This window comes from Dendrobates tinctorius, unplaced genomic scaffold (genome assembly GCF_039654945.1).
Source record: "Dendrobates tinctorius isolate UK_male_01 unplaced genomic scaffold, ASM3965494v1 ptg000003l, whole genome shotgun sequence".
Classification (NCBI taxonomy): Eukaryota; Metazoa; Chordata; class Amphibia; order Anura; family Dendrobatidae; genus Dendrobates; species Dendrobates tinctorius.
Window position 1 is genome coordinate 27,494,292 of NW_027361671.1, and position 72,089 is coordinate 27,566,380.

The window sequence follows — 72,089 nt, forward strand, 5'->3', positions numbered from 1 at the left end:
GGCTTTCTTGAAGAGGTGGGTTTTCAGGTTCCGTCTGGAGGATCCAAATGTGGTTGATAGTCGGACTTGTTGGGGCAAAGAATTCCAGAGAATAGGGGCTATTCGGGAGAAGTCTTGGAGGCGGTTGGGTGAGGCGCGAATAAGTGTGGAGGAGAGAAGGAGGTCTTGGGAGGACCGGAGATTACGTGAGGGAAGGTATCGGGAGATTAGTTCAGAGACATATGGGGGAGACAGGTTATAGATGGCCTTGAGCTGGAGGCAACAGGAGGTAGAAAGAGCTTGGATGTGCGGCTTGAAGGACAGGGCAGAGTCAAAGCTTACTCCGAGGCAGCAGACTTCTGGTACTGGGGAAAGTGTGATGTCATTAATTGTTATAGCTAGGTCGGGTAAGGAAGATCTGTGAGATGGAGGAAAGATGATGAGTTCAGATTTGTCTACATTGAGTTTGAGGAAGCGAGAGGAGAAGAAGGAGGATATGGCTGATAGACACTCTGGAATTCTGGACAGCAGAGCGGTGACGTCTGGGCCAGAGAGGTAGATCTGAGTGTCATCAGCATAAAGGTGGTAGTGGAATCCGTGGGACTTTATGAGTTGCCCCAGACCAAGTGTATAGATTGAGAAGAGTATGGGTCCTAAAACAGAGCCTTGGGGGACTCCAACAGAGAGAGGTTGGGATGAGGAGGTGGTGTGGGAGTGGGAGACGCTGAATTTGCGGTTGGAAAAGTATGAGGAAATCTAGGCTAGGGCAAGGCCTTTGACGCCGAATGTGGAGAGGATCTGTAGTAGGAGGCAGTGGTCAACTGTGTCAAATGCAGAGGACAGGTCTAGAAGCAGGAGTATAGAGTATTGTCCATTTGATTTGGCTGTAAGTAGGTCGTTAGTAATTTTGGTCAGGGCTGTCTCAGTGGAGTGATCGGGGTGGAAACCAGACTGTAGATTGTCAAAGAGCAAGTTAGATGATAGGTGGGAGGAAAGTTCAGCGTGGACGTGCTGTTCCAGGAGTTTGGAAGCGAATGGAAGCAATGATATTGGGCGATAGCTGGACATAGCGGTTGGGTCGAGGGTTGGCTTTTTTTAAGGATAGGCGTGATTGTGGCATGCTTGAAAGCAGAAGGGAAGGTACCGGACGTTAGTGATAGGTTGAAGAGGTGGGTTATGGATGGGATAAGTGTGGTGGTGAGGTTGGGGAGGAGGTGGGATGGGATGGGGTCAAGTGCACAGGTTGTGAGGTGCGATTTGGAGAAGAGGTGATTAAGCTCCCCTTCAGTGATGTTGGAGAGTGAGGTTATGGGGTTTGGGCATTGGTCTGGTATACAAAGGGGTTGTGGTGGTTGAGTGATGAAGACTTGCCTTGTTTGGTCAATCTTGTTTTTGAAGTGTGTGGCAAAGTCCTCGGCAGAGATGAGGGAGGTTGGAGGAGGCAGTGGTGGGCAGAGGAGGGAGTTAAAAGTTTTGAATAACTGTTTTGGGTTGTAAGATAGGGAAGATACGAGTTTTGTAAGGTAGGCCTGTTTAGCAGAGGTGAGGGCAGATTTGAAATCGAGTGTTGCCTGTTTGAATGTGGTGAAGTCATCTTGCGAATTTGTTTTCTTCCAGCGCCGCTCTGCAATCCTGGACACTTGCCGGAGCTTTTTAGTGGTGTTATTGTGCCAGGGTTGTCTGTTGATATGTCGCATTCTGCCATGAACGAGAGGGGCAACCGTGTCAATAGCTGATGCGAGAGTGGCATTGTAGAAAGCAGTGGCACCGTCTGTGTCATGGAGTGAGGATATGAATGCCAGTGGTAGAATAGAGTCAGAGAGCGCGTAGGAGTCTAGGTGTGCAAGGTTTCTGTGGGGGTGTGTGTGTTGCTGGACATGGGTGCCAGGTGAGGAGAACAGGGATGAGAAAGTGAGTAGATGATGGTCAGATAGAGGGAGAGGGGAGTTGGTGAAGTTAGAAAGAGAGCAGAGATGGGTGAAGACCAGGTCTAATATGTGTCCATCTGTGTGGGTGGCTGAGGAGGACCACTGAGGAAGTCCAACGGATGAAGTAAGGGACAGGAGTTTGGAGGCTGCTGACTGAAGGGTATCAGTGGGGATGTTGAAGTCACCCATAATGATAGTGGGGGTGTCAGTTGGTGGAAAATGAAGAAGCCAGGTAGAGAATTGGTCAATGAAGGCAGTGGTCGGGCCCGGAGGTCGGCATATGAAGGCCACTTGGAGGTTGGAGGGAGAGTAGATGCGGACAGAGTGGATTTCAAAAGAGGGGAGGATTAGGGAGGGAAGAGGTGGGATTGGGTTGAAGGTGCAGATGTAAGAAAGGAGAAGACCCACTCCTCCACCGTGTCTGTTGCCAGGGCATGGAGTGTGGGTAAAGTGGAGGCCGCTGTAACACAGCGCAGCAGGGGAGGCGGTGACAGAGGGTGTCAGCCATGTTTCTGTGAGGCCGAGGAAGGCAAGATTGTGAGAGAAAAAGAGGTCATGAATCACATGGAGCTTATTGCATATGGAGCGGGCATTCCAAAGTGCTCCCGAGAGAGGGAGCAGGGGGTTGGGTGTCAATGGCACAGGTTTTAAGTTGGAAAGATTGTGGTAGTTCTTATTAGATAGGGAGCGGTAGGAAGGGGAAGTAGTGGGGGATGAGAGCTGTGGGGGTCCAGGATTGGGAGATATGTCGCCAGCAGTGAGGAAAAGCAGAGAAATGGAGAGCAGATGGGAGAAGGAGCGTGGGCAGCTTGTTTTATGCTTCATTCGGACAGATTTGAGGTTGAGGAGCAGTTCAGCAGAGGAGGTCAGGTGGGGAGGAAAGAGGGAAGGGGAGATGATTATTTGGTTAGAGGCTGCTGGGGTTTGGGAATAGCGAAGGAGAGTGAGGACTAAAGGAGCAAACACTGTGAGGGCATATGTAAACATGGTGTAGAAATAAGGTTAAGAAAAGCTAGGTCCAAGTAATAAGAATGGCTAACTCAGCAGACATACCCAAAAGAGACAGGTAGATAGTGTGGGGTCCTGACTCCTGCCGAGACTAACTGCCGTAGTAATAACTGCATTTTCACGATACTTTTGCTGCAGGGAGACACGTGCCTGACACGCACACGTGCCCCCCTAGAAGGCATCTGAATATATAGGACTGAGTAGAGGATCAGGTGAGAGGGATTGTGGGAACTGATTTGGGATAAATTACCAATTGCCTACCACACCAGGGGATGTTAGACAATCAAAGGCACAGGGCCTGGCTACATCCATATGCTACTAACACCTTACACCTGATAACATCTCTACTGGCCCCAAGATGGCTATACAGCAGTAAGTATTGAGTTCAGTGCAACATTATTGTTATTATTACACCTTCTACATATTGGGATAGGATCTTGAATATGGGAATGCCCCTTTAATTAAGTGAATAATAATAAACTGATACAAAGCTGCAGAGTATGTAATACATAAATAATTTGTTAACAAAATTAAATTAAAAAATATAAAAACAATAATAAAACAGCAAAATGACTTTCATGTAATAAATAGTCTGACTGTACTGTATATGGATATATACTATACTGGTTGATTTGGCTCATTTGGAAAAATGCGTTCTTTTATGCAACATTTTTTTTTTCAATTCATGCATAGAAATATAGCTAGATTAATGTAACACTTTAAATTGTGTTCTGCACTATCAACTCTGCTATTTCAGAAGTTTCATGTTATGCCTCTCACATTTATTAATTTCTCCCATGAATACATTATTGAGTTCATTTCAGAGTTGCTGATAGTAATCCATATTGTATCCTTATTTTAGACACAACTTGTAATTTTGTAACATTTCATAACTGTCTAAAAAGCAAAAAAAAAAAAAACCTCTAAAAGCAGTTTTCATGCTTTGCCCTTGTTATCAGAAGGGCGGGACCTTTACCAACAAGACTGGATGACGTGAATGAGTGCACTTACTTTTCTCACTATCATTCACAAAGGAGTACGAGACATTGATCTGGATTTTGGTGAGTGGTGTAAACTGTACGTAGAAACTCATTTATAGAAATATATAGTGAGAGCATCAGCTGAGTAATAAGGCGTAAGCGGAGGGTGATGTAGTGCTAGCATGCAGGTTTATTTTAACGTACTAATTAGAAATTTAGAGATTGGAAGCAAATCTTCACACGTCCTTTTGCGTGTGCTTGTTGTTTGTTATTTTTGTTTTATCTTAATTTTGTAGTAATTAATCCATAATCATATAAAGAAGAGATGATATGGGTAGGAATGGAGTAAAGTACATCAGCATATATTTCCTGTAAATATAAAGTTTAGTAAAGTGCAGAGATGGGGAAATTAAGTATTACAGACATAGCCAGAGTATGCCAGGCATTTTCACTTAGTAGGTACTCATCATTCATTTACAAAGTAACTACTGTATGCCTCCTCAATTCATACCATTTTGATAATTTTTCAGTGAATTGTAAAAACTTATGTATGGGCATTTTCATGGTCAAAAAGTAGTACAGTCATTTACAAATGTTGATCCACCAGTCATGGACAGACTGACCACTGTGCCCAAAAGCCAATTACTAAAATAGTCCAAGTGCCGCCTAGCTCAATTAATTTGCGGTCTTATTTCATTTTATTTTTGCAATTTTTCCCATTCCTGACTATGGCTAAAAAAACCTGCATTAAACTACCCTGTGACAACCTGGACTTAAGTCAGATGCAATTTGGTTTTGGCTCCCAATGAGCAAGACATAAAAGTGCCAGTGTACAGTTCCTGAGCTTGGTAAAGCTGCCCTCAAACAACCCACAGTTGTTTCACATGAGCTGATGACCCGGATTGACAGCACTTTTGCTTGTTTTTTGTTCATGGCTTTCAGGCTCTGATAAGAGTAGTGTCTCATGCAGCAGATTTCCTCTAGAAATTTCGATGACTGTTTGATTCATCTGACTGGCTGAAATACATGCAGCTGATAAAAAAAAAAATAAAGAAATTTCTTTTGTGAACATACTCTTAACGAAATGTTTAAAAAATGCTTACCACCTGTATGTCGCTGCCCTTTCTATTTAACTCTACATTTTCATCACAGATTGCTAAGACCCCAATGGAGAATGCTCAGGCGTGCTGCTTGCTCATTGCCCACTCATTTGCAAAGTTTGAGCTCTCCCTTGTTAACGTGAGATCTTTTAACTAAAACAGCGCTAAAACCAGTTTTCGATCAGTAACCGCTATAGTGGTGGGTATACAGTGGCTTTTAGTGACCCTTGTGGTCATTTTTACAAATTAATTTTATTTATCAAAATCACCATATCTGTAACTGTACACTGTTTTTTTAATTAAAAGTGCAGCCCCAGAGAGGTGATGATAGGTACTCATTAAGTTAGTAACAGTCTGATAAGCATCCCAGTTGTTTCTTAAAAACATATGTCACACGTGTAATTTACTGATTTTTTTTTTACCATTCACTAGTGAATAAAGAACATGGGCCAAAAGCAAACTACTGTCGCAGAGCCAGTAGAATTGGATGAAGGTGCGGTCATTGTGGGGAAGGTGGAAGACTTCAAAGCATCCAGGCGGATCAGAACCACAGTGAATGATAGAGAAATAGTGATATTTCATCATCTGGGGTATTTCCACGCCCTGGACCTTCGCTGCTATCGTAAGTGAATCCTAGAAAGTGCAGCAACATTCAGACTGATAAGGTAAAGCCTGGCTAACCTTGTATGAATGTGTCTCTGTTATAGATGCCGGTGGACCTCTTCATCTGGGAGAAATTGAGGTTGGTTCATTTACAAACATAACTATAGATTGCTAAGGTGCAGAAAAGAATATAGACATTAAGGCTGAAAAATGAAAAGTCCATCATGTTTCCTAGATCAATTATTATATTTCATTTATTGCTTAATCATAACCCTCACTGTCATTAGAAAAGCATGCTGCGCTCTTATAAATGTTGGCATAGTATCTGCCAATGCTACATCATAGGGAATTTTACACTTTAAAGAGAACCTGTCAGCAGGTTTGGCCGATATAAGATGCGGCCACTGCCTTTCAGGGCTTATCTACAGCATTCTATAATGCTGTAGATAAGCCCCCGGACCACCTGAAAGATATGGTCCGACCTGGTGACAGGTTCCCTTTAACTGTTAAGAACACTTTCCTATATTGATGTCTGAAACTCTTTTTTTAATGAATGTCTCAGGCTAATTTTACAGTTCCTGGAATTAAAGGGAATCTTTCACCAAAAATTACCAACATAAATTAAAGCCACCACTTTAATCTGGTCCATGACCGTAGCCCATAAACCTGTACATAAGTGCCCTAACTCCCCTCTGCACATATTAAAAATACTCTTCATAAGTCTCCTGTGCCATATGTTAATCAGCACAGTCTGGTGTGATAGGCATCAGTGGTCTGGGGTCTACACCTCCTCTTATCAGCAGAATCACCGTCCTCCTGCCTTGCTGTGGATGACACACCCTGTGTCATCCTTAGATCCCGGAGAATCTTGTGCCTGCACAGTTGAAGCACCGGCCTGCGCAGGTGAACGTTGCTATGCCTTACTAAGTGCACCAGCTTCACTTCTGAAACTCGTACAGAACGCACCCCATGCATTCCTATGGCATTCCGCACATGCTGTGCTAATGTTGCGCTTTTTCCGCGGCGGAATCGCATCACAGAAAAAAACACAGCATGCTCATTCTTTTGTGCGGAATCACAAAGAATTGACGCAATTACGCACCCATAGGAATGCATGAGAACCGCTTACTTCCCGCATGTGGCTATGCCCACCATGTGCGAAGTTAAGCGTCTCATGTGCGGTTGGTACCCACGGTGTGGAGGAGAAGAGACTGTCCTCCAGGCCCTGGGTACCATACCCCTGTAAAAAAAAGAATAAAAAATCGGGGTATATTTACCTTCCGGCGACACGCGCAGCCTTCCCGGGCCTCAGCGTTCCCAGTACACTGTGTTCCAAATTATTATGCAAATGATATTTTTCTATGATTTTCCTAAATAGTCAGTACAAATGACAGTCAGTCTAATAAAAGTCATCACCCGTTAGAGTATACATCAAATTTTATTGAAGAAACCTCCCAATGATAACAGTATCATCTCCAAAATGAAAAAAACTCAAATTGTACTGTTCCAAATTATTAGGCACAGTAGAATTTCTAAACATTTGATCTGTTTTAAAGAACTGAAAATGCTCATTTGTGGAATTTGCAGCATTAGGAGGTCACATTCACTGAACAAAAAAGCTATTTAACTCCAAAACATCCTAACAGGCCAAGTTACATGCTATCATAGGAACCCTTCTGTGACATCACCTTCACAATTCTTGCATCCATTGAACTTGGGAGTTTTTGGAGAGTTTCTGCTTGGATTTCTTTGCGTGAAGTCGGAATAGCCTCCCAGAGTTGCTGTTTTGATGTGAACTGCCTCCCTCCTAGATCTTTTGCTTGATGATACTCCAAAGGTTCTCTACAGGGCTGAGGTCAGGGGAAGATGGTGGCCACACCATGAGTTTATCTCCTTTTATGCCTATAGCAGTCAATGACTCAGAGGTATTCTTTGCAGCATGAGATGGTGCATTGTCATGCATGAAGAGGATTTTGCTCCTGAAGGCACATTTCTGCTTTTTATACCATGGAAGACAGCTGTCAGTCAGAAACTCTATATACAGTACTTTACAGAGGTCATTTTCACACCTTCAGGAACATTAAAGGGCCCTACCAGCTGTTTCCCCATGATTCCGGCCCAAAACATGACTCCTCCTCCGACCTTGCTGAAGTCGCAGCCTTGTTGGGACATAGTGGCCATCCACCAACCATCCATCTGGACCATCCAGGGTTGCTCGACACTCATCAGTAAACAAGACTGTATGAAAAATAGTCTTCATGTGTGTCTGGACCCACTGCTACAATTTCTGCTTGTGAACACTTTGTATGGGTGGCCGAATAGTAGGATTATGCACCACAGCAAGCCTTTGAAGGATCCTACACCATGAGGTTCGAGGGACTCCGGAGGCACCAGCAGCTTTAAATATCTGTTTGCTGGTTTGTAATGGCTTTTTAGCAGCCGCTCTCTTAATCCGATGAACTTGCCTGGCAGAAACCTTCCTCATTCTGCCTTTATCAGCACAAACATGTCTGTGCTCAGAATCAACCACAAATCTCTTAACAGTACGATGGTCACGTTTACATTTTTGGGAAATATCTAATGTTTTCATCTCTTGACCAAGGCATTGCACTATTTGATGCTTTTCAGCAGCAGAGAGGTCCTTTTTCTTTCCTAAATTCCTTGAAACCTGTGCCCTGCTTAATAATGTGGAACATCATTCTTAAGTAGTTTTCCTTTAATTGGGCTCACCTGGTAAACTAATTATCACAGGAATTTGAGATTGATTTCAGTGATCCAAAGAGCCCTGATACACAATGCCATCTATGAGTTTATTTGAAAAACAAAAAATTACATCTTTATGACACTTAAATCCAATTTGCATAATAATTTGGAGCGCAGTGTAATGCCTTGCGGCAAGGTCCTGTGATGACGTAGTCTCGCGTTACTCTAGCGGTCTCGTGAGATCGCTATAGCAACGCGAGACCAACGTCATCACAGGTCTCGCAAGGCATCGCTGGGAACGGGAGCGTCGCTGAGACTGCGCGGGACGTCGGAAGGTAAATATACCCCGATTTTTTATTTTTTTATCATTTTTAACATTCTATCTTTTACTATTGATGCCACATAAGCGGCCTCAATAGTAAAAACCTGGTCACACTTGTCAAACACTATGTTTGACGAGTGTGACCAACCTGTCAATCACTTTCCAAGCGATGCTTCAAATCACTTGGAAAGTGCTTGAATATCGCACGCGAAAATCGTGGTAAAATCGCAATTTCTGGGAAGGAGTCCGGTTTTGAGTGTCCAGATTAAAACGCAACATGGGCACATAGCCTAAATGTTCATTTTTTTCTTTCCACATTCCATTAATTCCTGTGACGTAACTATAGAGTTAATAAACTTCTTGCATGTGGTTTTGAGCCCCTGGAGTGGTGCGATTTTTTGAATGGTGTCATTTTGGGGTATTTTCTGTCATATAGACCCCTCAAAGTCACTTTAAATGTGAGGCGGTCCCTATATAAGGTTTTGTAAATTTTGTTGGAAAATTGAGAAATCACTGGTCAACTTTTAACCCTTATAACTTCTGGACAAAAAAATTACCTTTCTAAAATTGTGTTGATGTAAAGTAGACGTGTGGGAAATGTTATTTATTAACTGTTTTGTGTGACATAGGTGTCTGATTTAAGGGCATAAACATTAAAAGTTTGAAAATTGCAACATTTTCACCAAGTTTCCTTTTTTTTCCACAAATAAACGCAAATCATATCAAACAAATTTTACCACTGTCATGAAGTACAAGATGTCATGAAAAAACAGATTCAGAATCAGTGGGATCGTTGAAGCGTTCCAGAGTTATTTACCACATAAAGTGACAGTGGTCAGAATTGTAAAATTTAAACTGGCCAGCTATTTCAGCCTCTCTATCCATTTTTACACTTTTTTTTTTTTTGTTTACAGACACTAGACAAACACATTTCAATAATGTTATGAATTACCGTAATTATCGGAAGAAACAAAACAAAAGTGCTAAATAAAGTCTTATGGCGTGAAATGTATTGCAAAAGTCAGATCTCATTTACACAGTCTGGATGACAAGAATAGAGTTTTCCAAGCATGGAGTATAATTTCATGTTGCAGTTTTAATGTAGTTTTCACATTTGTGTCACTGATTTCAAGAAAAAAAAAACTCCTGAAGTATTAATAAATACATATAAAAACACGTATAAAGTTTTCCATAAAAGGAGCTCTAAGAACCGTTTTCTAGAAAATAAATTCCTAAATAGGGGGAGGCACTTCATACAATGTATAACAACAAAAACCCATGTGGACTTAACCCCTTAGTGACAGAGCCAATTTGGTACTTAATGACGCAGCCAATTTTTACCACTGTCCCTTTATGAGGTTATAACTCTGGAACGCTTCCATGGATCCCACTGATTCTGAGAATGTTTTTTCCTGACATATTGTACTTCATGATAGTGGTAACATTTCTTCGATATGACTTGCGCCCATTTATGAAAAAACATAAATATTTGGCAAAAATTTTGCAATTTTCAAACTTTTAACTCTTGTGCCCTTAAATCAGAGAGTCATATCGCACAAAATAGTTACTAAATAACATTTACCACATGTCTGCTTTACATTAGCACAATTTTGGAAACATATCCACCACGTGCTGACGTGTTAATGTGTAAAATGTGGCAAACGCCTGGGCATCCATCACATGGCAGTACCACTCAGGTAATGACTGTCTTATGTGTGACTAATAGGATCAGTTTAGCGGCTATTGCCGCATTTACCCATTTACACATCAGCACACGGTGGATAATGCCTTTGTTGTTATTTTTTTTTACCTGGACTGCCTTCAGGGTGGTAATTTGGGCATTGAAATTAATTTGTAAGGAAGGGAGTTACCACACTACTGTGTATTTTTGTTTTTGGATCCAACAGTATCCTTCCTGAAACTCTCCTTATCTTTACATAACATCATTTTCTGCCCCTACGGTATTACTGCTTTATATTATGGGCTTTTCTACATTGTGTAGAACGCCTCCTACATTTATCATTTATCTTTAATAAAATTTAATGTTTTAATGTTATCGGTGGATCTCTCTTCTTTTTCCCATATTTATGTCCTTATGGGTTCTTGTTGCTATTTCTAGAAAATGTGTCACATCAAGAAGCTTTTCTGCTGTGGACACTCTGCCCTTTCGGTAATTTTCTGTGTGTCCCAACTTGTAACTTGAATATTTCTCAGAGATATGCATTCATTGCAGTACTGTATGTTCCCAGTATTAGCAAGAAGTCCTAAAGTGGAATATCACACTGGAAATGTATGTTCTGTGGAGTCACGTAATGGTTTTTCACAGACAGTAAGGCTAGTGTCTTATCTCTTTATACAGAGAAGCACATTGGCTTCTGGGTGTTATCTCTACTAGCAGACATAGACTGACTGACTCTGCCAAGTATGCATGTATCATCTGAATCTTAGACATGAGATTTTCGGCTTAGTAAATGTGTGTGAAATTTGCTTCATTGCTGAATACAGTTGTTTTAAAACTGACACATTAGATCTTAGTTCTCTAACTTCATAATGTTAATAAAAGGAGCAAATATAAGAAACTTTGTAACATATCAGAGAAATCAGTCTCTTTCCCCTCTTATGAGACATTTCTTCCCTTCAGTATTTACCCTGAATAATAAGCTCAAATCTGTCTTGCTCAAGACAGGACAGACTGGCAGCATAATGATATTTCAGGTTCCATTTCTTGTTATACTCTATGGAGAAGGGAGGAGGATGATCAAGGAGCAGAACAAGATACAGTTTACAGTTTCTAACTAGCCTGTTTCAGTGCTGGACTCACAGCAACTCTGCTTAGTACTGTTGTATAATTTCCTCAATGCATCTGCTGCTTCTGTCTGTGGGCCACAAAGTAGAAGAATAGCAGGAATCCACCTTTTTGTTTGTCTAGCATATGGGGGACATGATTTCATCTAGTATACAACCACTAGCTCAGAGTCTATTGAAAATCATAGACACTGCAGAGTAGAAAGCTTCTTAAAATTGAAGTTGATAAGTCATATAGTGACCAGAAATTGTGTATTTTCTCATGTACACATATGACCGCTTATTCTTTAAAGTTACTTGAAAGTACAGAACCTCCTTTAGGTTCCTGTGCTTGTTCATTCATCTACTGTTGCTAGACATGTTATGGGCCAGGGTGGGTGACTGTCGAGTAAAGGCTATGTCACTACTCCAGTTCTGAGAACCTCTATAAAAATGTCATTCTTTATGCACATTTAATTTTTAAAAGCTACTAATAATCTTAATTATGTCTCCTAGGAGAGAAACAATGCCTGAGAACAGCAGCAAATACTGTAGAAAGTAAAGTGAGCAAAAGAGCTAAAAGCCCCAATAATAGCCTAACTTATTCCTAATAGGCTTGCTAAAATTTAATTTTCTTATTGATATTAGAGATAAGCGGTTTAGGCAAAAATCGAATTCACTTGTTTACATAGATTTTTCACGGAAATTCAATTTACAGGGAAATTATTCTCCAAAAATGTATTCTCCGATTCATCTAAACTGACGATGTTCATGTCGGTCTTGATGGAGGGGTGTGTTGAAGTCAGATGCTCCAGATTCATTAAGAGGCACATGCCTCTTAAAGATTCAGGAGCAGCTGACAAGTGCGCCTAACTACAAATCCTACTCCAGTCAGCAACTAGAGTAAGATAACTGACGTAAGGAATTCTGCAGCTCGTCATGAATTAGATGAGCCATGGCATCGCACTCCACCACACCACCACTCAGTAAAACTAAAGTAAAACTGCCAAAAATGTGGACAAGTTTTGCACAACGTAATTCACTTATCTCTAGTCACAACATCATAACATCACTAAGGGCGCCATGACCTTACATGCACAGTACCATCCTTGAAAATTCAGTGCTCATTCAGAAGATGCAACAAAGGCCAACACAGGTGAGGAGTGAAGGGGTAGGAGAGATGAGCAGTAAGGTGAGCATAACTATTTTTTGACTATCGATGGCCCCTTATGGTTCAGAAAATAGGCTCATAGTGGCCACAATTTTGCTGAATCAGCATGGAAGCGAATGACAAAAAGTCTACATTTTTGCGAATGCAGATTTTTTTTTTTAATATTCAAATAGATTTCAATTCATTTAAACATATTTGCTCATCTCTTATTGGTTTGCAATAAAAGGAGGAAAAAACAGCTCTCAAAAGGTGTAATTGTCTCAAAAACGAAATGTGAATTAAAAACAGTGTCACATTTTATGAATCATTTCAGCACTATTCTATTGGTATTTTATAATGTGTTTATATTGCATAGGTTATTATACAACTCCATAGGGATTTGATGTCTGGCTCATCAATTCCTATATTTGTTTTATATAAAATGTTTAGATGTTAAAAACAATTACATTTTTTTAGCTTTGCCCTCCCAACATGTTTCACTGGTCACAGCCCCAATACCCCTGATGATGCTGCAGTGTGTGGTGAAACATGTTTTGGGGTCGTGGTAGGAATCTTTCATTATTTTTTTAAATTCTTTAAAGGGAACCTGTCCGCAGGGTGGTACATAGTAGCCTACACACACTTCGTCAGGTTGGTGCCGTTAGGCTGGAGTCACACTTAACGTATAAAAATACGGACCGTATTGTACGGTCGTAATTTCCAAAAATGTTCCCTGAACAGTGATCCGTATGTCACCCGCTGTCAAGGTGTGGCCGCGTATTTTGTGCATGTAAGCATCCATATGTAATCCGTATGGCATCCGTATACCAAGATTTTCTCGCAGGCTTGCAAAATGGACATATAATGGAGCCCAATGACAGGTTAAAACCAAAACGAAAGAATAGATATATACACATAGAATACATATATATATATATATATATATATATATTTACATTTCATAGAGTTCTACATAATAGCATAATAGCCGCTAATTCAATTGCTGGCTTCTGTATAATCAATACAAAACCTGACATGAAGTGACACATGGTTTATATACATTTAACCATTTCATTTCATGTATTTTTTTATATGTCCCTGACTAATAATTAGATTAGGGTTTGTGTGTAAAATTTGGGACATGTACAGTTGTGGCCAAAAGTATTGACACCCCTGCAATTCTGTCAGATAATACTCAGTTTTTCCTGAAAATGATTGCAAACACAAATTCTTTGGTATTATTATCTTCATTTAATTTGTCTTAAATGAAAAAACACAAAAAGAATTGTCCTAAAGCCAAATTGGATATAATTCCACACCAAACATAAAAAAGAGGGTGGACAAAAGTATTGGCACTGTTCGAAAAACCATGTGATGCTTCTCTAATTTGTGTAATTAACAGCACCTGTAACTTACCTGTGGCACCTAACAGGTGTTGGCAATAACTAAATCACACTTGCAGCCAGTTGACATGGATTAAAGTTGACTCAACCTCTGTCCTGTGTCCTTGTGTGTACCACATTGAGCATGGAGTAAAGAAAGAAGACCAAAGAACTGTCTGAGGACTTGAGAAACCAAATTGTGAGGAAGCATGAGCAATCTCAAGGCTACAAGTCCATCTCCAAAGACCTGAATGTTCCTGTGTCTACCGTGCGCAGTGTCAAGAAGTTTAAAGCCCATGGCACTGTGGCTAACCTCCATAGATGTGGACGGAAAAGAAAAATTGACAAGAGATTTCAACGCAAGATTGTGCGGATGTTGGAAAAAGAACCTTGACTAACATCCAAACAAGTTCAAGCTGCCCTGCAGTCCGAGGGTACAACAGTGTCAACCCGTACTATTTGTCGGCGTCTGAATGAAAAGGGACTGTATGGTAGGAGACCCAGGAACACCCCACTTCTTACCCCGAGACATAAAAAAGCCAGGCTGGAGTTTGCCAAAACTTACCTGAAAACCCTAAAACGTTTTGGAAGAATGTTCTCTGGTCAGATGAGACTAAAGTAGAGCTTTTTGGACAAAGGCATCAACATAGAGTTTACAGGAGAAAAAAAGAGGCATTCAAAGAAAAGAACACGGTCCCTACAGTCAAACATGGCGGAGGTTCCCTGATGTTTTGGGGTTGTTTGCTGCCTCTGGCACTGGACTGCTTGACCGTGTGCATGGTATTATGAAGTCTGAAGACTACCAACAAATTTTGCAGCATAATGTAGGGCCCAGTGTGAGAAAGATGGATCTCGCTCAGCGGTCATGGGTCTTCCAGCAGGACAATGACCCAAAACACACTTCAAAAAGCAATAGAAAATGGTTTGAGAGAAAGCACTGGAGACTTCTAAGGTGGCCAGCAATGAGTCCAGACCTGAATACCATAGAACACCTGTGGAGAGATCTAAAAATGGCAGTTTGGAGAAGGCACCCTTCAAATATCAGGGACCTGGAGCAGTTTGCCAAAGAAGAATGGTCTAAAATTCCAGCAGAGCATTGTAAGAAACTCATTGATGGTTACCGGAAGCGGTTGGTCGCAGTTATTTTGGCTAAAGGTTGTGCAACCAAGTATTAGGCTGAGGGTGCCAGTACTTTTGTCTGGCCCATTTTTGGAGTTTTGTGTGAAATGATCAATGTTTTGCTTCATTCTCTTTTGTGTTTTTTCATTTAAGACAAATTAAAAGAAGATAATAATACCAAAGAATTTGTGATTGCAATCATTGTCCGGGAAAAACTGAGTATTATCTGACAGAATTGCAGGGGTGTCAATACTTTTGGCCACAACTGTAGGTGTTAAATTAAGGGGTTAATTCGTTGTAAAAAAATGCGTGGGCTCCCACGGTGAAATCGCAACCAGAGAGGGAAAGCAGGTGAGTGAGGGCAGATTTTAATAGCCTTGAGAGGGAACATTGTTTTTGCCCCCCCTGGCTACAAAAATCTGCCCCCCCAGACACCCCAGAAAAGGCGCATCTTCCCACCTGTTGGACGTGGGCCCCCAGTAGTAGTGACTGAGGTCCCAGGGGAGGTTAGTGGGGACCGGGGGCCCGCATTCAACAGGGACAGAGCCCCTGGGGGTGGAGCCTGGGCGGAGTGTCAAGGAAGAGACTGCCGCCCAGTTTGCATAATGAATACCATCACATACTGAATTTAAAAAAAAACAACGCTTCTGCAGGCAGGTGCCAGCCGTGGCACCTGTGCTGCAGCATAATTGCATGGTTACTGTCCACTTAATCCCTTTTGCAGATTTAGGCTGTGTGCACACGCTGCGGATTCCGCTGCGTTTCCGCAGCGGTTTTGGCCGCTGCGGACACGCAGCAGTTTTAGCTGTGGTGTACAGTACCATTCATTTGAATGGGAAAAAAAAAAACGCTGTGCCGACGCTGTGGAAAAAAACGCGCGGATTTGCTGCGGTTTTGAATCCGCAGAAAGAATTGCATGTCAATTCTTTCTGCGGAAACCGCTGCGGGTTCCTATCTCCACCATTGTGGAGATAGTGAATCCGCAGGACCAAACCGCAGGCAAAACCGCAGATAATCCGCAGGTCTTTGGACCTGCGGATTATCTGCGGTTTTTGCAAAATCCGTGCGGATTAATCCGCAGCGGATTCCGCAACGTGTGCACGTACCCTAAGGCCGGTTTCACATTCGCGCTTTTGAGCGCAGCGACGGCCTGCGCACGGCCGCCGCTAAGCCCCGCCCCCTGTCCCGCCTCCACCGGTGGAGGCGGAGATACCGGTGGAGGCGGGGCTTAGCGGCGGCCGTGCGCAGGCCGTCGCTGCGCTCAAAAGCGCGAATGTGAAACCGGCCTTACTTGCACGAGGAAAACAAAAGTAATTTTGAAAATGGCGCCCGCCGCGCCTGCGCAGTAGCAGCTAACGGTTTGTATAGAGATCCGATAGCTGCTGTTGTGCAGGCATCGGTGGCGCAATCTTGCTGGAGAAGAAAAAAATGTCCTCCACCAAGGTTGCGCCACCCGCGCATGCGCAATAACAGCTATCGGATCTCTATACAAACCGATAGCTGCAACTGCATAGGCGAGCACCATTTTCAAAATGACTTTGTTTTCCTCACTCAAGTAAATCTGCAAAGGGGATTAAGAGCACAGTAACCATGCGATTATGCTGTTGCACAGTTGCCAAGGCAGGCACCTGCCTGCAGAAGCGTTTTTGTTTTCTTTTATTCAGTATGTGATGGTATTCATTATGTAAATTAGGGGGCAGGTCAGTGAGGGATCAGTGACCTGTCAGCAGTCTGCATTATGAACAGATGATCACAACATACATACATGAACCCCGCCTTAGGGCACGAGCATATCATTAACTACAAACTGAAAATAAAGATTAAGAAACATCCACAAGATGGATTTCATCAACCAACGGCGCTGACCTGACACTGTGTGTAGGTTACTATGCACAATCCTGCTGACAGGGTCCCTTTAAGCAAATATAGGAACTGATGATCCAGACTTTTAGATGATCAAATTCTCATGGACTTCTATAATAGTGTGTGAAATCTAAACACATTATAAAATGCTAATAGAATAGGGCTGGAATCATACGTAGAGCAAGATACTGTGTTTAATGAACCACTCCAGCATTTTTTCTTTATATTTCGTCACTGGAGTTGTATCACTAAGGTAAGTTACCTGTCCCTAGTAATATATCTACAAGTCACTGTCTTCTTCTGTTATAGACGCCGCTTCGGTATTCTTCTGTAGTTTGTGACCTTCAATGTTTGTTGGACAAGCCAGAGGTCACTATTCAATATAAATCTATGTGAGCCAGAACAAGGACAGAAGAAGGCTGTCATAGACTTACAATGAGAGATTGTGACCAGTGACTGGTAAGTATATTACTAGGGGTAGGGATCTTATATTAGTGACACCACTCCAGCGCTGCAATAAAAAAAAAACGCTGGAGTGGTGCTTTAAGTAACATTTTTTTTTTACCCAATTACTCTGTTTGAGGTGTTTTTTCTCCTTTGAATGAATATCGAGAACATTAACAAGCCTGTTAGGAATACATTCGTGCACTACTGGTGCTTTTAGCCCATTTGGTAACTTTTTTCTTTCTTTTGTATGCTACTATAACATTTACTGCTTTTCGACATTACTTTCATTGCATTGTAAATTACACTAAATTAAACCCAGATGTATTAAGTCAACATATGGTATTACACAGGAGCGTACCTAGAAGTCATGGGGTACTATACCAGAAGTTCTAAATGGACGACCCCTTAAAAAATGTTTTTATATTGGGTGGGGTTACAGAAAAAACATATATCTCACAACTATGCAACCCTTACAAATTAATTTTCCATCTATTGAAGCCCCCATAAAGTATGATATCCCCACAGTAAATTCTTCCACAGTACCCTCCACACACACGGTATGATTTCTTTATTCTACCCCCCTTCTCGGCAAAGTATGGTGACCCCCAACACAGTATGATGTCCCAAGTGTGAACACCACACAACCCTCTACATAGTATAAAGGGCCTCCATACAGTATAATGTCCCCCACACCTCTCCACTCCATATAATAGCCCTAACATAACCATCTGCATTGTATAATGGCCCCCACATAGTCCTGCAAATAGTATAATGGCCACCACATAGCCCTCCAAATAGTATAATGGCCCTAACATAGCCCTAAAAACTGTATAATGGCCCCACATAGCTCTCCAAAATGGCATGATGGACTCCACATAGCTCTCCAAATAGTATAATGACCCCTACATAGCTCTCCATATAGTAGAATGCCCCCCACATAGCACCCCCAAATGGTAGAATAGGCCCCACATAGTCCTTCAAACAGTGGAACAGGCCACACATAGTCCTCCATACAGTATAAAGGTCCACATATTCCTCCATGCAGTATTATGACCCCATATATTCCTCCATACAGTAAAATGGGCCCCACATTTTCCTCCATATCGTATAATGCGCACCAGACAGTCCTCCATACAGTATTATGGGCCCCACATCATCCTCTATATAGCATTATGGGGCCCACATAGTCCTCTATACAGTATAATGGGCTCTATATAGTCCACATACAGTATTATGAACCCAACATAGTCCTCCATACAGTACTATGGGCCCCACATAGTCCTCTAAACAGTATTATGGGCCCCATACAGAGGGGAAAATAAGTATTTGATACACTGCTGATTTTTCAAGTTTTCACACCAACAAAGAATGGAGAGGTCTATAATTTTTATTGTAGGTACACTTCAACTGTGGGAGACAGAATCTTTAAAAAATCCAGAAACTCACATTGTATGATGTTTACATTATTTATTTGCATTTTATTGTATGAAATAAGTATTTGTACAATAGAAAAACAGAACTTAATATTTGGTACATAAATCTTTGCTTGTAATTATAGAGGTCAGACATTTCCTGTAGTTCTTGAGCAAGTTTCCACAGCAGCAGGTATTTTAGCCCACTGCTCCATACACATCTTCTCCAGATCTTTCAGGTTTCGTGGCTGTCGCTGGGCAGCATTCAGTTTCCGCTCCTTCCAAAGATTCTCTGTTGGGTTCAGATCTGGCTTACTCCAAGACCTTGAAATGCTTCTTAGAGAGACACTCCTGAGTTGTGTGTTTCTGGTTATTGTGATAATGGAAGACCCAAACACAACCCATCTTCAAAGCTCTGTGGTGTAATGACTACTGTGTCCGCTAGGAGGCGCTGTGTGGATGTCCCAAGAGAGAGGATGAGTGGCAGAATACTGAGTGGCCGTTGTGTATCTCAAAGTGGGTGGCTTTGAGATGAAGGCTTGGTTATGTGCTGATTAGCAGAGCTGATCTTTCGTGCCTATGTGTTAGGGAGAAGCCTTCAGGCAGCTGGAGAGATGGGCGGGTTCTAGCTGCCTACAAACCCACCCAGGGGGGCGTCTGAAAACGCCTGTATTAAAAGGCTATGTGAGTGTGTGATGAGGACCTGTGATGAGGTCATAGTCACGTGACCCGGTGGGCGTGGCTATAGACCATATAATGTGGCTAGGGTAGGTCACATGGGTGTGAATGCTGTGACCTGATTGGTCCAGTTTGGAAGGTCCTGTGAGGAGAAGGATCTCCTCGCTAACAGCCTGTGGAGCGGCTGTGTGAGCATTGGCGATGTGTGCCTGAGAGCTCCCTGGAGGGAACTAACGTATGTGATGGAGAAGCCGCATAAGGAACCCTGACGGGTGAGATAATGATGAGGCTGAATAGCCTATATAATGGACGCTATGCTGATATTAACTTTGTGGTGCTTCCTTTGGTTTATGCTGAATAATAAACCTCACAGACTGATATGGTTTTATGGAAAACCTGTACCGGATGTGATTTATTTGCTGCCAACCGAGTGTCCCCCAACCTTGAATGACAGCACTACTTCACAGCTCTTACTGAGGAAAGGAGGTTGTTGGCCATAATCTTGCGATACATCAATCCTCCCTTCAAAACCGAGCAGTCGTTCTGTCCCCTTTGCAGAAAATCACCCCTGAAGTATGATGTTTCCCCCACTATGCTTTATGGTAGGGACGTTGTTCTTGGGGTTGTGGCCATCCTTCTTCCTTCAAACACAGCGAGTGCAGTTGATATCTAAAAGTTCTATTTTGGTCTCATCTGGCTACATGACCTTCTCCCATGCCTCCTCTGGATCAACCTGATGGTAATTGGTGAACTTCAAATGGACCTGGACATGTGCTGGCGTTAGCAGGAGGACCTTGGTGCCCTGCAAGATTTTAATCCATGACGGCATAGTGTGTTACTAATGGTAATGTTTGATACTTTGGTCCCAGCTCTCTTCAGATCATTGGCTAGGTACTCCCGTGTACTTCTGGTATGATTTCTGACCTTACTCAGAATCATTTTTATCCCACGAGGGAAAATATTGCACTGAGCCCCAGACCGAGAAATATTGACAGTCTTCCTGTGTTTCTTCAATTTTTTAATAATTCTGCCACTAGTTGTTGCCTTCTCACCAAGCTGCTTACCTATAGTCCTGTAGCCCATCCCAGCCTTGTGCAGGTCTACAATTTTGTTCCTGGTGTCCTTAGACAGCTCTTTGGTCTTGGCTATGGTGGAAATATTGAAGTATGATTGATTGAGTGTGTGGACAGGTGTTTTTTATACAGGTAACAAGTTCAACAAGTTCAAACAGATGCAATTGATATATGTAATGAGTGCAGAATAGGAGGGTTTCTAAAAGAAAAACTAACAGGTCTGAGACGCAGAATTCTTTCTGGTTGGTAGGTGTTCAAATACTTATTTCATGCAAGGAAATGCAATTTAATTATTTAAAAATCATACAATGTGATTTTCTGGCTCTTATTATTAGATTCTGTCTCTCACAGTAGAAGTGTACCTATGATAAAAATGACAGACCTTTCCATTCTTTGTAGGTGGGAAAACTTGCAAAATCGGCAGTGTATCAAATAATTATTTTATCCACTGTATAGTCCTATATACATTATAACGGGTCTTATAAAGTCCTCCATACATTATTATGGGCCTCATATAGTCCTACATACATTATTGGCTCCATAAAATTCTACGTAAATTATTATAGGTCCCATTTAGTTTTGCAAACGTTATTATGGGCCCCATATAGTCCTCCATACAGTATTATGGGCCCCATATAGTCCTAAATACATTATTATGGGTTCCATATAGTCCCACATACATTATTATGGCCCCATATAGTGACCCATAAAGTTTTTGGGCCCTATAGAAGTCAACTATACATTATTATTGGCCCCATAGAGTCCTACATACATTATTATGGGTCTCACATAGTCCACCATACATTATTATGTGTCCCATATAGTGTTCCATACATTATTATGGGTCCTATATAATCCTACATACATTATTATAGGTCCTATGTTGTCCCTCCATAAAATATTATGGGCCCCATATAGTCCTCTATATATTATTATGGGTCCCTTAGAGTCCTCCATACAGTATCATGGGCCCCATATAGTCCTACATGCATTATTGAGGGCGCCATTTAGTCCTACATACATCATTATGGACCCCATATAGTCCTACATACATCATTATGGGTCTCATACAGTTCTCCATACTTTATTATGGGCCCCATATAGTCCTACATCCATTATTATGGGAACCATATAGCCCTACATGCATCATTATGGGCCCACATAGTCCTACATACATCATTATGGGTCTCACATAGTGCTCCTTACAGTATTATGGACCCCATATAGTCCTACATACATTATTATGGGTCCCTATAGTCCTACATGCATTATTAAAGGTCCCATGTAATCCTACATACATTATTATGGACTCCACATTAAAAATAAATAAATATTCACTTCTTCCCTTTCCCCCACTGCTCCAGATTCTGCAGCGCATCTTCTGACCCTCTGTACTGCTCAGTACAGAGGGAGCGATGACATCACTACAGCGCACCCTCTGTGCTGAAATATCACAGGGCTTGATGGGAGAGGGAGGGACAACTGACGGCTCCCTCTTCCATCATTGTTTTCAACTGTATCGTCATCCAGGATGTTGATACAGTTTATAATATGATGCTGGGCGAGGGGGGTGCCTCATATTGTCCGCATTGTTTGGTGTAACATTGTCTTGTATCTGCTTTCTATTACCAAAATCACTCCTGCCCATAATTGGAATTAATTTGATAATACCTATATAGCAATACAATGGGGGTGAAGAACCTTTTTCTGCTAAGGGCCATTTAGATATTTATATCATCATTCAGGAGCTATACAAAATTATGAACTCGGAATATATCTTGCTATATCTAATCAAACATGGCTTGGGCATATATACCACATAGGAGACACTGGGGTTGGAGCATAAACATCACATGGGAGACACAGGGGGTGCAGCATATACATCACATAGAAGACACTGTGGTTGGAGCATATACATCACATAGGTGACACTGTGGCTGGAGCATATACAGTACATTACATAGGAGACACTCGACTGCTGTCTTCATCAGTGGGATGGGAGCACAGAGTGCGCTAATTCTGCCTTCAAAGTACGTCCTGCAACGTAATCCCTCATTACAAGTGTGAGGGAATGCCAGGGCCGTAGTCGTGGCTGAGAATATCGGGTCTTCCGTGACCTGGTCTCCCTTCACATACAAAGAACGTCCTTTAGTCAGTGTTCTTGCCTCTCTGCACCTTCAGGATCTCCTCTGAGTTGTTTGGGGCATTCTTCATACAGAGACACAGTCCAATTGTAACTTAAAACGTAGAACTTTACTTTTTTCTCTTTGCAGCACGTCCATATTAGAAACAACATCAGCATAGGGTTCCATACAGTCCACATTCTCCACTTTCCCTGCACTTCTTCCTACGGCCTTCAGTACATGCCCAAGTTGTACTGTCTCTTATGATACCGCAGCGTCCTCCCTGTTCAGACTCACTACGCTCAGGAGTTCCCTTGTCCATTTCACCCTGGACCTGAGTGCATCTGCCCATTCAGTAAGCTGCCACATTATAGTCACCTGCGTCCCCGTACTGTTGTGACCTCTGCTGTAGCCTCTGTTCCACCACTGCTGTCACATTCCTGCTAAGGCTGTACATCTGGGCCCTGGATGGCTGGGTTCATAGCTTTGAACATTGCAGAGCTACTGGGTAGCTCGGACTCTAAAGCCCACCCAAGCTGTCCGGGCTCTCTAACCCCTCTGGCTCTAACCAAGAAACTTCCTGCCTTACCCCCAGTTAACTCCTCCTATAGTTAACTATATACACTATTTATTATACTAAGGTGTCACGTATCCCATCTAGTGACCCAACTAAGGTACTACACTGTCCCTAGACAACTATGGAAATACAATACAATACACAGTTTTATAAACATTCATACAGCAGTAAACGTTTGGAAAATACTATATACATAGCAGCATGAAATCACATTTAACCGGGATGTGCTTAACCCCTTCCTGCCATCCGACATACTATCCCGTCCATGGGACCTGGGCCCCTATGCCCATGGACGGGATAGTACGTCTCAGCGATCAGCGGCGCCCACGTGGTGAGCGCCGCTGATCGCGGTCGGGTGCCAGCTGATTATCACAGCTGACACCCGGCACAATGTGTCAGGGGCGGTCACGGACCGCCCCCGACACGTTAACCCCTTGCCGGGGGTTAAAGGGAAGCATCGGCAGGGAGGGGGCTCCCTCCGTGCTTCCCTGAGCCCCCCACGGCAGTGCAATGTGCGATCTGTCACAGGACAGTGATGTCCCACCTGGGACTATTTAATAAAGTTAAAAAAAAAATAAAAAAAAGTGTTAAAATAATTTAAAAAAAATCGCCAAATAAATTAGGAAAAAAAAAAAATATTCCCCCAATAAATCCATTTTTTGGAAATAAAAAAAAAAAAACAATAAAAGTACACATATTAGGTATTGCCGCGTCTGTAACGACCCGCCCTATAAAACTGTCCCATTAGTTAACCCCTTTAGCGAATCCCTTAAAAAATAAAAATAAAAAAACGAAGCAAAAAATAATGATTTATTATCATACCGCCAAACAAAAAGTGTAATAACGCGCGATCAAAAAGACGCATATAAATATCCATGGTACCGCTGAAAATGTCATCTTGTCCCGCAAAAAACGAGCCACCATACAGCATCATCAGCGAAAAAATAAAAGTTATAGCTCGCAGAATAAAGCGAAAAAGAATTATTTTTTATATAAAATAGTTTTCATTGCATAAAACCGACAAAACATAAAAAAACGACCTAAATGAGGTATCGCTGTAACTGTACTGACCCGAAGAATAAAACCGCTTTATCAATTTTACCGCACGCGGAACGGTGTAAACGCACCCCCCCAAAAGAAATTCATGAAACGCTGGTTTTTGTTCATTCTGCGTCCCAAAAATCAGAATAAAAAGCGATCAAAAAATGTCACGTGCCCGAAAATGGTACCAATAAAAACGTCAACTCGTCCCGCAAAAAATAAGACCTCATATGACTCGGTGTGTCAAAATACAGAAAAATTATAGCTCTCAATATGTGGTGATGCAAAAACTATTTTTACAATAAAAAGCGTCTTTTAGCGTGCGACAGCTGCCAAACATAAAAACCGCCATAAATAGTAAATCAAACCCCCCGTTATCACCCCCTTAGTTAGGGAAAAATAATAAAATTAAAAAAATGTATTTATTTCCATTTTTCCATTAGGGTTAGGGGTAGGGTTAGGGCTAGGGTTAGGGTTAGGGCTGAGATTAGGGTTAGGGGTGTGTTGGGGTTCGGGTTGGAGTTAGAATTGGGGGTTTCCACTGTTTGGGCACATCAGGGGCTCTCCAAATGCAACATGGCGTCTGATCTCAATTCCAGCCAATTCTGAGTTGAAAAAGTCAAATGGTGCTCCTTCCCTTCCAAGCTCTGCCATGCGCTCAAACAGTGTTTTACCCCCACATGTAGGGTATCAGCCTACTCAGGACAAATTGCAAAACAATTTTTGGGGTCCAATTTCTCCTGTTACCCTTAAGAAAATAAAAAATTTGGGGCAAAAATATCATTTTTGTGGAAAAAAATGATTTTTTTATTTTCACGTCCGAGTGTTATAAACTTCTGTGAAGCACTTGGGGGTTCAAAGTGCTCACCACACATCTAGATAAGTTCCGTGGGGGGTCTAGTGTCCAAAATGGGGTCACTTGTGGGGAGTTTCAATGGTTTAGGTACATCAGGGGCTCTCCAAACGCACATGACACCCGCAGACCATTCCATCAAAGTCTGCATTACAAAACGTCACTGCTTCCCTTCCGAGCCCCGACGTGTGTCCATACAGTAGTTTTCTCCACACATATGGGGTGTCAGCATACTCAGGACAAATTCGACAACAACTTTTGGGGTCCAATTTCTCCTGTTACCCTTGGGAAAATGAAAAAATTGGGGACTAATTGATCATGTTTGTGGAAAAAATACGATTTTTTTATTTTCATGCCCGGGCATTATAAACTTTTGTGAAGCCCTTGGGGGTTCAAAGTGCTCACCACACATCTAGATAAGTTCCTTAGGGGGTCTAGTTTTCAAAATGGAGTCATTTGTGGGGGGTTTCCACTGTTTAGGTACATTAGGGGCTCTCCAAAGGCAACATGACACCCGCAGACCATTCTATCAAAGTCTGCATTCCAAAACGTCACTACTTCCCTTCCGAGCCCCGACGTGTGCCCATACAGTAGTTTTCTCCCACATATGGGGTATCAGCACACTCAGGACAAATTGGACAACAACTTTTGGGGTCCAATTTCTCCTGGTACCCTTGGGAAAATAAAAAATGGTGACTAAAAGATCATGTTTGTGGAAAAAATACGATTTTTTTATTTTCACGCCCGGGCGTTATAAACTTCTGTGAAGCACTGGGGGGTTCAAAGTGCTCACCACACATCTAGATAAGTTCCTTGAGGGGTCTAGTTTACAAAATGGTGTCATTTGTGGGGGGTTTCCACTGTTTAGGTACATTAGGGGCTCTCCAAAGGCAACATGACACCCGCAGACCATTCTATCAAAGTCTGCATTCCAAAACGTCACTACTTCCCTTCCGAGCCCCGACGTGTGCCCATACAGTAGTTTTCTCCCACATATGGGGTATCAGCATACTCAGGACAAATTGGACAACAACTTTTGGGGTCCAATTTCTCCTGGTACCCTTGGGAAAATAAAAAATGGTGACTAAAAGATCATGTTTGTGGAAAAAATACGAATTTTTTATTTTCACGCCCGGGCGTTATAAACTTCTGTGAAGCACTGGGGGGTTCAAAGTGCTCACCACACATCTAGATAAGTTCCTTGGGGGGTCTAGTTTACAAAATGGTGTCATTTGTGGGGGGGTTCCACTGTTTAGGTACATCAGGGGTTTTCCAATCGCGACATGGTGTCCGATCTCAATTCCAGCCAAAAACGTCAAATGGCGCTGCTTCCCTTCTGAGCTCTGCCATGCGCCCAAATAGTGGTTTACCCCCACATGTGGGGTATCAGCGTACTCAGGACAAATTGCACAATAACTTTTAGGGTCCTGTTACCCTTGGAAAAATAAGAATTGAGGGTGAAAAGATCATTTTTTTGGAAAAAATATGATTTTTTAATTGTATGGCTTTATGTTATAAACATCTGTGAAGCCCATGGGGGTTCAAAGTTCTCACCACACATCTAGATAAGTTCCTTAGGGGGTCTAGTTTCCAAAATGGTGTCATTTGTGGGGTGTTTCCACTGTTTTGGTACATCAGGGGTTTTCCAATCGCGACATGGTGTCCGATCTCAATTCCAACCAAAAACGTCAAATGGCGCTGCTTCCCTTCCGAGCTCTGCCATACGCCCAAATAGTGGTTTACCCCCACATGTGGGGTATCAGCGTACTCAGGACAAATTGCACAATAACTTTTAGGGTCCTGTTACCCTTGGGAAAATAAAAATTGGGGTGAAGATCATTTTTGTGGAAAAAATATGATTTTTTAATTGTACCGCTGTACGTTATAAACTTCTGTAAAGCCCTTGTGGGTTCAAAGTTCTCACCACATATCTAGATAAGTTCCTTGGGGGGTCTAGTTTCCAAAATGGGGTCACTTGTAGGGGGTTTCCACTGATTAGGTACATCAGGGACTCTCCAAACGTGACATGGCGTCCAATCTGAATTCCAGCCAATTTTGCATTGAAAAAGTCAAACGGCGCTCCTTCCATTCTGAGCTCTGCCATGCGCCGAAACAGTCGTTCCCCCCCACATATCAGGTATCAGCGTACTCAGGACAAATTGCACAATAACGTGTGCAGTCCAATTCCTTGGTAAAATAAAAAAAATTGGCCTGGTCATGAACGTGCAAACCACCCTTGGGGGTGAAGGGGTTAAAGGGGTAGGGGCGGGTACCAGTCTTTGCAACCCCTTACACATGCACAACAGCATTCAGCAGTGGATGCTGCGTGCACATACTGGCACCGTAAGGAGCAATCAAAGGGTGTACTGAGTTCTGCGGTCTCTGGTAATCTGCATGGGGGTTGGAGAAAAAGACAATGTAAATAGTCCGCGAGTTGGAGATTCCCTCTCCCTGTTATACGAGAACAACTTGCTAATATTTAAGCAAGATTATAAAAGTCATCCATTTATTTAGACATTTAAAGGGAATCTGTCATGTTTTATGACGCTATTACATTGCAGATATATCATATCAAACCCTGCATAGGATAAATCTGTAAGGTAATAGCATTATTGGCCCTGACAGGTTCTTTTCAACTATGCAGGGGAATGTCAGTTGAATTAATGCTTATATTAACAAATGTTCTTTTCCATTGCAGGATATTAATGGTCAAGCATGTGTTGTTTGTCCTTGGCACAAATATAAAATCGTTCTGGAAACTGGTGAAGGCCTTTACCAAGGAGTTAACCCTCAAGACACAAAACGATCAAAAATGTGGTTCTCTAAAGGACAGAAACAAAGAACTCACAAAGTGATTGTGAAAAATGGGAACATTTATGTAGCACTCTCAGATGTAAATGTACAATTTGACTCTGATTTCTTTGCAAAAGAAAAGTTCAAGGATGAAGAGTGTCCTAATCCTGTTTAAATGTATATTCGCAACCAATAGTGTCATCCATTATACTGAATGTAGTCTATGTAATATCAACAATCTTTCATTCAAAAGAAATGGTACAGCAAGCAGCCATCAATCAGAGAAGAATCACATCCGCGGATGATTTCAATGGAATAAATACAAGCAATTATCCACTGTAAGCTCAACCTCTTCACTTTCATTGTTACAATCAAATGAAAGTTACCGAGTGCTGATTGCCTTATGGGCTGTTTAGCTACCTGTATAAAAGGACAATTGCAATCCATAATGTAAAGTCATTCATTTTTATAAAAAGTAGTGGGTGTTTGTGGGCTATTTTTGGAATAAAGCTGTACTATACAGTCATGGATCTCACAGTGACTTGTTAAATTTTAGAGATGAGCACATAAATTTGCCGGACCCTGATCCACTGTTCACATCAGTATTCCATGGCCACTGGACAGGATCCCTGTGAGCTTCTGCCTACATGCCGGCATCAACGGCTGATATCGTGCCAGGCCGTCTAGTCTAAAGAGGATCTGCCGATGTCAGCAGATAAGAGGCGGTTTTCAGGTCTAGAGGCAGGGCTGCCACCAGGAATTTCATGGCCCTGTACTGGCAACATTTTCGGACCCGCTTGAGACTCCACCCAGGCTCCATCCCAGCTCCACCTCCACGCCTCGAACATTCCATAGTCCCACTGTCCACTCTTGGAAAAACTCGACTTCGGCACCACGCCCTCACTTATCACACATTAACAGTTCCCATCGAACACCAGATCACATACATAGCCAGCAGCTTTTATTTTGGCCAAAAGATTTTTTAAGCGTCTGCCACCACAACAAGGTAGACTCTTCTGACTGTGCACTACTTTACTCTAACCTATTAAACATTAGTTAAAATATCCTATGCTATTTTTAAGTACGATATATGTTTTTTTTTTCTTTAAAGGAATGTGCCACATACATTTTTTTAAATAAATTAACAATAATACGACATACAAGGCAGAAATGCCATCACACTATGGCTGAACAACATGTTACCATCACATAGTGAATGAATAATACCAAATACAAAGGACAAATACCACCACACCATGACCAGATCACTTAGTGACCGAATAATGCCACATACAAGGACTAAATACTGTCACACCATCAGACCACATATCCCCACCAAATAGTGAATGAACATCCATGATGTACAACCCCCACCAATATTTTGACACCAACTCCAAGAACCCCCTCTACCCCAAAATGACTCCAAAAAACATGAATCGCAAACCAATAAAAGTCCACCTAATTACCTTTAACAATAATAATAAAATAGAGGATAGGTGTATGGGACCTTTCTGAATGGTGACTACGTGCAGATTAGGTTAGCCACCTCCCCCTCCTACTTTTTATAGTGCCACTTTTTCTTCCCCTTGTAATCCCTCCCCTTTGACTATTCTTTCTTTCAATCTTCTTTTTATTGGTTTTACTACAACAAGCAAAAGAAGACAAGCAATGTAAATATACACAAGGTTACAAGATATGCACTTCCTTGGAACATTCTTCCATTGGTTACTATCAACATCTGAAGATCATAGAATCGTAGAGTTGGAAGGGACCTCCTGGGCCATCTGGTCCAACCCCCTTCTCAAAGCAGGTGTCATGGTTTATTCAGAATGCTGGGCAGGCGGTGTAGGGGTTAATTGGTAGAGCCTCCTTCTGGGTCTGGGGAGGGTTTTTATAGCTTCAGGTGAGGACCCTCCCCTGTCATTTATACTCGTATTTTGATTGTGCCCAACCCTGCTCCGTTTGTGCTCTTGCCTGTCCTGGTACGATTGTTTGGTGTATGATCTGGTTTGGCCTCGGTTTACGTCTCTTGGATTCTGGTTTTGTACTTGTGTGTTCGTCCCGTGTATGACCCCTGGCTTTGTCCTGACCTCCCTGTGATCCCTCTGGTGCTTCTGCCTCCATCCCGTGTGTGACCCTCTGCTACGCCTGACTATTCTCTGACTCACGATTCTGTACCTCGTTTGCCCGTACTGTGTATGACCTCCGTTTTGCCCGACTGAGTTTTCTACCATCTCTGAAAGCAGTACGCTAAGCCCCGCCCCCTTGCTGTCACATCAGCGTTCAGGTCCTGTGCCTGCTTGCTAAAGCTTCAGCGTTCAGGTCCTGTGCATCTGTACTTTCCGGCTAGTCCTGTCCCCAGGGCCCCTACAGTATGGGTGAGTCCCTGCTCAGCGGAGGCTGCACGCCGGCGCTGTCAGGAGCCTGACAGCAGGATTTGCTAAATCATCCCAGACAGATGTCTGTCCAGCTTCTGTTTGAAAACTTCTATTGAAGGAGAACTCACCACCTCTCGTGGCAGCCTGTTCCACTCATTGATCACTCTGTCAAAAAGTTTTTTCTAATATCTAATCTGTGTCTCCTCCCATTCATTTTCATCCCATTGTTCCTAGTCTTTCCTTGTGCAAATGAGAATAAAGATGATCCTTCTATAATGTGACAGCCCTTGAGATATTTGTAGACAGCTATTAAGTCTCCTCTCAGTCTTCTCTTCTGCAAGCTAAACATTCCCAAATCCTGCAACCTTTCCTCATAAGTCAGAGTTTGCAGACCGGTCACCATTCTGGTCGCTCTTTTCTGAACTTGCTCCAGTTTGTTGATGTCTTTTTTAAAATGTGGCGCCCAAAACTGGACACAGTGTTCCAAATGAGGTATGACCAAAGAGGAGTAGAGGGCAATAATGACTCTGCGTGATCTAGACTGTATGCTTCTGTTAATACATCCTAGAATTGCATTTGCCTTTTTTGCTGCTGCATCACACTGTTGACTCATATTCAGTCTGTGATCTATTAGTATACCCAAGTCTTTTTCAGATGTGCTGTTGCTTAGCACTATTCCTCCCATTCTGTATATGCTTTTCTCATTTTTATTGCCCAGATGTAGTACTTTGCATTTTCCCTGTAAAAAACCATTCTGTTAGTTGCTGCCCACTGCTCCAGTTTATTTATATCTTTTTGAATCCTCTCTCTGTCTTCTCTAGTATTAGCTATACCTCCAAGCTTTGTGTCATCAGCAAATTTAATCAGTTTACCCTCAATTCCTTCATCTAAATCGTTGATAAAGATGTTGAACAATACAGGGCCCAGGACAGAGCCCTGTGGTAACCCACTTCAGACATTCATCCAACTGGATGTGCAGCCATTTACAACCACTCTTTGGGTCCGATCACTAAGCCAGTTATAAATCCACCTAACAGTTGCCTTGTCCATTCCATACATAGCCATTTTTTCAATAAAGATTGTGTGAGATACTTTGTCAAATGCTTTGCTGAAGTCAAGATATACAATATCTACAGCATTTCCCTGATCCACCCAATCAGTGATTCTGTCATAGAAGGAAATTAAGTTAGTCTGACTTGACTTATTAGTTACAAACCCATGCTGACTCTGTTTAATTACTTCATTCTTATCCAGGTACTTACATACATGTTGTTCAATAATTTGTTCAAAGTTCTTTCCTGGTATAGAAGTCAGACTCACCGGCCTATAGTTGCCTAGGTCCACCTTCTTCCCCTTTTTGAAGATAGGAACAACATTTGCTCTTCTCCAGTCTTCTGGGACTTCTCCTGTTCTCCAAAAATTTTCAAAGATTATGGAGAGAGGTTCAAAAATTTCTTCTCCTATCTCCTTCAGTACTCTGGGGTGTAATTCATCTAGACCTGGAGACTTGAATTAATTTAGGTTAGCTAAGTGTTTCCTCACTATATTTCGGTTTATAGATATCCTGGATTCTTCTATTCCCTTAATAGGACAGTGAAGAACAGTTGATGTTACATTTCCTTTCTGAGAGAAAACAGATGCAAAATAGGAATTTAAAAGTTCGGCCTTCTCAACATCCTGTCTTACCATTTCATCATTTTCATCCTGTAAAAATCCTATAGCATCTTTGACTTTTCTTTTACTTTTGACATATCCCCAAAATCCTTTATTATTGCTTTTGACGTCTCTTGCAAGCCTCAATTCATTGTCAGCTTTAGTAATCTGATTTGTGCCCTGCAAGTTCTGCAGACAGCATTATATTCTTCTTTAGGTATGCCTCTCTCTTTCCATTTTACAAACATTTCTTTCTTCCTTTTTAGCATGTTCTTAAGTTCTGTGTTCATCCATCTTGGTTTCCTTAAATGCTTCCTATTCTTCCCTCTTTTCGGAATTGTTAACAATTGTGCTTTGAGAATTTCATTTTTCAAGATTTCCCATCCTTCCTGGACATTTTTGTGCTTAAGGATATCCAGCCATTGGATCCCTCCAATTCTCTTTCTGAATCCCTCAAAATCTGCCTTTCTGAAATCTAACCTTGATGTCTGAGTCTTCACAGGTCTTCCTCTAGTTATCCAATATTCTAAAATAGCATGGTCGCTACCACCTAAGGTCCCAGCCACTCTTACCTCCTTAACCATTTCCTCCCTGTTTATAAGGATTAGATCCAAGGTAGCAGATCACCTTGTTTTCTCCCCTACCTATAAAGTTGTCAGCAAGAGAGGATAAGAATTTCCTTGACCTGTTAGTTTTGCCTGAGAGAGATTCCCAATATAGTTGAAATCTCCCATGACAACTATGTCATATTTTTTTGGAGAACTTGGCCATTTGATGCATGAAGAGTTCATCCATATCTTCAGCTTGTACAGGCGGCCTGTAGGAAATGCCTACAATGGTGTCCTTTCCATTGTTATGTCCTTGTATTCTTACCCAAACAGTTTCCACAGACTTCCCAGTCTCTGAAGCTTCAATCTCTGTGCAGATATACGTGTTTCTAACATATAATGCGACACCTCTTCCTCGTTTATCAAGTCTGTTTCTAGCAAATAAGTTGTATCCTTCTAGCCTTGTATTCCAACCATTTGTATTGTGCCACCAAGTTTCAGTGATTCCAATGACATCATATTTCTTTTCCTCTGTTAGTAGTTCCAATTCTCCTTGTTTGTTGCCCATGCCTTGTGCATTAGTAAAGAAACATTTTAGTTTGTGATCATATTTCAGTTTTTCAAATATGAATCAATGGAGTAGTCATATCAATTGGGTCAAAAATAGTCCAAAAATCGAGAGTTCGTGAGCAAGTCCGGAAAGTATCCAGTGCGCTTGTCCATAATAAATCCATTTGACAGTCTAATACCAACACTGACACAATGGATAGCCACTAGTCTCTGTTGTCGTACATTTCTGCCTGGACTGGAAACCTTTACTTATACAAATACACTCATGAGCTGTAACCACATGAACAAATCAAAAAATAACATGAGATTAGAAGGAGAGGAACAAATTAGGGAAAATAGGGGAGAAGAAGAAAATGGCGTGACTAAGAGAGCCCCTCAACTACCAGTGAAGAGCAAAGATAGTGGTGTGTTGCAATATAACAGCAGAACCCTAGGGGAATTCAACACTATCCCATAAAAGGCCAAGATCTGAAAAGTTAACTAACTCTAGTCTGGCAATCATCCCGACTAGCCAGAGGCCCGGTTCCCCATGAGACTGAAATACTCCTTTGATTTCCTGTATGTTATCCATGGTGTCCAGATTCTTCTGAATTTGTCTTGGGTAAAGTATGCATAAGCTGCTATCTCCTCTATATAATAAAACTGGTCAACTTTATGAACCCATGTTGAGGTACTCAGACTATTTTGAGTGCGCCATTTTATAGGTATTAAGAGATTGGCCGCTGCTATTAAAAATAATAATAATAACGTCTTAAGTTTGCACTGTGACAAACTGCTGGACCAGTTAAGGAAGACAAGACTCAGTTGGGGAGATTCAGGAAGCAAACATACCCTAGAAATAATTTTTAAGGTGCTCCTCCAGAACGGTTTGATCCTCTCACATGACCACCAAATGTGCAGAAAAGACCCTCTAGCTGTTTCGCATCTCCAGCATGTTGGGGAGGTATTGTGAAGTTATCTTCGCCGGAAAGGCAGCCATAGAGGAGCAAGGGAACGCAGAGAGAATGTTACCTGACAGGGTTCGTGGCTGCTGGCCTGGGACACTGACTGTGAGGTGTTGGGTAGGAGAGGCAAGAAACCAACACAGTAAGACGGACAGGAAAGGCACACACTTAAAGGAGTCTTGGAGGGGTGTATCCCGATCTGCCTGGGAGTTTGCTGGACCCCTCACCTGGAGGACACGGCAGCAAGCAGGCATCTGTGCTGCAGCCAGAACTGTGAGTAAAGCTTCGGAAATGCACCCAGCTGTGTCCTCTAATTATTTCTGCATCATCCATCCTTCTCTGCTACATCTATCATCACTAAACACCCACTCGGCACTGCTACATCTACCAACATTACCATATTCTACATCTTACATCTGCCCTGGGACTAAGCTCTGCCTGTGGAGAGCTATATCAACTCTACTGCATGCATCACCACCAGTCCCAGAGGATCTGCACTGCGGCGCTGGTCACCTCTGGCCAGAAACCACAGGTGGCATCACGAACTTTATTACAAACTCTTTAATACCTTGTAAATATGCCCTTTTATTGGATGCCCAGGGCCATGGACCGGGTCACTGCCGCTGTGACACATCCCTTTAAGGACCGGCCCGGTACCGAGTATCCCCACTGCCCTGGCGGGGGATCCATTAACCCTTGCTCTGCATTCACTATGTTTCTGCATCCCGGTACCTGCTTACATTTGGCGTAGTCAGCAGGATGCAGTCTATGAACGCAGAGGCAGCAGACCAATCGGTCATGAGTACCCTGAGGTCCAGCTTACCGCTGGGGGCCATGCTCAGCAATCTCCTGAAATTCATGGGGAGAAATATAATGCTGTGGGGACTGGACTGAGCGGGTTAAAGGCATGTTAAGAATGCATCCTATGACCCGTGCTATGCAGGTAGAGATTGCTGTCATGGCCCTGGATGGGGAGGCTAGATGTTCTGTAATGTTTCAGCTCCCCCTTGAACGGGACACTCTGACCAAGGTGTTACGAATTGTTTTGCCACATTCAGAGGGAGGGGGAATCAGTGACTCAATACATGAATGCGTTACAAGAGGTGCACGCATCTATTACCAAAAGGGATGATGTGGGGGTGATAGAAATGGGACCTTCTGATGTGATCTTGAGGGACCAGTTTGTGGCAGGCCTCAGGGACACATTGCTCAAGCAAGCTTTGCGGGAGCGCCTGCGTACCAATCCACACACGACCTTCCTAGAGTTTGGGGCGGAAGCGCACATGAGGGAGCAAGAACAGGGGACAGCAGCCTTGGCAGGGATGGTCCAGAGCAATGATGTACCCGCCTCGCCCGCCACTGAGGCAGAATGGGCCCGGGAGATCCGGAAGCAAATATGAGAAATGCGGGAAGAATGGTCCAGCCTCAGAAGAGCCCCCACTGCAACCAAAGATGCACCCAGAGAGAGGAGTGGTTCCGAGTCCCACTTGTTCATCGAACCTTGCCAGAGAGTGGCACAACCTCATACAGAATGGAGTCCAACTTATTTTAGGTGCAGAAATACTGGACACTATGCCCGAGAATGGGTGAGACGGTGGTGGTCCCTACCTCGGCAGCCGTTAAAATAGTGGGCTCCGTGCCTGGGGGACGCTGCCCAGAGCCTGTGAGACCAAGGAGGAGAGAAGGTAGTTCCGAAAGTTAAATCTCCACAGCCCTACCGTCTGGTCTGAAGTGAATGGGTGTGTTGTCTGTTGCTTAATCGATACTGGATCATGTGACCACCTTGCCGAAAGCGTATTTTAGATGTCATTTTCCAGAAGTGTCACGGTTGGAATGGGGCCCAGTGATCAGACTAACGGCGGCCAACCAGTTGCCCATCCAGGAGATTAAGGTGTGTGGATGTGGGCCGCAAGGGGGTCATGTTAGTCACCAGAGACATTAGCCACGGGCCTGCAGTGACTCTCAGAATGAATGTACTGAAGGAAATTGGAACCCTTCTGATCAGTGAGCCTCAAGAGAACTTTTTGGATCGTTGGCGTCCGCGCACCCCCCCTTCCCCCCGAGAAAGGTATTTCAGTAACTGATACGGGCTGCCCAGTAAACGTCAAGTGACAAGAAGGTTCTGGGAAGGTGATGGTTCCTGCAGCTGCTAAACTAATGCTACCACCTGGTCAGACTGTGCCCACACTGCCGGTATGCACCTGTATGCCTCTTGAAGGGTGGAAGTGCAGATAGAGCCAATATCGGTGGCGCAGATACCCTCCGGAGTCCTTGTTGCATGGACATTAGCCACTATTCATGATGGTAACGTTGTGGTGTGGTGTGGTGCATCAACCTGGGGGAAGACAATTTTACTCTCCCGCCCAAGAGTGAAGTGGCTCAGGTACTGGGAATGCCGGAAGAGTTGATACAACCGCATACTGTACAGTTGGCAGTAAAGCAAGGAGCCATTACGCTGACACCAGAGCAGTCGCCTGGAAGCATGAAGGAGTGTCATCAAATTTTGGAGCAGATGCGGGCTGAATTGACAGGACTCTCACCACAGAAGGTGCAACAGGTGGAAGCTGTAATGGAGCACTATCAGGGGTCTTCGCTCGCAATTACAATGACTTCAGGTGCACCACGGCCATCAACCACGAAATCCCTACGGGGAATGCTGCCCCAGTTCGAGAGATATATGAACAGATACCGTCTCAGATGTATAAGGAGATAAAGGAAATGCTGGCTCACATGCTGCAAAGCAAATTTATATGTGAGAGTCAGAGCCCGTGGGGGCAGCCCCTATTGTTTTAGTCCGGAAAAAGGATGGAACTATGTGCTTCTGTGTTGACTACAGTCGACTGAATGCTTGTATGGCGCGGGACTCCTACCCATTGTCCAGGATTGAGGAATCTCTGTCTGCCTTGGGGAAGGCAAAATATTTTTCGTCCCTGGATCTGGCCTGTGGGTATTGGCAGGTGCCAATGGCTGAACATGACTTGCCAAAGACGGCATTCATACTGCCCATGGGATTACGTAGGATGCCTTTTGGCCTGACTAACGCTCCTGGTATGTTTCAGCAGTTGATGGAAAGGTGTTTAGGGGACTTGAATTTCGAAGCAACACTCATCTATCTTGACAACATCATTGTTTATGCGGCCACTTTTGAGGAACATCTTTGGCGGCTGGAGCAAGTGTTGAGTCGGCTCCAGAGTCACGATCTGAAAATGAAGCCCCCAAAATGTCAACTTTTTTGCAAACAAATTGAGTATCTGAGACACATCGTATCCGCTGAAGGAATGAGACTGGTGCATGAAAAGATAGCGGCTGTGCAAGAATGGCCCACATCAGTGAAAGATGTTCGGGCCTTCTTGAGGCTTACTGGGTACTACCAAAGGATTGTAAAGCATTTACCCTTATCGCTAATCCGCTGCTGGAACTGCTAAAGGGAGTGCCATCTAGTTCGAAGAATTGAGCTATAAAATGGAGAAGTAGTCAGAAGGAAACCTTCAGAGCCTTGAAAATGGCCTTGACAGAGGCCCCAATACTTGCCTACACGGATTTCTCACAGCCCTTCATCCTCCACACTGATGGGAGCCTACATGGGCTGAGGGCCATTCTATCACAAATGCAGGAAGGAAAAGAACGAGTGATAGCCTATGTGAGCCGGTCTCTTCACGACTCGGAATGAAATCCGGACAACCACAGCTCTTTCAAGTTTGAACTGTTGGCATTGGTGTGGGCAATGACCGAAAAGTTTGCAGAGTATTTGTTGGGACTTGAAGTCTTGCTGCGTACCAATCCCCTCGCCCACCTGGAAAATGCAAAATTGGGGGGCCTGGAACAACGATGGGTGGCCCCCATGGTGAAAAACCGCTACAAGATCGCTTATCGGGCCAAGACTGAGAACACACACACCGATGCTCAGTTGGGAGTGACTCATGAGTGGCTTGAACGTGACGGAGACGAAGAATTGGAGGCAGAGGAGATTCCTGGTTTCTGTGACCTTGTAGGTCATTGGTGTTGATGCAGGGACAGATTGGAGGGGCGGCTGAAGAACGGGTACTTGGACGACATAGGGATGACTGGGTACAACTTCAGCAAGCAGATGAAGAACTTGCCCAGCTGAGACAGTGGGTGGCCCTGAAGCAACTTCCCATCCAGCAAGAGAGAGATGCTCTTCCTCAGGGGCTCTGCAGATCCTGAGACAGTGGGAGAGCCTTCAGTTGGAAGATTGATTGCTATACAGGAGAGTACAGCTAGTTCACTTGGCAAGTATTGCTCCCCGAAAAGATGATCCGTGTGGTGGCCACAAATGACTTTGATCCGGAGAAGACGTTTTAGTGGTTGCAGAAGCTAGTATATAACCCTCGCCTGAGAACTGCAGTAGAGGAGTTCTGTCAAAGATGTCGGAACTGTGAACTAGCCAAACCTTCAGAGCAGCGAACTCCGGTGCAGACCATCGTGACTTCTGCCCCCCTAGGGCTATTAATGAGCTACTTAGCTGTAGGTCCGATGAGAAATGGTCAAAACAACAAAAAAATGCAGTGCTTGCAGACCTCAAATAATGCTAAGAAAGCAAGTTCATAATCATTTAGAAACAATAATACTAATGTTTTCAGTCGAGTTCAGAAATCAATATTTTGTGGAATAATCATGATTTTTAATCACAGCTTTCATGCGCCTTGGCATGCTTTGCACCAGTCTTTCACACTGCTTTTGGGTGACCTTATGCCACTCCTGGTACAAAAACTTAAGCAGTTCTTCTTTGTTTGATGGCTTATGACTATCCATCTTCCTCTTGATTACATTTCAGAGGTTTTAAATGGTGTTCAGGTCTGGAGATTGGGCTGGCCATGACAGGGATTTGATGTAGTGGTCCTTCATCCACACCTTGATTGACCTAGCTGTGTGGTATGGCACATTGTCCTGCTGTAAAAAACAGTCTTCAGAGTTGGGGAGCATTGACTGAGCAGAAGGAATCAACTGTTTTTCCAGGATAACCTTGTATGCGGCTTGATTCATACGTCCTTTGCAAAGATTAACTTGCCCAATTCCAGCCTTGCTGAAGCATCACCAGATTATCACTGATCCTACACTTAATTTCACAGTGGGTGCAAGGCACTGTGGCTTGTATGCCTCTCCAGGTCTCCATCTAACCATTAGATGACCAGGTGTTGGGCAAAGCTGAAACTTAGACTCATCAGAGAAGATAACCGAACTCCAGTCCTCTATGGTCCAATCCTTATGGTCTTTGGCAAACTTCAGCCAGGCTCTCCTTTGCTTCTCATTGATGAAATGCTTTTTTCTACCTTTACACATGACTTGAGTCCTGCCTCTAGGAGCCTGTTACAAACTGTTTTTGCCGTGCACTTCACCCCAGCTGCCATTTGCCATTCCTTTTGTAGGTCACTTGATGCTATCCTCCGGTTGCTGAGTGACATTCGAATAAGATAACGGTCATCCCGGTCAGTGGAGAGTCGTTTTCACCCTCTGCCGGTCTGTAGCTTTGTTGTCCCCAATGTCTGCTGCTTGACCTTGTTGTAATGGACTGCCGTCTAGAAATTTTAAGGATGGAGGCAACACTCACTGTATCCCTCTGCTAGGAAAGCCAGAATTGAGCCCTTAATTTCCTCACTCAAGACTTTTCTTTTCAAATCCTTTGGCATGGTTAAGAGTTACTTTTTCATTCCTATTACTTTTAGGATATTACTAGCACTTGTTTTGCCATCCAGCTTGTCCTATTGCAAGAGCATTCTGAACACCACAGCAGGGTTTTTTATACTTTCCTTCGTTAAATAAGATTTGGTTCAGGTGATCACCTAATCAGAAGCACATTAAGTAGACTGAGGTGTACTCTGGTTTGGAATTCAACTGACACTGGAATGGAATGGCTGTCAGACATGTAGAGAAGCTGATTTTTATAAAACTGTGCACATGGGCCCCTTTTTGTCAGTGTCCGCCCCTGCATGTATGACTCGACGACTGATCCATTCATTCCCTCACTGGGCATTTTCTGGAACCCCCCAAAGAGGATGAATGGCGCTGTGGTCGCACATCTCACCTGCCGCCCATTTTAAAATGGGGAAAAAATGAGGATAAATGTTCCCATTCTTCCGATCGGTGCAGTTTCCAAAGGTTAGATTCCAACGATCAATAAGTTATCACCTACCTAACCTGTGGATTGGTGATAACTTGCTTTCATCAAAGAAACCTTTAATGCAAACTATAGTAATTGTACATCCCAGTTATGGTGGCACACAGTAGATGTGCAGGACTTGCCTGTGTTTTACAGATGATGCTCCACTATAGCGGGGATAACGGCTAACAGGTATTTGCATATAGTTGTCGAGTGGGCCCTAGAGTCCATTTCCCCCTGTGGGCCCCAAACACCCTATTCCGACTTTGTATACATCATAGGTGAAGGGGTTAATATAAAACCTACACTGTGAACCCATACAAAGTGCTGAAAAAGAGAATGGACGGTACCTCCAAAAATCATACATTGATTTAATGCCACCAGGCAAAAATATAAATAACTGAACATGAGGTTCTCAGTTTAACATTCTGATCAAACTGCACAAAGTCTACTGCCACGTCACAGTGAACCTCTCACCGGGTCCTAAATTCAGTTGCCTTTAAGGAGTGGCTTTGTGCTCTAACCTGTAAGAAGAAGGATCGACCCACGGGTACCTGTTCTGTGCTGGGTCCGGAAATGTCCGGGCTGTCTCCTCTGTTGTCCGGGGGAAAGCTAATGAGATCGGACAAATCTATACATCCGGGAGTAGGGGGTGGGGCTAATTGGCTGCAGCCACAGTGCGTGCGGAAGTACATAGTTTCAGCAGGAAGACACAGCGCGCGGCAGGCAGAAGTGAGTGCTTTGGCCCTCGATCCCTGTCAGCAGATCTGCACGCGCAGATCACCACGGCGACTAGCAGCGTCTGCGAGAAGAGACGTGCAGGACGCCCGTTGGTTACCCTGAAGCGAGGTGCCAAAGGCTACGGGCTCATGAGTACGGTACACGCATCACCTCAGAGAGACTCAGTGTTGGACCAAAGGCTGTGCCACGATTCCCCCGTTTACATCCACCGGTCTATGTTGAACCAGGAGAGCTTTGAGACCTATACCCTCTTGGCTGCATTATTAAATAGACTAAAGGCTCAGGGGTAGGTACCGGAAGCCAACCACTGCTGCCAGAAGACTGATCTTAATTACCTAAAGGACTTCATCGGATCAGCATCGCACCCGCCGTTGTGGGCGCCATTGTCGGTTCAGTAACATCCACGACCCAAGAAATGACCCAAACGATAAGTCAACCAAGAGAACTTCTGCTGTTATAGTTACTGCTGTTTGCCCCAATCATATACGCCATGTTTAATTACATGTTCCCTCCTTAAAATTGCTTTATCTCCCTGCGTGGAGTATTCCCCTGTTAATTAAATCTTTTAACCCTTGCTCTGCCTCTGCAGCCTCCATGCATTCCGCAACCTGCTCACACTTGGCGTAGTCGGCAGGATGCAGTCCCCAGGTACAGCGAAGACAGATCAAGCAGTCCTGGGTGTCCCAGGCATCAAGGCGGTAGACCAAGCAGTCCTGAGTGCTCCAAGGGCTAGTATACCACTGGGGGCAATGTTGAATAACCTTCCAAAGTTTACAGGGAGCAATACTCTGCTATGGGACTGGACTGAGCAAGTCAGGGGTATGTTGAGGATGCATCCCATTACCCTCACTATGGAGGCAGAGATTGCTATGATGGCCCTAGACGGAGAGGTGAGGAGCTCCATCATGTTTCACAGCCCCCATGAGCAAGATACCTTCACCAAGGTGTTACAGATCCTAGAGGAGATGCATGGAGACCTCACGGAATTTCGCAAGAGCATGCTTAGCTGTGTCCAAATGGAGGGGGAGTCCATGACCCAATACATGAATGCGCTGCAGGAGATTCACGCTGCAATCGCTAAGCGAGATGACATAGGTGTAGGACCCCCTGATATCGTTCTGAGAGATCAGCAGACTTTAGAGATGCGCTGCTTAAACAGGCCTTGAGAGAACGCTTGTGGGTTAATCCACATATGACCTTTTTAGAAGTGAGGGCCGAAGCGGACGTACGTGAAGGGTGACAGTCCCAGCAGGAATGACCCTTTTTGTTGGGTGAGAGAGCTTCGGAAGGAAATACAGGACATGTGAGAGGAATGGACTGACTTAAAAAATAAACCTTCAGTACCCCTGAAACCTCCCAGAGGCAGAACTGGACCCGAGCCCTGTCAGGAAATGAGACCTCCTCGCATGGAAGAACAGCCAATCTGTTTCAACTGTGGGAATACTGGACATTATGCTCGAGGATGTGCACGCCGGGGAAGACCTCTTTACCGATGTCCGTTAAACTAGCGAGCTCCGTGGCTGGGGGACACCGCCCAGAGCCTGAGCAGCCATGAAGGAAAGGAAGAAGTCCCACAAGTTTAGTTTCCTTGAGTGCTCTCGTTTGGGCCAAAATGGATGGTCGGGCCGTCTGCTGTTTAGTTGATACTGGCTCTCAAGTCACCACTATGCCTGCGACTTATTTCAGACACCATTTTCCAGAGACAATGCGGCCTGAATGGGGCCCAGTGATCAAGTTCACAGCAGCCAATCAGTTGCCCATCCCGGTCGCAGGGGTGGTCTGGATATGTCAATCACTGTGTGCGGTAAAGATGTGGGCTGAAAAGTTGTGTTGACCAGGGGTGGATTAAGGGTAGCCAGGGCCCCGGGCTGTTCAGACTCTGTGGGCCCCTCCGTCATGTGACGGCGTCGGGAAGTCTCTAGTTTTCATGACGCATATAGGTCGCCCTCCCAGGGCTGTGGGGTACTCGGTACCGCGCCGGTCTCTCAGAGGGAGGTGTCACAGCAGCGGTCACCCGGTCCGTGGCCCTGGGCACCCATGTAAAAGGGGTTGAGTGATGGAATAAAGTTTATGAGTGAATGATTCGTGATGCCACCTGTGGTGTTCGGCAAGGGAGGTGTTAAGCCAACGCTGCAGACAGATCCTCTGGGACAGATGGTGGGGTGCAGCGGTTATGTTATAGCCCTCCACAGGTAGGGCTGTAGTCCCAGGGCAGAGTAGATGAAGAAGATAGGTAGGTGTTGAGGAAGAGGGTGCAGTGTCTGGCACAGAGATGTAGCAGTGCTGAAGAAGTTGCAGGAAGAAGGCAAGGACACAGCAGAGTTTAGTTTATTTACCTTTACTTTGTAATTGCAGTCCAGGGTCCAGATTACAGATGGCACAGGAGATTATTAGCCTGGAAGCAACTTAGGAATCTCTCTATCAGATGGGTTGTGTAGTCTCCTTTCTAGCGCTTACTTGAGGTACATGCAGTACTGTGTTACACTGAAGTTCCTCCTTGTTTCCTTTTAGATCTACCTCGTATGGCAAATAGCTGTAGCCTTCTATCTCTTCTTTTGGCTCACCCGTCGCTGTTGTGTCTCCGAGTCCTATGTGGGAATAGAGCATTTACAGCTTCCTATTCCTCTGGTTTCTGTTGCAGGAACGTCAGTATCCATACAACCTTGGAGACCAGGCTCCAGATCATGCGCTCCCAGCTTCTCTCTCCACATCTACACACGTTGCCCTCCTCACACTAACTCCTCATTCTCCCTTCCTGGCCCTCAGAGAGCACTCCTCCCCTAATTCTGGTTCAGAGCTCCCTCTGCTGGCCCAGAGTGGGAACTGTGTTGCATGTTATGGTTAACTGCCAGAGAGACCCTTCATTGCTTCCAAGGCTGACATCACCCTCCCTGGAGGAAGGCAATGCCACTGTGGCGACCATACTCCTGGGTGCGCCACATTCCCCCCTAGTGCAATTCAGTACTCCTGGACTGATAAAAAAAACATATGAACATATAAACAAATGAACAATTATAAATGTACAAGATTTAGAAAAAAAAATGAAAAATACAAAAACCAAAAGCTCCAAAAATAGTCCTGTGATGATTAGTCCATGCGTCAATGTCCATGGTCCATTCCTGGGCAAATGGTGAACTATGTACAAAAGAAGTTTTGACCACACCGAGTCCTGTGGCCCAATTGTCCATCAAAACAAACTGGAAAATTCAAAGAGGGGATTTCTTACAGAGTCTCTGTAGGCACAAAACTTAAATGTTACATATATACATACAATTTAACATTTACATGAACTAATTTATACACGATATCTGAGGGGTGGAATACCTTGGGTACTACGGACAGACCTACCTAGCACTGGTGTTGTTGGGGATCTCACTGGTTGTCTGGTGCTAACCACTGGGGTAGTGTGTACTGTACTGGCTACAATACTGGTGGTTCTGCGTAGCACAGGGATACTAGATTTCCTAGGACCACTTCTACTCACTGTGGGTAAACTGGGTAGTAGCTGTCTGCAAACTCTTAGACTCACCATCGGCATGACAGATTTAACACTGGGAAGGCGAGGATTCTCTGGCTCCATTGCTGGTGTGGCATCTGCTACCTGAACTTCCTGATTTTCAGAGTTCTCTTGAGTCACTTCTTGTACTAACAGTTGGGGAAAGGTCAAAACTGGCACCACTATGGCATTATTTGCTCGAGTCCAATTTGCAGGGAATTCTCCAAGTGCAGTGCTGACCTTTTCTTCTTCCTCTATGGGTTGGATGTTGTTTTGTTCTTCCATTCTTTCTTTTATCTGGTCAGGGCACAATTTCAAATGATCCCTTGATACTGCTGCTGAGGTTTCTTTCCCATCCTTACTGATAAGGCACACCTTGGTGTTGTCAAAGTTTGATGGTAAGATGGTGTAGGGTTCAGCTTCCTATTGGTCATCCAATTTATGCATCCTTCTCTTCCTTTTTAGTACTTGTTTCCCTGGTGACAAGGGAACTGCAGGTGCATGGTGATTGTAGTACCTTTCTTGTTTTTGTCTTGCCTGAGCTAGACTCTTTTCTACACACTCTTGTACTCTTCGATACTGTTGCTGCCTCTCTGTGTCCCAGTCAGCATCTGGTGACGTCACCTCAGGTGTAAGGACTCCCATATCCAAATCAATAGGCAGCTAACCAGGCCTCGCTCTCATTAGGTAGGCTTGAGTGCAGTTGGTGGAATTCACAGGAATGTGGTTAAATGCGACTACAGATCCAGTATAAAAATAGAATATCTTTATTAAGACAAGTATACAGTACAGGACAAAGACAGTGTGGAATGGTGCATAAAAACATCCCACGCAGTGTGAACTGCAGAACAGACCCAACTCAGGAACTCATCATATTATATTCCAAAACGGAACAAATATATATAGAGAGGAAATGCATCTATGGTGCACCTAAATACCTTCATACATCATATAAAGCCCCATAAATGATATATATCAATAATCAGGCCCACCTTAACAGCATGTCACAGCATCAGTATGAGCCCATAAATCACTATAACACAAATACCAAGGGAGCGCTATACAAGAGAAGGTCCAAATATATATGGAGTATAGGTTCCTGCACAATCACACCATACCGAGATGAATGTCATATAACTCTGGCCATAGTCCCAGTCCAGATAGTACTTAGCTCAATTCCCACTCATTCAAAAAGTGAAAACCGGGGACGAAGGACGAGCATCCGAAACGCGCGTCAGGGCATACGCACGGACCCTCCCCAGGACTCTCTGACCTACCGATTTATTTTGGTGAGATTCAACCGTCCCCGGTTTTCACTTTTTGAATGAGTGGGAATTGAGCTAAGTACTATCTGGACTGGGACTATGGCCAGAGTTATATGACATTCATCTCGGTATGGTGTGATTGTGCAGGAACCTATACTCCATATATATTTGGACCTTCTCTTGTATAGCGCTCCCTTGGTATTTGTGTTATAGTGATTTATGGGCTCATACTGATGCTGTGACATGCTGTTAAGGTGGGCCTGATTATTGATATATATCATTTATGGGGCTTTATATGATGTATGAAGGTATTTAGGTGCACCATAGATGCATTTCCTCTATATATATATTTGTTCCGTTTTGGAATATAATATGATGAGTTCCTGAGTTGGGTCTGTTCTGCAGTTCACACTGCGTGGGTTGTTTTTATGCACCATTCCACACTGTCTTTGTCCTGTACTGTATACTTGTCTTAATAAAGATATTCTATTTTTATACTGGATCTGTAGTCGCATTTTAGTGGTTTTTCCACCCCTTGTTATATTGCTTTGGCGATGGATCTGCATTTAGGTCCTATTTAACAAACGGAGACATCTAGGTGTGATACACACTATGCCAGGAGTATGTTCTCTTAGTTTGTTATTGTTTATGAGTTTTTCTCTTGACAGGAATGTGGTTGTAGAGGTCTACCAGATCTGGCAACTTCTCTGGCCACAGATTCCTCTCTTCCAAAGGCAAGGTCTTCAGTAGGTCGATCACCACCTGGTTCATTTTTTCACACATGCCATTGGTCTGTGGATGGTACGGTGTTGTTCTGATCTTCTTGCAACCGTACAAGTTACAAAATTCCTGGAACACTTCTGCCTCAAAGGCTGGACCTTGATCTGTAAGCACTCGCTTGGGGTATCCGTGTAGTCGACAAAAGTGCTGTTGGAAGGCTCTGGCTGCTGTCCTGGCTGTTTAATCCTTGACAGGCACAACTACCGAGAATCTTGAGTAGTGGTCAACGATGGTAAGAGCATAAATGTAGCCTGAACGGCTTGGGACCAGCTTCACATGGTCCAGGGCGACCAACTCGAGTGGCTGTTTGGTTACTATTGGCTGCAAAGTAGCTCGCTGGCTGTTACGGTCCTTTCTGCGCAGGTTGCATTGTCCACACTCCCGGCACCAATTTTCAATGGCTTTCCTCATACCAGCCCAGTAGAATCTCTCTCGGAGCAAGGCCTCCAACTTCTTCCATCCAAAGTGTCCAGCTCCATTGTGGTATGCTTCCAAGACCATTGATGCTTCCCTCTTTGGGACTACCACTTGCCAAACCAACTCATGAGTGCGGGCATTGATACTCCTCCGACACAACTTTCCTTCATAGATGAACAGCCGGCCTCTTTCCTTCCACAACTGCTGGGTTTCTTCAGGAGCATCCGACTCTGGGCGTGAGTCAGCTTGTGACAGTAGCTCCTTCACCAGGCGGACTGCGGGGTCGCTATCATGCATTTCTGCCCAGTCATGATGAGGAAATGGATTTAGGGTGGCCTCTTTCAAGCCAGACTGTCTGTTTCTCACTCCTTGGGCACGTTGGGCCGCAATTGGCCGGTGGAAGGCAGGTAACTCGATTTCTTCAAGTGCCTCAGGGTCTTCTCCTGCATCTGGCAGATTAGGCATTCTGGACAGTGCATCAGCATTGGCATTCTTGTGCCCTGCTCGGTACTTGATGGTGAATTCATAGTTAGACAGGAGAGCCACCCATCGCTGCTCCAGTGCACCTAGCTTGGCAATTTCCAAGTGAGTTAACGGGTTGTTGTCCGTGAAGATGGTAAACTTGGCTGAAGCAAGGTAATGCTTGAATCATTCAGTCACAGCCCAGACTATGGCGAGGAACTCCAGCTTGAAGGAACTGTAGTTGTCAGGGTTCCTTTCAGTGGGACGAAGCTTCCTGCTGGCGTAGGAGATCACGCTTTCTTTGCCATTCTGTACCTGTGACAGTACTGCTCCAAGTCCCACGTTGCTGGCATCAGTATACAACACAAAGGGTTGGTCATAATCTGGGTAGGCCAGAACTTCATCTCCTGTGAGAGCCATCTTCAGTCGAGTGAAGGACCTCTCCAGCTCCTCATTCCATTCGAATGTAGGACTCTGCTTTCTGGCCTTCTTGGACTGACCCACCAGAAGATTTTGCATAGGAGTGGCTATCTCAGTGAAGCCTTTGATAAACCTTCGATAGTAGCCTACCAGCCTGAGGAATTGACGTACTTGATGGAGGTTGCTGGGCTTCTGCCAGTCCCAGATGACTATGACTTTGTCAGGATCCGGTGCCACACCTTCTGCGCTCACTACATGACCGAGGTACTGAACCTTGGGCTTCAGGAGGTGGCATTTGGAAGGCTTCAACTTCAGGCCAAAGTTGGACAAGGCTTCAAACACCTCAGCCAGGTGCTTCAGATGGTCTTCATAAGTCTTGGAGAAAACAATGACATCATCAAGGTACAACAGGACTGTCTCGAAGTTTTTGTGCCCAAGACAGCATTCCATTAGCCGTTGGAATGTCCCTGGAGCGGTGCAGAGCCCGAATGGCATGTAGTTGAACTCACAGAGACCCATTGGGGTGGTAAACGCTGTTTTCTCCTTGTCTGTCTCTGCCACGGGAACCTGCCAATACCCACTAGTGAGATCTAAGGTGGAAAAATAGTTTGCAGTTTTAAGTGCAGCTAATGACTCCTCAATTCTGGGTAATGGGTAGGCATCTTTATGTGTAATGCTGTTAATTTTTCTGTAATCAACACACATTCTCATGGTACCATCCTTCTTTTTCACAAAGACTATTGGGGCTGCCCAAGGGCTACAACTGTCTCTGATCACCCCAGCCTCCTTCATTTCCCGCAACATACCTTTGGCACACTGGTATTGTGTTGGGGGTATAGGCCGGTACCTTTCTTTTATGGGTGGATGATCTCCAGTGGGGATATGGTGTTGAACCCCTTTTGCCTTCCCAAAATCTAGAGGGTGCTTACTGAAGCTTATACTCCTGAGTCACTCGGTAAACCCCATTCTTTTGGTAGGAAGGGGTGGAGTCAGTCCCCACCTGCAATTGCTGGCACCATTCCTCCAGCTGCTTTACAGAGCCATTGTCCTCCACCTGGTCGGATGAGACCAAGGGCTCTGCTGCCTGCATTGCATTGTTACTGACAGTAAGCAGCTTAGCAACTGTGGCATACCGAGGTATTGTGGCCTCCTCCTCCCCACAATTCAAGAGGCATACAGGTACCCTCCCTTTATGGACATCAACTACCCCTCTGGCTGTCAGGACAGTGGGCCTGCTATCAGAGTACACTGGTTCTACCATTGCCTTGTAATCTTTTCCTCTGAGGCCTATGGCTGCCCGACACCAAATCAACATTTCACATTCTTTTGGTAGGAAGGGGTGGAGTCAGTCCCCACCTGCAATTGCTGGCACCATTCCTCCAGCTGCTTTACAGAGCCATTGTCCTCCACCTGGTCGGATGAGACCAAGGGCTCTGCTGCCTGCATTGCATTGTTACTGACAGTAAGCAGCTTAGCAACTGTGGCATACCGAGGTATTGTGGCCTCCTCCTCCCCACAATTCAAGAGGCATACAGGTACCCTCCCTTTATGGACATCAACTACCCCTCTGGCTGTCAGGACAGTGGGCCTGCTATCAGAGTACACTGGTTCTACCATTGCCTTGTAATCTTTTCCTCTGAGGCCTATGGCTGCCCGACACCAAATCAACATTTCACATCTGGGTGGTTTTGCAATTGCGAAAGAATCACTCACTCTGACGCTGCCAATTTCTCCGCCAGAGAGTTCTACCTGCTGTCTTTGCATCAGGGCCCTGATCTCCTTCTGCAGGACTCGTTGTTCACTGGAACCAGCAGTCTCAGCCACCTGTTGCAACAAGACAATAACCTCGGAAAGACAATTTTCAATCACATTGGTACCAACAGTCATCATTGGGTTACATTCTCGTTGATCAATATCCACAACTATCAGACCATGAGATTTTAACTCTACTCGACCCACTTTAACAGTAATTTCTTTACATCCCACTTGCGGTAAAGACTGACCATTACTGGCAACTACTGTGAGTTCATCACTTGGGCCGTGAGTAAGTTCAGAATCAGCCCAATACCGCTTGTAAAGGATATAGGGCATAGTTGTCACCTGGGAGCCAGTGTCCAGCAAAGCGTTCATGGGGATACCGTCAATCACCACTGGGAGGACTGGTCTCCCTCAAACATACTTGGCTCGCCAGTTCTTTGTGCCTTGTGGTCCTACTCCTGGGGGTTTGCCCTCTGCCCCAGGGGTTGCTCGTTTAAATAACAGAATGTTGCAAGGTGGCCTGCCTTGTGGCAGTGACGACAGATGGGACGTCCGTCCTGGTCATAGCGATCGCTGAGCCTTCCTTGGAGTGGCAGGATCTTCTTCTTCTTTAGCCACGGTGCATCCTCTGGACCGGAGGCGAGCTGGATCTTCTCCTTGGAGGATACCTGCAGGGACTGCACGGTTTTAGCAAGTGCAGCCATACCTTTGGTCAACTCCTGGACCTGAAGACGCAGTTCTGCAGATGGATCTTTGTCCAGAGTCTGTGCATCAGCCTCCACAGGGATGGAAGGAAAAGATGTTGCTTCCTGTTGGTATGTGATCGCTGGGCGCCTAGGGGGCGCTGGACGGCTGACATTTGGTTCATGCAGCACCCGGATAGCCCTGTCTTTGAAATCAGCAAGGTCTAGGTCAGGGTTTTATAGGGCTATGATGCGCAGCTGTGCTCTGTGGGTACTGGATAGGAGTCCCTCAATGAATTGCTCCTTTAACAGTCCGTCTCCATCTTTCACTGTCTGGGTCAATCTGCTTGACGGCTCGCAGCGCCTCCTGCAGGTTAAGAGCATAGTCCCGTATACTGTCCTGCGCTTTCTGCTTACACCCAAAGAATCTCATCTTGATTTCAGCGGCAGTTCGGGTGTCAAAGGTGCTTCTTAGATTAGCCAGGATCTTTTTAACAGTCTCCTTATCAGTGTCCTGCCAAGCTTTTACTTCTCTCTGTGCTGCACCTGTTAGCTGCCCAATAAGGATGTTCACCTTCTGGATTTCAGACAGAGGATACACTTCAAACAAACTGCACAGTCTCTCTTTGAAGTCACTCAGGGTATGTGACGCCCCTGAAAACTGCGGTAGCCATGCTGCTCCCGGTATGTAAGGCATAGACAGCGGCATTATGGGGACCGCTGCGGTGGGTGCTATTGGAGCTGCAGCCACGTTGGGCCCTGCATCTTGCGGCTCTGAGGGGTTGGCGGGGACGACCGCCGCTGCATCGGCGCGTGCCTCCGACATTCTCTTCCCCCCCTAGTTTACGTTAACCAGGCCCCGGGGTTGAGCAGGCTTACCGGTTGCAGCTTTGCAGGCTGGATGATCGGGGCTGCAGGCCTCCGCTTCCCACTTCTTGCGCGCTGTCACTCCCCGCGCAGGACTTCACTTGTTCACGCTCTTCAGCTGGCTCCACCCACAACGGCCCGCCTCTTTGATTTCCCGCGCGCGCCCAGCAGGGGGGTAATGGCGGCACTTTCACAAACAGTCTATACAGCACACAACACAGTCTCTGGCACACAGGACCCGGGGACACCGGGCTCCGTAAATCCTGTTCGTGACGCCAAAATGGGTCGCCCTCCCAGGGGCTGTGGGGTACTCGGTACCGGGCCGGTCTCTCAGAGGGAGGTGTCACAGCAGCGGTGACCCGGTCCATAGCCCTGGGCGCCCATGTAAAAGGGGTTGAGTGATGGAGTAAAGTTTATGAGTGAATGATTCGTGACGCCACCTGTGGTGTTCGGCAAGGGAGGTGTTAAGCCGACGCTGCAGACAGATCCTCTGGGACAGATGGTGGGGTGCAGCGGTGGGGTCCGACTTTGTATACATCATAGGTGAAGGGGTTAATATAAAACCCGCACTGTGAACCCCTACAAAGTGCTGAAAAAGAGAATGGACGGTACCTCCAAAAATCATACATTGATTTAATGCCACTAGGCAAAAATACAAATAACTGAACATGAGGTTCTAAGTTTAACATTCTGATCAAACTGCACGAAGTCTACTGCCACGTCACAGTGAACCTCTCACCGGGTCCTAACTTCATTTGCCTTAAAGGAGTGGCGTTGTGCTCTAACCTGTAAGAAGAAGGATCGGCCCACGGGTACCTGTTCTGTGCCGGATCTGGAACTGTCTGGGCTGTCTCCTCTGTTGTCCAGGGGAAAGCTAATGAGATCGGATAAATCTATACATCCGGGAGTAGGGGGTGGGGCTAATTGGCTGCAGCCACAGTGCGTGCGGAAGTACATAGTTTCAGCAGGAAGACACAGCCCGCGGCAGGCAGAAGTGAGTGCTTTGGCCCTCGATCCCTGTCAGAGAGCAGATCTGCATGCGCAGATCACCACGGCGACTAGCAGCGTCTGCGAGAAGAGACGTGCAGGACGCCCGTTGGTCACCTTGAAGCAAGGTGCCAAAGGCTCCGGGTTCTTGAGTACCGTACACGCATCACCTCAGAGAGACTCAGTGTTGGACCATAGGCTGTGCCACGATTCTCCCGTTTACGTGCACCGTAGAGAGCTTCGGAAGGAAATACAGGACATGTGAGAGGAATGGGCTGACTTAAAGAAGAAACCTTCAGTACCCCTGCAACCTCCCAGAGGCAGAACTGGACCCGAGCCCTGTCAGGAAATGAGACCTCCTCGCACGGAAGAGCAGCCAATCTGCTTCAACTGTGGGAACACTGGATATTATGCTCGAGGAGGTGCACGCCGGGGAAGACCTCTTTACCGACGTCCGTTAAACTAGCGAGCTCCATGGCTGGGGGACACCACCCAGAGCCTGAGCAGCCATGAAGGAAAGGAAGAAGTCCCACAAGTTTAGTTTCCTTGAGTGCTCTCGTTTGGGCCAAATGGATGGTCGGGCCGTCTGCTGTTTAGTTGATACTGGCTCTCAAGTCACCACTATGCCTGCGACTTATTTCAGACACCATTTTCCAGAGACAATGCGGCCTGAATGGGGCCCAGTGATCAAGTTCACAGCAGCCAATCAGTTGCCCATCCCGGTCGCAGGGGTGGTCTGGATGTCAATCACTGTGTGCGGTAAAGATGTGGGCTGAAAAGTTGTGTTGAGACTGCTGAGGACACTAGAATGGCCCCACTGTGACTTTAGGAATGAACCTACTGAAAGGGCTTGGGAACATCTCGGTCAACGAGTCAGCAGATGTGCTTCTAAATCGATGGAGCCCTCACACCCCCTAGAGAAAAGTATTTCAACAGTTGATACGGGCAGCCCAGGCCCAAGAAACATCGAGTGAGGGAAAAACATTAGGCAAGGTGATAGTTCCAGGCGCTGCTAACCTCGTCCTACCACCAGGACAGACTGTGATCACTCTACCTATCCGAGCCTCTGCTCCACTGGAAGGAAACGAAGTCCAGAGCCAGCTTGTTTACATCAATTGCCTCCAGGACTCTTTGTTGCACGGACGTTGGCCATTGTTCACGACGGCAATGTACCAGTGCAATGTGTCAACCTCAAAGAGGGTGACCTCACACTTTCGCTCAAGAGTGAAGTCGCACAGATCATGGGCACGCCGGAAGAGTGGATACCACCAGAGGCCGTTCAGTTAGCAGTGAAACAGGGAGATCCCTGGACAGTGGCCGTAATGGTGTCCTTCGAACCAGAATCTAATCACCTAAAGGATGGACGCCGAATTCTGGAACAGATGCGGGCCGAACAGGTACAACAAGTGGAAGTGGTGCTAGAGCAATAACAGGATGTTTTTGCTCATCATGATGATGATTTCGGGTGTACCGCAACTATCACCCATGAGATTAAAACCGGAAATGCTGTCTACAAATATCTCAAGGGCTGTCACATTGTAGAAGGATCATCTTTATTCTCATTTGCACAAGGAAATACTAGAAGCAATGGGATGAAACTGAATGGGAGGAGACACAGATTAGATATTAGAAAAAACTTTTTGACAGTTAGAGTGATCAATGAGTGGAACAGGCTGCCACGAGAGGTGGTGAGTTCTCCTTCAATAGAAGTCTTCAAACAGAGGCTGGACAGACATCTGTCTGGGATGATTTAGCGAATCCTGCTTTGAGCAGGGGGTTGGACTAGATGGCCCAGGAGGTCCCTTCCAACTCGATTCTATGATTGTATGATTCACCCATTAGGGAACGCTATCGGCAAATCCCACCATAAATGTACCAAGAGGTGAAAGAGAAAGCCAAAGTCCGTGGGATGCACCTATTGTTCTAGCACGGAAAAAAGACGGGACCCTGCGCTACTGTGTAAACTACCGAAAACTGAATGTCTGCACCATGAGAGACCCACCGCCGAGAATTGAAGCATCGTTGTCTGCTCTTGGAAAAGTGAAGTCCTTCTCGTGTTAGATTTGGCCAGTGGGTAGTGGTAAGTAGCCATGTCCGAGCGTGACCGGGCAAAGACAGCATTCATACTGCCTATGGGGTTGTTCGAGTTCAATCGGATGCCTTTCGGCTTTACCAACGCACCTGGGACTTTCCACCAATTAATGGAGAGATGTTTGGGAGACTGGAACTGCGAGGTTACCCTCATTTATTTGGATGATATCATCATCTATGCCGCCACCTTTGAGGAACACCTGCAACGGCTGGAACAGGTGTTGAGCTGGTTACAGAAGCATGGCTTGAAGGTGAAACCTTGGAAATGTCATCTTTCCCTCAAGCAGATTGCCTGGGACATGTCGTCTCTGCTGAAGGGGTGAGACCGTCATGAGAGAAGATAGCAGCACTACAGGACTGGCCCAGGCAGCACGCGGGGCCCCAGGCAGCACACAGGGGCCTCAGGCAGCGCACAAAGCCCCAGGCAGCACACAAAGCCCCAGGCAGTGCACAGGGGACCCAGGCAGCACACGGGGGCCTCAGGCAGCGCACAAAGCCCCAGGCAGCACACGGGGGCCCCAGGCAGTACATGGGACTCCCAGGCAGCACACGAGGGGGCAGAAACAGCAAATGGGGTCCCAGGCAGCACACAGGGGCCCCAGGCAGCACACAGGGGTCCCAGGCAGCACACGGGGGGGGCAGACACAGTGAACAGGGTCCAAGGCAGCACATGGGGCTCTCAGGCAGCACACGAGGGGGCAGAGACAGCAAATGGGGTCATAGGCAGCACACACGGGCCCCAGGCAGTGCACAGGGCTCCACGCAGCACACAGGGCCCCAGGTAGCTCATAGGGGGGAAGAGACAACACGCAGGGTCCCTGTGCACTGTCTGGGGCCCTGTGCGCTGTTTCTGCCCCCCGTGTGCTGCTTGGGGCCCCATGTGCTGCCTGGGTCCTCATGTGCTGTCTGGGGCCCCGTTCGCTGTCTCTGCCCCCTGTGCGCTGCCTGGGGCCCCTGTGCACTGCCTGGGGCCCCGTTTTTGATGGTTTTCAAAAGCATGAAAAATCTGATCTACAGCAGCTGGGGTATATTCTGACCTAGGCCATAATATACCCGGGATATATTATGGCCCAGAGGGTATAAACTGGCCTAGGCCAATTTATATCCCGGGGTATAGTTTGGCCTAGGGAAGAATATACCTGGGGTATAATCTGACCTAGGCCACTTTAACCCCAGATATATTTTGGGCAGGGGGTTAATCTGGCCTGTTACACCGGAATTTCATAATCCCGCCAGGACGTTGGTGGCTACACAGGGCCCGAACAGGGAGATGTCCAGAGGACACATATTAGGACGACTCCGTGATGACTGGGTACGGCTTCAACAGGAAGATAGGGAACTCGCTCAGCTGAGGCAATGGGTGGCTGTGAAACAACTTCCCAGCCAAAGAGAGAGAAACACCTTGTCCCAGGGAACTCTGCAGATTCTTTGGCAATGGGAGAGGCTCCAAATGGAAGATGGTCTCCTGTACCAGAAAGAGCAGTTAGCAAGAGAGTTGGGAGTCACCTGGCAAGTGGTGCTCCCAGAAACGTTGCTTTGCGAGGTGGCCACCGAGGCTCACGAAAGAGGGGCACACTTCGGCCCAGAGAAGACATTCCAGTGGCTGTAGAAGTTGGTCTACCATCCTTGGTTGAATGCTGCAGTGGATGAAGCCTATCAACAGTGCAGAAGCTGTGAGCTGGCTAAGCCTCCAGAAGAGAGGGCTCCTACATAGACCATCTTGACTTCTGCTCCCCTAGAGATGTTAATGATCGACTATTTGACTATAGGCCCAGCTCACCTTGGATATGAACACTGCCTGGTGATGACTGATCACTTCCCCAAATTGACTGTGGTAACTCCGACCCGGGACCAGACTGCTGAATCAGCAGCCCAGGCCATTTGCAGAGACTTCATCCAAGTATATGGGTGTCCGAAGAGAATTCACTTTGACCAAGGCACCTGTTTTCAAGGGCAAGTGATGGAAGAACCGCATCGCTTGTGTCAAATTGAGAAATCCTGGACGAAGCCCTACCACCCCCAAGGAAATGGGGCTTGCGAGCATTTCAAATGCACACTGATTCAAATGCTGCGGATGCTAGAGGAAGACAGAAAAGTTTGCTGGCCTGAATTTGTGGCTGAATTAGTATGGGTGTACAACAACCGAGTGCACAGCACAACTGGATACACACCATACATCCTGCTGTTTGGCAGAAAAGGGCAAGAGATCACTGAGCTGGAGTTGGATCCAGAGGAGGACTACCCACGGACAAAGGTTTCCACCTGGGTCTGTGAACATTGGCAATGCTTGCAGACTCTGTGTCTCCTTGTGCTGACCAAGTTTCTGGAGCTGGAACACCATGAGACAATGCCCCTGCGAGGGACAGCTCTTAAGGCTGGGGATCGTGTGTTAGTCAGAGACTAACATCCTCGAGGCAAGTTGGAGTACCAGTGGGAGAAGACCCCATATCAGGTGAAATGGCGGATTGGAACCGAAGGTCCGGTTTATGAGATCCAACCCGAAGGGGAAGAAAGCTGTCATGATCCAGGCCGGGCTTTTGTCTTGTCTCTCTTTCCTGGTCTGGTCATGTCAGGGGTTAATTTTCCTGGCCTTGTTCCTGTGTCCAGTCTGCTATATCTCTGTGCTGCAACCTCTGTGCAGTGCCAGTTATATTGCTTACCTTCGACGTGTTTAGCTGGCTCTGGTGAGTTCCTGATCTGTCCTGCATTCATCTGACTCTACCCGTTTGTCTTTTCCCCTTTGCATCTTATATTCCGTTGCTGAACTTTGAACCGTGTTCAGACTACCCATTTGTTATTGCCCCTTCACTTATCTGCTGTTTCTCTGGCATTCTGACCCTGACCTTGCGACTTTGGATTTTCCCTTGGTACTGCGTCACTATCTGGTATCAAATCGGCTCTCTGACTATTCCCCTGCCATCTAGTGTTGCTCCGCTGTATTACTGCTTCATTGCAGGATATTCAGCTCATTCTCCACTCTGCTGCCATCTAGTGGAGTTCGAGTTACTCTGCAGTAAACCTCAGTATTACAGCATGACAAACACGCTCCCACCAGAGCAGTCCATCGGAATATGCTACGTCCTTGTTTATCACGAGACCCCAAACAACCAGAAAGAGCGCAAGTTGTTCCTGAAACACTCCCTTCTGCAGCTTTCGACTGTGACGAGGGCAAATTCTATGATACACTATCCTTTGACCCAGGAGAGGAACAGTAGCCTGAAGCTCCTGAAATGGCTGCTCCATTGAACTTGGGCACGTCCCCACCCTCACCCACTCAACCTGACTCCACTACTCAACCTGACTCCACTACTCAACCTGACTCCACTACTCAACCTGACTCACCCAATCAGCCTGACTCCACTACTCAACCTGCCTTATGCCGGATCGAATGGACAACAGCTGGAATACCACACCCAATACGAACAAGACCAATTTATCTGGCAGCGTATCATCCAAGAGATGGAGGAGTGTCAACGTTTGCTACATGAACTCTCACCCATGGATTGGCGAGAAAAAGGAGAGGGGGAGTGTAAGAAGAAGGATCGGACCGCGGGTACCTGTTCTGTGCTGTGTCGGAACTGTCGGGGCTGTCTCCTCTGTTGTCAAGGGGAAAGTGTTAGGAGTCAGATTTCTGCCTCTCCCTTGCTGAAATCTAGATCCTCACATGCTGCAGTCTCCTGCGCCTTTCCTGCTGTAGAGGAGATTGCAGAGGAGATTGCCCTGCGGCAACTCTCTCCAGAGGCTAAGTCCTTTGTTCCCTCATCTGAGCATGCTCATGGGGCGAACTCCCATTGGAGTTCGGGAGTCAGGTGCTCAGGTCCTGTGTCGAATCCTATTGGCTCTTCCTGGAGCCTGGGAGATTTCCGGAAGGTCCCGTTTGCTATAAAAAGCGCGCATGGCTGTTCCACCATGCGCTAGTATATTCATACTTGCTGCTGTATGTTTGTTGATGGATGCTTGGACTGGTGAATGACTCATTTGAAACCCCCATTGCTCTGATACTACGTCTGTGTGAGTGTTTGAGTTCTGCCAGTAGCAGCGCTAGCGCCAGCGCGCATTTGCTCCATCTACCTCAGCAGCTTAGCGTCTGACATCGTGCCTGCGTTACCAGCGGGGTCACTAGGCGGCACTCCACGCAGCGCTGCAGTAGCAGCTTATTAGCGTGCTTGCGGTTGCAACGCTGTGCACACTAGTCTCCACGGTAGGTCTCTGCGGGTGTAGTGCTGTCATATTTTAACTACTCTGGTGACCAGTTACCGTCTGTGTGCTGCTGAATTCCTGTGCACCTAACAGGTTCAGCATACTTATATTTATTTTTTGTCTACACGACTCTGTGACTCTAACAGAGTCTGTGCTGTGCACTTTGGGTGGAGTTTAACCCCGTGCACACTACCGCCAGATTGCTCTGTCGTCACTTAGCTGCGGTTTTCCATCCTCCGCACGGTGGACCCCGAGTGGCGAAGGCACTTTATTTATATTTTTATTTAGTGCCTTCCGCCACTCCTAACATTATACTAGCGCCAGGGTCTGGCTAGTGATGGCAGATCAGCAGCAACTTATGCAGTGCATACGGCAGTTTGAGAACCGGTTACTCACCCTCGAGAAGGCTCTCGCTGCTGCACAGGCTACGGTTGCTGCTGTACAGGCTCTAACTGATGCGGTAGGCCGTATGTCCGTGTCCACCCTTGCACCGACAGTCACCTGCCTCCCATTACCTGATAAGTTCTCCAGGGATGGCGCCTCCTGTAGGGGTTTCATGAGCCAGTGCTCAATACACCTGGAGCTGCTGGCTGCGCAATTCCCCACAGAACGGGCCAAGGTGGCATTTGTCATATCCCTACTGTCGGGCAAGGCTCTGGAATGGGCTACGCCTTTGTGGGAGCGCGGTGATCCTGAGATACGGACCGCAGGTAACCTGTTAATGGCCATCAAGCAGGTTTTCCTCGGCCCACGGGTCACGCATAACACGTCTCTGCAGCTACTCGCACTGACTCAGGGGTCGCTCTCGGTTAGCCAGTATGCCGTCCGTTTTTGGACACTGGCATCCGAGCTGGAGTGGTCCGACAAGGCCCTTATCCCCGTTTTTTGGCGTGGGCTAGCGGAGCATATCAAGGATGCGCTCTCAACTAGAGAGATCCCCACCAGCCTGGAGGAGCTAATTTCTGTCTCCTCGTGTATCGGCCTCTGTTTTTCGGAGCGCGGTATGGAGCGTGCACACTCCAAGCGGAGAGCTAGCACGGCTCCCAAATTTTTTGAACCTCTTGAGCTGCCTGAGCCAGAGGTTCTACCCCCAGAGCTCATGGAGGTGTCTCGCACTGATTTTGATACGGTCTGACCCAAGAGCCCTTTTGCGGTTATTACCATGTGTGTGCTGCTTCTCAGGAAGCCAGCTCGCTGCAATGCTCGGAATCTGAACCGGTCGGCAAGACCTTTGTCCCTCCTCATCTTAGGACTCAGGTTCTCACCTGGGCACACGCGTCTAATGCGCACAACCATCGGGGCTATATGCAAACCACGAAGCTATTGGCCGATGCGTATTGGTGGCCCCACAGGGCTCGGGACATCAAAAGATTTATTCAGGCATGCACCTCATGTGCTCAGGATAGCCTTCCTAGGCAGAGGGTGGCGACGGCCGCCGACTTACGGCGACGCTCTTTTGCTTCGGCCGCTCCCACCATTTCCCAGGTGTCTCTTCTGAAACCTGGTGACCTTGCCTCCACTGTTGCCGTCCAGGTGGCCCGGTTTACCGTCTCACCTACCAGGACACCAAGCTCGCCTTCGGACGAGTTTGTGCCCTATGCCACCACAGGGCACAGGTTGATGGTCCGGAGGGCTCAGGGAGGAGGGGGCCCTAGGAGGGGGGGTAATGTTAGGAGTCAGATTTCTGCCTCTCCCTTGCTGAAATCTAGATCCTCACATGCTGCAGTCTCCTGCGCCTTTCCTGCTGTAGAGGAGATTGCAGAGGAGTTGCCCTGTGGCAACTCTCTCCAGAGGCTAAGTCCTTTGTTCCCTCATCTGAGCATGCTCATGGGACGAGCTCCCATTGGAGTTCGGGAGTCAGGTGCTCAGGTCCTGTGTCGAATCCTATTGGCTCTTCCTGGAGCCTGGGAGAATTCCGGAAGGTCCCGTTCGCTATAAAAAGCGCGTATGGCTGTTCCACCATGCGCTAGTATATTCATACTTGCTGTATGTTTGTTGATGGATGCTTGGACTGGTGAATGACTCATTTGAAACCCCCATTCCTCTGATACTACGTCTGTGTGAGTGTTTGAGTTCTGCCAGTAGCAGCGCTAGCGTCAGCGCGCATTTGCTCCATCTACCTCAGCAGCTTAGCGTCTGACATCGCACCTGCGTTACCAGCGGGGTCACTAGGCGGCACTCCATGCCACGCTGCAGAAGCAGCTTATTAGCACGTTTGTGGTTGCAACGCTGTGCACACTAGTCTCCACGGTAGGTCTCTGCGGGTGTAGTGCTGTCATATTTTAACTACTCCGGTGACCATTTACCGTCTGTTTGCTGTTGAATTCCTGTGCACCTAACAGGTTCAGCGTACTTATATTTATTATTTGTCTACACGACTCTAACAGAGTCTGTGCTGTGCACTTTGGGTGGAGTTTAACCCCGTGCACACTACCGCCAGATTGCTCTGTCGTCACTTAGCTGCGGTTTTCCATCCTCCGCACGGTGGACCCAGAGTGGCGAAGGCACTTTATTTATATTTTTATTTAGTGCCTTCCGCCACTCCTAACAGGAAGCTAATGAGACCAGACAAATCTATACATCCGGGAGTAGGGGGTGGGGCTAAGCGACTGCAGCCGCAGCGCACGCAGAAGTACATAGTTTCGGCAGGAAGACACAGCGCGACAGGCAGAAGTGAGTGCTTTGGCCCTCAAGCCCTGTCAGAGAGCAGATACGCGCTCGCTGATCGCCATGGCGACTAGCAGCGTCCACCAGGAGAGATGTGCAGGACGCCTGTTGGTCACCCTGAAGCGAGGTGCCAAAGGTTCTGGGCTCGTGAGTACCACGCACGCATCACCTCAGAAAGACTCAGTGTGGGACGTAAGCTGCCCTGATTCCCTCGTTTACGTCCACCAGTCTACTTTGAATCTGGAAAGCGTTAAGACCTATACCCTCTTGGCTGCATTAGTAATTGGACAAAAGGCTCAGCGGGAGGTACCGGAAACCAACCGTTGCCACCTGCCAGATCCTCGTTACCCAAAGGACTTAATCGGATCAGCATCGTGCCCACCGTTGTGGGCGCCATCGATGGTTCAGCAACATCCATGACCCAAGAACTGACCCAAACGATAAGTCAACCAAGATAACTTCTGCTGTTATAGTTACTGCTATTTGCCCCCATCACATACCCCGCGTTTAAATACCTGTTCCTTGCTTAACATTACTTTATCTCCCTGCGTGGAGTATTCTCCTGTTAATTAAATTCTTTAACCCTTGCTCTGCCTCACTGAATCCCGCAACCTGCTCATAAACCTCGACCTGGTAACTCACAGCACTCTTGCTGCAAGAATGAGCCCCCGTGAACCCCTAAAAAAGTCACAATTTTTTGCATTATTATTGGTATTTTTTTGCCATTAGATTTTACCATCTATAAAGAGCAGACAGTATTGTGGCTTGATGACTTTTGGGAAAGAAAAGCTTTACATAACAGTAAGGACTTAACTACGCACTTCAATACCTTTGTAAAAAATAATTTACAAGGAACAAGTAGTCAGACGAAGAATTTAAATACGCTTTAAAAGGGATTGTTAAGGGCAAAGCTTGGTCTGCAATAAAATATGTGGATTGGCCCCTAGCTGTGGCGTTGTGCCCACTTCTGTAATGTGCCTGCTGCTGAGGATGTTGGCAGAAATTTTTGTTCATTTCTTGTTGTGATTGATAACTATGTTATTATTTGTTCTTCTGTCAGGTCACAGCCATTGCATTAGAAAGTAGCCTGTGGAGATGCATATAGTGTTCTCAATGCGTTAAACTTTAAAAACTTCATTTTCCTTGGTTTGTTCTAGGTTTTACATTAGATTTCGTTTAGTAATAATAATAAAAAGTGTGTATAATAAACTATGTATGGTGAATAAATGTATACTGAACTGTAGAAAAAAGACATGGACAGCACATCCAAAAATCATATGCTGATTTAATGCCGCTAGACAAAAAGCTAAAAAAACTGAAGTTTAAAGCGAACCTGTCACCAGGTTTGGCCGATATAAGTTACAGCCAGTTATCTCAAGGGCTATCACATTGTAGAAGGATCATCTTTATTCTGATTTGCGCAAGGAAAGACTAGAAGCAATGGGATGAAACTGAATGGAAAAATTACAGCTCTCAAAATGTGGTGATGCAAAAACTATTTTTTGCAGTAAAAAGCGTCTTTTAGGCTAGTTTCACACTTGCTTTTTTTTGCAGCGCGTTTTTCCCGCAAAAAAACGCATTGAAAAAACGCATACATAAGCATACAACTGCTGCGTTTTTTTCAAGCATTTTTATGAGCATGCATGAAAAAAACGCAGCGTTTTTATGCGTTTGTATGCGTTTTTAGCGCGTTTTTACCGCGTTTGCGTTTTTTTCCAACATTTTTAGGTGGCCCCTCACACTACAAAACCATGACTTTACTAACCCTAACCCTGACCCTAACCCTAACCCTAACCCTGACCCTAACCCTAACCCTAACCCTGACCCTAACCCTTAACCAAATCATACTTAACCCTAACCCAAACCCTAAACCCTAACTAACCCTAACCCTAACCCTAACCCTGACCCTAACCCTAACCCTGACCCTAACCCTGACCCTAACCCTAACCCTAACCCTGACCCTAACCCTAACCCTAACCCTGACCCTAACCCTTAACAAAACCATACTTAACCCTAACCCTGACCCTGACTCTAACCCTAACCCTAACCCTAACCCTAACCCTAACCCTGACCCTAACCCTAACCCTAACCCTAACCCTGACCCTAACCCTTAACAAAACCATACTTAACCCTAATCCTGACCCTAACCCTGACCCTAATCCTTAACAAAACCATACTTAACCCTAACCCTGACCCTAACCCTAACCCTGACCCTAACCCTAACCCTAACCCTGACCCTAACCCTAACCCTAACCCTAACCCTGACCCTAACCCTTAACAAAACCATACTTAACCCTAATCCTGACCCTAACCCTGACCCTAATCCTTAACAAAACCATACTTAACCCTAACCCTGACCCTAACCCTAACCCTGACCCTAACCCTAACCCTAACCCTGACCCTAACCCTAACCCTAACCCTAACCCTGACCCTAACCCTTAACAAAACCATACTTAACCCTAATCCTGACCCTAACCCTGACCCTAACCCTTAACCAAACCATACTAAACCCTGACCCAAAACCCAACCCTAACCCTGACCCTGACCCTAACCCTAACCCTAAACCCCCTTAACTAACCCTAACTCTAACTCAAACCCCTAAATTCCATGGTTAAAAAAAAAACGCATATGCAAAAAAACGCTTACATGAGCATGCCAGTGCGCACATATGCGCATCCATAGGCTATAATGGCCCTTTTTAGCGCAAAACGTGCGCATATGTGCGCATGCGCTTTTTTGCAGGGCCAAAAAATGCAACATGATGCGTCTGGAAAATCCAATCGCACACCCCAAAAAAACGCAGCGCATGAAAATCGCATACATGCGCTTACAAGCGCGCAAGTATGCGCACCCATGTTAAAGATAGGGGAAAAAACGCATGCGCAGGTTAGCGTTTTTTTCCAGCGCTAAAAAACGCAAATGTGAAACCAGCCTTAGTGTGTGACAGCTGCCAAACATGAAAACTCGCTATAAATAGTCAATCATACCCCCCTTTATCACCCCCTTAGTCAGGGAAAAATAATAAAATTTAAAAAAATCATTTATTTCCATTTTCCCGTTAGGGTTGGGCTAGGGTTTGGGTTAGAGTTGGAGTTAGAATTGGGGGGTTTCCACTGTTCAGGCACATCAGGGGCTCTCTAAACGCGACATGGCATCTGTTCAGGCATATCTAAAGAAGAATATAATGCTGTCTGCAGAACCTGCAGGGCACAAATCAGATTACTAAAGCTGACAATAAATTGAGGCTTGCAAGAGATGTCAAAAGCAATAATAAAGGATTTTGGGGATACGTCAAAAGTAAAAGAAAAGTCAAAGATGCTATAGGATTTTTACAGGATGAAAATGATGAAATGGTAAGACATGATGTTGAGAAGGCTGCACTTTTAAATTCCTATTTTGCATCTGTTTTCTCTCAGAAAGGAAATGTAACATCAACTGTTCTTCACTGTCCTATTAAGGGAAAAGAAGAATCCAGGATATCTATAAACAGAAAGATAGTGAGGAAACACTTAGCTAACCTAAATGAATTCAAGTCTCCAGGTCCAGATGAATTACACCCCAGAGTACTGAAGGAGATAGCAGAAGAAATTTTTGAACCCCTCTCCATAATCTTTGAAAATTCTTGGAGAACAGGAGAAGTCCCAGAAGACTGGAGAAGAGCAAATGTTGTTCCTATCTTCAAAAAGGGGAAGAAGGTGGACCCAGGCAACTATAGGCCGGTGAGTCTGACTTCTATACCAGGAAAGATATTTGAACAAATTATTAAACAACATGTATGTCAATACCTGGATAAGAATGAAGTGATTAAACAGAGTCAGCATGGGTTTGTAGCTAATAAGTCATGTCAGACTAACTTAATTTCCTTCTATGACGGAATCACTGATTGGGTGGATCAAGGAAATGCTGTAGATATAGTATATCTTGACTTCAGCAAAGCATTTGACAAAGTATCTCATACAATCCTTATTGAAAAAATGACTAAGTATGGAATGGACAAGGCAACTGTTAGGTGGATTCATAACTGGCTTAGTGATCGGACCCAAAGAGTGGTCATAAATGGCAGCACATCCAGTTGGAAGAATGTCTCAAGTGGGGTACCACAGGGCTCTGTCCTGGGCCCTGTATTGTTCAACATCTTTATCAATGATTTCGATGAAGGAATTGAGGGTAAACTGATTAAATTTGCTGATGACACAAAGCTAGGAGGGATAGCTAATACTAGAGAAGAGAGAGAGAGAGGATTCAAAAAGATAAATAAACTGGAGAAGTGGGTAGCATCTAACAGAATGGTTTTTAACAGGGAAAAATGCAAAGTACTACATCTGGGCAATGAAAATGAAAAAAGCATATATAGAATGAGAGGAATAGGGCTAAGCAACAGCACATGTGAAAAAGACTTGGGTATACTAATAGATCACAGACTGAATATGAGTCAACAGTGTGATGCAGCAGCAAAAAAGGCAAATGCAATTCTAGGATGTATTAACAGAAGCATACAGTCTAGATCACGTGAAGTCATTATTTCCCTCTACTCCTCTTTGGTCAGACCTCATCTGGAATATTGTGTCCAGTTTTGGGCACCACATTTTAAAAAAGACATCAGCAAACTGGAGCAAGTTCAGAAAAGAGCAACCAGAATGGTGACTGGTCTGCAAACCCTGTCTTATGAGGAAAGGTTGCAGGATTTGGGATTGTTTAGTTTGCAAAAGAGAAGACTGAGAGGAGACTTAATAGCTGTCTACAAATATCTAAAGGGCTGTCACATTGTAGAAGGATCAACTTTATTCTCATTTGCACAAGGAAAGACTAGAAGCAATGGGATGAAACTGAATGGGAGGAGACACAGATTAGATATTAGAAAAAACTTTTTGACAGAGTGATCCATGAATGGAACAAGCTGCCACGAGAAGTGGTGAGTTCTCCTTCAATGGAAGTCTTCAAACAGAGGCTGGACAGACATCTGACTGGGATGATTTAGCAAATCCTGCTTTGAGCAGGGGGTTGGACCAGATGGCCCAGGAGGTCCCTTCCAACTCTACGATTCTATGATTCTATGATCTCAATTTCAGCCAATTCTGCATTGAAAAAGTCAAACGGCGCTCCTTCTCTTCCGAGCTCTGCCATGTGCCAAAATAGTGGTTTACCCCCACATATGGGGTATCAGCGTACTCAGGACAAATTGCACAATAACATTTGGATTCCAATTTCTCCTGTTACCCTTGGAAAAATCAAAAAATTGGACCTGAAATAATTTTTTTATGAAAAAAAGTTAAATGCTCATTTTTTTTAAAAACATTCGAAAAATTCCTGTGAAGCACCTGAAGGCTTAATAAACTTCTTGAATGTGGTTTTGAGCACCTTGAGGGTTCAGTTTTTAGAATGGTATCACTTTTGGGTATTTTCTATCATATAGACCCCTCAAAGTGACTTCAAATGTGATGTGGTCCCCCCAAAAAAATGGTGTAAAAAAGAAATCGCTGGTTAACTTTTAACGCTTATAACTTCCTAACATAAAAAAAAATTTTGGTTCCAAAATTGTGCTGATGTACATGTGGGAAATGTTCCTTATTAAGTATTTTGTGTGCCATATCTCTGTGATTTAAGGGTATGAAAATTCAAATTTGAAAAATTCTGAAATTTTCAAAATTTTTGCCAAATTTCCTTTTTGTTCACAAATAAACGCAAGTCATATCAAAGAAATTTCACCACTAATATAAAGTACAATATGTCATGAGAAAACAATGGCAGAATCACCTGGATCAATGGAAACGTTCCTGAGTTATTACCTCATAAAGGGACAGTGGTCAGAATTGTAAAACTTGGCCCGGTCATTAACGTGCAAACCACCCTTGGGGTAAAGGGGTTAAGGAGGATGAGGAGAAAAACCCAAAAACGGGAAAACCCTATGGTGATTAAGGGGTTAAAGGGATAGAAGGAAAATGAAAAAAATTGGTATTTACAGGATAGGGAAGGGAAAGAGGTTATAATACACACATAAGATACCTTACAGTATGTGTGTGTGTGTCTGTATGTCCGGGATTGGCATCCGCACCGTCGCAGCTACAGCCACAAAATTTGGCACAGTCACACGTCTGGACCCCGAGAGCGTTCTAGGCTATGTTGTGAGGTGAAATTTGGAGGATGTGTGATGGGTATATGGGCACTGGACTATAGGATGGAGGATATGTATGAGGGCACGGGACTATGGGATGGAGGATGTGTGATGGGTATATGGGCACTGGACCATGGGATGGAGGATATGTATGACGGGTATATGGGCACGGGACTATGGGATGGTGGATATGTATGATGGGTATATGGGCACGGGACTATGGGATGGAGGATGTGTGATGGGTGTATGGGCACTGGACTATGGGATGGAGGATATGTATGACGGGTATATGGGCACGGGACTATGGGATGGCGGATATGTATGATGGGTATATGGGCACGGGACTATGGGATGGCGGATATGTATGATGGGTATATGGGCATGGGACTATGGGATGGACAATAATTATAATTTGCTATAACTAACCACAGTTAGTTACTATGCCCGGACAGCGCCGGGCTCTTCAGCTAGTGTTATATATGTGTTAAAGGAAACCTGTCACCAGAATAAACGCCTAAAGCAGAGCCAGTAACAGTCAGGTCTCATCTCTTACGCCCCATCACGTTACATGAAGGTGAGGGTCTTGGCTGAGTGTGTAGACTTAAGCCCCAGTCACACACAGCGATCTCGCTAGTGAGATCGCCGTTGAGTCACAAGTTTTGTGACGCATCAGCGATCTCACTAGTGAGATTGCTGTGTGTGACACTTATCAGCGACCGGCCCCCCTGCCGGGTATCACTGATCGTCCTGGAATGGCCTGGACATTTTTTTGATCAGTGGTCTCCCGCTGGCCAGCACGCATCGCTGCGTGTGACAGGCGGGAGACCAGCGATCAGCGAGCTGGTAACCAAGGTAAACATCGGTTTTCTAAGTGCCGGGCGGCGCTTAGAAACCTGATGTGTACCTTAGTTACTAGCGCGCTGGTGCAGGGAGCTGGTAACCAAGGTACATATCGGGTTTCTAAGCGCTGAGCGGTGCCTCCAGCAGGGCGAATTTCTATGGCACACGTGACCCTGGATACACCGCCTCCAGCAGGGCGAATTTAAATAATATAATGTGCAGCCGGATACACCGCCTCCAGCAGGCGAATTTCAGAATTACACGTATAACTGGATACACCGCCTCCAGCAGGGCGAATTTAAATAATAAAGGGAAACACCAGGGAAACTGATAAAATGGAGGGCCTTGCGATAGGGAACGGGGACGTGGAGACCTTCTGCACTCCCCTGAGTCAGTGTCTCTACACTCCTAATGATCCCTAGGTCGGTTCCGCACTGGGCGCCGATCAGGAACCTAAAAACCCTAGCTCGCCCTGCACCTAGCCCTTTCTAGTAAAAAGGACGGTGCAGAAACTAATCCCACCACTGCACTGAAACACACAAAAGGAAAGTTACAAAACAGGGGTAACACCACTTAGCTTTGCTCTGTTGCTATTGCTCCCAGCAACAGAGTCCACCACCAGAATGCAGCTTTCCTCCAGAATAGCTGCTACTTCTCCAAGCTTTGTCAGAGCTGCAAGGAACACCTCTCTGTAATTCCTTCCTTCACCAGACTTTACACCAGAGCTCCCCTGAGCTGCTCTCTGTAGTTCCTTCCTTCACCAGTCTTGGTTGGAAATGAGCAATATCACCAACAGTGAGTGAGAGCATATGACACACCTTTATAGTTAAGCCAGAGGAATCACACCTGTTAGTGATTCCCGGGTAATAACGATAACCACCACCGGGGCAAACTAGAAAAAAAGACACCACAGTGCAATGACCCAAATAGCCACCGGGGGGCAAAACTAAACTTAAGCACACAGCTTATGGAAAAAAAAAAGGTTACATGTGCTTTAATCTGTCATCATCCAACCTGGATCATGACAGTACCCTCCCTCAATGTGGGGCCTCTGGACCCTCAAGACCGCTCCTCATCAGGGAACCACCTACAGCGGGGACGCCCAGATCCAGAGTTCACACCTGCAACTACCTGCACTTCAGGTTTATGACAAACGAGCACCGCTGGTATTGGCAATGCATGTTCTGGAGGCACCACACATCTTCGGAGCGCCGACCTGGGGAGCGAGTTGTATATGTGCATGCTTGGGAGTAACTCGAGGTGGTAAGACTCCGGGCCCTGGATAGCCGACACCAGATACAGCCCGATCACCTGAGAATTCCAGACCCCCGCAACACACTTCCACTGGATGTTTTTGGTGGCCACCCATACATGCTCGTTCACACACAGGTCCGGACCTGGACATTTATTGCCACACATTCGTTTGTCAAAATAGGGTGAACTCTTTCTGGAACTGACAACAGAGGCGTCCCCCTGTGTCACCACACTCACACCCCCGCAATTCACCAAGGGGTACACCACCCTCCAACCCCTTCCACCACGAGGTCTGCGCCTCCCAGGGTTGGCTAATGGCGAGGGTTGAGACTTGCCCCTACTCTCCTGCATCACATCTGCTGCCCTCACTGGAGAGGAAGGGGTCTGTTGAAGAGAGACGGCATAGACAGAAGTCCCTAGGCAGCAGCCCTCACACGACTGCCCCCAGCTGACTACTTCCCTCGCCCGCCAATCTATTATCTCCGGTACTCCGCTAGCCAACACCTCTGCTGACATAGTACCTTCTGAGGGCGAGGAGGAAATATACACTCCCAGGTCGTCTTCCTCCACACGACCAGGGGGGGCACGGCTTCTCTGACAGTATAGAAGTTTCGGTGTCAGTGCCAAGGACTAAATCATTAGTCTGCTCACTACAGGGACGTACCCCTTCACCTTGGGGGAACACCAGGCAGCACCATGGGGACACCGACTCCACCCACCTGCCTGGGTACGTCCGCCTATATAAGCAAGTCCTGCTCCCCAGCAAGGACTCCACGGCACATCCTCGTCAAAGCCGTATATTTACCCTCTAGTTGAGGCAGAGGATAGGCCTCAGACCCATAATTCCGCTGCAGGTGCTGCTGAAACACATCATGCAGCTCCTCACTAATCTCAGTGAGGGCCAGCAGCAACTGCTCACTGGTCTGAACTTGGCCCATGGCTCACCAGAGAGAAAAAAAATGTTGTGGTTGGTGATAATGTGATGGTCAACGTGTGACTGGAGACACCGCCTCCAGCAGGGTGAATTTCTATGGCACACATGACCCTGGATACACCGCCTCCAGCAGGGCGATTTTAAATAATATAATGTGCAGCCGGATACACCGCCTCCAGCAGGCGAATTTCAGAATTACACGTATAACTGGATACACCGCCTCCAGCAGGGCAAATTTAAATAATATACTGAAGCACCAGGGAAACTGATACAATGGAGGGCCTTGCAATAGGGAACGGGGATGTGGAGACCTTCTGCACTCCCCTGAGTCAGTGTCTCTACACTCCTAACGATCGCTAGGCCAGTTTCGCACCGGGCGCCAGTCAGGAACCTAAAAACCCTAGCTCGCCCTGCACCTAGCCCTTTCTAGTGAAATGGACGATGCAGAAACTAATCCCACCACTGCACTGAAACACACAAAAGGAAAGTTACAAAACAGGGGTAACACCACTTAGCTTTGCTCTGTTGCTATTGCTCCCAGCAACAGAGTCCACCACCAGAATGCAGCTTTCCTCCAGAATAGCTGCTACTTCTCCAAGCTTTGTCAGAGCTGCAAGGAACACCTCTCTGTAATTCCTTCCTTCACCAGACTTTACACCAGAGTTCCCCTGAGCTGCTCTCTGTAGTTCCTTCCTTCATCAGTCTTGGTTGGAAATGAGCAATATCACCAACAGTGAGTGAGAGCACATGACACACCTTTATAGTTAAGCCAGAGGAATCACACCTGTTAGTGATTCCCGTGTAATAATGCTAACCACCACCAGGGGCAAACTAGAACAAAAGACACCACTGTGCAATGACCCAAATGGCCGCCGGGGGCAAAACCAAACTTAAGCACACAGCTTAAGGAAAAAAAAGGTTACATGTGCTTTAATCTGTCATCATCCAACCTGGATAATGACATAAGGTACACAGTGAGTAACCAAGCGACGTGCGTCGCTTGATACCCGCGTGTCGCTGTCCTGGTCGCTGGTGAAGCTGCCTGTTTGGCAGCTCACCAGCGATCATGTAGAGACACACCAGCGATCCTGACAAGTTCATATAGTTGTCGGGATCACTGGTAAGTCGCTATGTGTGACGGGGCCCTTAGTCTATGGACCCGCATGTTACCGATGACTTTGGTGGGGAACCCCCTTGTCTCACGTTCTCTGTTCCATCCTGGCTCGTTACTTCTCTGAGACATAAACTCGGGGCCAGGGCCAGTCTCCAGTGCATCAATCTGCCCTTTGGTCACTTCTCAAATTCCCTCTCTCTCTCTTTACTCAGGATCATGCTATACATTGCTTTGGTCTCCCCTCACGTCAGGACCACCCACATCTAGTGGCTCTGCTCAATAGTCAAACCATAGGTCCGCTTTTACTGCACGCTGGGCCCTGTCTAACATCCTGACAGAAAACGGTCTCTGTCCTTTCACCTTAGACCCTCCTAATTTGGGCTAGTCTCGAACAGAACCATTTTGAAATTCATTTTTAACAAGGTATTAATAAAGTATTTAATTTTATTGGATGAGGTTTTCTTTTCTTAGACACATTTAATACTCTCCAGTATATCCTTGATTCATGATAGGGTAAAATGGGTGTGATTTGAACATCTATGGTTTTTATTTTTTCACATTTTTTTTTAAATTCTTTTAACTTTTTACTGTATCTTCCCCTTAGGGAACTTGAAGCTGTGATCATCTGATCTGTTGTGCTATATATACAATCTCCTATGAAAGCTAGTTATTCCAATCCTATGGAATTATGCACCCACCTGCCGACACGTGTGAAATGCTGCTGACAAAGATTGACAGCGGCATTTAATGGGTTAAAAGCCTACAGCTGTTAAAGGTACATAATGGCTGATTGCATCAGCTATCATCTTCCGAGAAAGATGGAACTCAGCGTCAGGGACAAGATATATGATGTAAGTGTACGTCTTATGTTG

The 72,089-nt window shown here is 45.5% G+C and overlaps 1 protein-coding gene across 1 annotated transcript; it reads left to right on the top strand.

Annotated features, from left to right (window-relative positions):
* Positions 1-3,944: 3,944 nt before the first annotated feature.
* RFESD (Rieske Fe-S domain containing) lies at positions 3,945-28,444 on the top strand. Its single transcript, XM_073575416.1, has 4 exons — positions 3,945-3,976; positions 5,428-5,617; positions 5,703-5,737; positions 27,824-28,444. Exons 2-4 carry the CDS (start codon positions 5,440-5,442, stop codon positions 28,091-28,093), a joined length of 483 nt encoding a protein of 160 aa, XP_073431517.1. The 5' UTR covers positions 3,945-3,976; positions 5,428-5,439; the 3' UTR covers positions 28,094-28,444.
* Positions 28,445-72,089: the final 43,645 nt, after the last annotated feature.

Bases quoted from the DNA above. Each gene is read 5' to 3' on its own strand.
- RFESD (XM_073575416.1), top strand. From the start codon at position 5,440: ATGGGCCAAAAGCAAACTACTGTCGCAGAGCCAGTAGAATTGGATGAA. The intron at 5,618-5,702 runs GTAAGTGAATCC...TCTCTGTTATAG, and splicing joins CCTGGACCTTCGCTGCTATC to ATGCCGGTGGACCTCTTCAT. The intron at 5,738-27,823 runs GTTGGTTCATTT...TTTCCATTGCAG, and splicing joins TTCATCTGGGAGAAATTGAG to GATATTAATGGTCAAGCATG.